The sequence below is a fragment of the Nerophis lumbriciformis genome, linkage group LG26 (genome assembly GCF_033978685.3).
Source record: "Nerophis lumbriciformis linkage group LG26, RoL_Nlum_v2.1, whole genome shotgun sequence".
In the NCBI taxonomy this organism is placed as follows: Eukaryota; Metazoa; Chordata; class Actinopteri; order Syngnathiformes; family Syngnathidae; genus Nerophis; species Nerophis lumbriciformis.
The window spans coordinates 35,899,729-35,971,817 of NC_084573.2; the positions used below are offsets into that span (position 1 = coordinate 35,899,729).

General features: G+C 39.4%; 1 long non-coding RNA gene across 1 annotated transcript; it reads left to right on the plus strand.

The window, feature by feature from the left end:
- The first annotated feature begins 24,139 nt into the window (after positions 1-24,139).
- On the plus strand, positions 24,140-42,087 carry LOC133623546 (uncharacterized). The gene is made up of 3 exons (XR_009817898.2): positions 24,140-24,262; positions 34,931-35,077; positions 41,970-42,087. It is a non-coding gene; the product is annotated as an uncharacterized lncRNA (long non-coding RNA).
- Positions 42,088-72,089: the final 30,002 nt, after the last annotated feature.

Below are 72,089 nucleotides of genomic sequence, written 5' to 3' on the forward strand. Positions count from 1 at the left end.
CCTTCCTGAGGCGGCGGATGGTGGTCCAGAATCGCTTCGAAGCCGTCCGGAAGTCGTTTTCCATGGCTTCCCCGAACTCCTCCCATGTCCGAGTTTTTGCCTCCGCAACCGCTGAAGCCGCACACCGCTTGGCCTGTCGGTACCTGTCCGCTGCCTCAGGAGTCCTATGAGCCAAAAGAACCCGATAGGACTCCTTCTTCAGCTTGACGGCATCCCTCACCGCCGGTGTCCACCAACGGGTTCTAGGATTACCGCCACGACAGGCACCAACTACCTTGCGGCCACAGCTCCAATCAGCCACCTCGACAATAGAGGCGCGGAACATGGTCCATTCGGACTCAATGTCCAGCACCTCCCTCGTGACATGTTCAAAGTTCTTCCGGAGGTGGGAATTGAAACTCTCTCTGACAGGAGACTCTGCCAGACGTTCCCAGCAAACCCTCACAATGCGTTTGGGCCTGCCAGGTCTGTCCGGCATCCTCCCCCACCATCGCAGCCAACTCTGTACCCCATTTGTGTTCGATATTTCGATGACGACATTGGAAAAGTATTGTCAGTACTTCTGTCTTTGAGGGAATGCAATGCGGCTTCCACAGGCGAAAACATTTACAAAATACTGGCGGAAGAAATAGACTCAAACGAAATTCCTTGGCAGAATTTGGTTTGCTTTGCTGCCGATAATGCTGCAGTGATGATGGGATCTAAAAAGGGTGTTGCAGCTTTCATTACGGAAATGTCTCCTTCGGTTTACATCGCCGGTACTGTAAGTACAGTTCGTAGCATAAAAAAACTCACAAAACATACAATTTTAAGTAAATCTTTTATTACATAAACAATAAATCAAATCAAAAATAATTTCTGTGTACAGTATATCTTTTTATTTGTGATAACGATAACATGTTCAAAACAAGTAACATATAACTATCATACTATTCTATTACTCTTTATTAATTTGAAAAATGTCGTCATGAAGTTTTTTATTTATATTTCTTTCATAAACCAAAATTTCGACCTGAAGTTTCTTGTTACAATAATGTCTGCAATATCAATAATGACATGTCTTATTTATATTGTGTCATTTGAACCAAATACTCTCAAAAATCTTATTCTTTCAAGTTGTTGAAAGTTTCAACATATAAAGTTAATGTCAAAAGATTTTGAATACATTTACAATCATAACTTTATTTACCAAAACACATTTGCATGGTGAACTGCATATTTTCACTGAATTTCTTTTAAAGATGTCAAGGTATGATATTGTGGTTATCAAAGAAATAATCACATAATATTGAAAAAGCATAAGGCATTGATGGAATGGTATAAATATTTAATTTATCATGAGAGGAAAACAAATTTCTTTTTTTAATATGTTAGATGTTAAAATGTATACTCATTTATTGTAACGTCACAGACATTTGTTTTCAATGGTATGCTTACCATGTTTACAGTATGATAATTGTGATAGAAATGCGGCCCCTGGACCCTGGCTACTAGGTTTTTCTGATTTCAAAAGTTGGCAGGTATGAAATACTGAACAGATGTTTACCTTATCCCAATAAACATCTGTTCAGTATTTTAACAAACAAATGTTGCATTGGGAGGCATTAAAAGCCACAAAATGCAACGGGTCCATCAGACCCACAAACGCTGGCTGAGTAACAACAATATGAATGTTGCACGGAAAATTTTTGTTTCTGCATCCCACAGGGATTCTTCTTTTGTGTTTCTGCACCTTCGGTTCCCACACAAGGTTGCAACATTGTTTGTCAACACTGTCTGCTCTCATTTTCTCGCACATTTGATGTTCTGTATACCTACACTCTGTCCTCCTGTCTAGGCCTGCTGTGAGTGTGTGTGTGTTTGGTACACAGAACATCAATTTCCACACTTCTATGACATCTTATATGTAATAGAAATGTGTAGGGGGCGAGACCCAGACCGCCCTGGCTGCAGTGCCCTCTGCTGGTTGTTCAGGTCACGTTTTTTTGTGCGTCTGGTTTGTGGGAGGAATGTCTCATCGACACAAAAGCAAAAAACGCGATCCACATATGCAAATTCAGTACAAATACAAATACAAAATCAAGCATGTTTATATTCAAATCTCAATATATTTACAAATACACGTTTGTTCACACAAATTCTTGATTTATTTGTATGTCACATTTTTATATTTATACATTTTATTTGTATATATTTTCAAATCTCAAAAATATATTTACAAATACGAGTTTATTCATACAAACTATTTATTCGTATATATCTCATTTTTATTTGTATATTTATTAATATATGCATTTGTATTAATATCATATTGATATTTATAAGTTGATGTGAGACAATTCTACAAACCCCGTTTCCATATGAGTTGGGAAATTGTGTTAGATGTAAATATAAACGGAATACAATGATTTGCAAATCATTTTCAACTCATATTCAATTGAATATGCTACAAAGACAACATATTTGATGTTCAAACTCATAAACTTTTTTTTTTTTTTGCAAATAATCATTAACTTTAGAATTTGATGCCAACAACACGTGACAAAGAAGTTGGGAAAGGTGGCAATAAATACTGATAAAGTTGAGGAATGCTCATCAAACACTTATTTGGAACATCCCACAGGTGAACAGGCTAATTGGGAACAGGTGGGTGCCATGATTGGGTATAAAAGTAGATTCCATGAAATGCTCAGTCATTCACAAACAAGGATGGGGCGAGAGTCACCACTTTGTCAACAAATGCCTGAGCAAATTGTTGAACAGTTTAAGAAAAACCTTTCTCAACCAGCTATTGCAAGGAATTTAGGGATTTCACCATCTACGGTCCGTAATATCATCAAAGGGTTCAGAGAATCTGGAGAAATCACTGCACGTAAGCAGCTAAGCCCGTGACCTTCGACCCCTCAGGCTGTACTGCATCGACAAGCGACATCAGTGTGTAAAGGATATCACCACATGGGCTCAGGAACACTTCAGAAACCCACTGTCAGTAACTACAGTTGGTCGCTACATCTGTAAGTGCAAGTTTAAACTCTCCTATGCAAGGCGAAAACAGTTTATCAACAACACCCGGAAACGCCGTCGGCTTCGCTGGGCCTGAGCTCATCTAAGATGGACTGATACAAAGTGGAAAAGTGTTCTGTGGTCTGACGAGTCCACATTTCAAATTGTTTTTGGAAACTGTGGACGTCGTGTCCTCCGGACCAAAGAGGAAAAGAACCATCCGGATTGTTATAGGCGCAAAGTGTAAAAGCCAGCATGTGTGATGGTATGGGGGTGTATTAGTGCCCGAGACATGGGTAACTTACACATCTGTGAAGGCGCCATTAATGCTGAAAGGTACATACAGGTTTTGGACCAACATATGTTGCCATCCAGGCAACGTTACCATGGACGCCCCTGCTTATTTCAGCAAGACTGTCATGACTTGATCTTGGGTGTTTGCTTTTCCGGGATGCAGCGGAAAGTTGGCACGGGCGAGACGGGAATGAAGGTACATGATTTATTTAAACTATCAAAAAAAGGAATAAACGAAAAGCGCGCACAAGGGCGGAAGTACAAAACTTGACTATAAACACAAAACTTGCACAAGGGCAGAAACTATGAACAATTAAACAAAACTTGCAAACTATGGCTTGAATAAAGAAAACTTACTTGGCATGGACAAAAAAGGAGCAGCGTGAACGATGGACATGAAAAGGAGTTAGAAATGTGTCGAGCATAAATGTGGAGAGGTCGTCAGAAAGACAAACTGAAAAACAATGAACTTAAATACTACAAACATGATTAACGAAAACAGGTGCGTGACTCAAGACGTGAAACAGGTGCGTGACGTGACAGGTGAAAACTAATGGGTTGCTATGGTGACAATCAAGAGTGCACAATGAGTCCAAACGTGGAACAGGTGAAACTAATGGGGTAATCATGGAAACAAGACAAGGGAGTGAAAAGACAGAAACTAAAGAGTCCAATAACTAAACAAAACATGACTTAAAACAAAACATGATTACACAGACATGACAAAGACAATGCCAAGCCACGTGATACATCAACGTGGCTTCATAGTAAAAGAGTGCAGGTACTAGACTGGCCTGCCTGTAGTCCAGACCTGTCTCCCATTGAAAATGTGTGGCGCATTATGAAGCCTAAAATAGCACAATGGAGACCCCCGGACTGTTGAACAACTTAAGCTGTACATCAAGCAAGAATGGGGAAGAATTCCACCTGAGAAGCTTCAAAAAAATGTGTCTCCTCAGTTCCCAAACGTTTACTGAGTGTTGTTAAAAGGAAAGGCCGTGTAACACAGTGAAATCCCTAAATTCCTTGCAATAGCTGGTTGAGAAAGGTTGTTCTTAAACTGTTCGACAATTTGCTCACGCATTTGTTGACAAAGTGGTGACCCTCGCCCCCATCCTTGTTTGTGAATGACTGAGCATTTCATGGGATCTACTTTTATACCCAATCATGGCACCCACCTGTTCCCAATTAGCCTGTTCACTTGTGGGATGTTCCAAATAAGTGTTTGATGAGCATTCCTCAACTTTATCAGTATTTATTGCCACCTTTCCCAACTTCTTTGTCACGTGTTGCTGGCATCAAATTCTAAAGTTAATGATTATTTGCTTATCAGTTTGAACATCAAATATGTTGTCTTTGTAGCATATTCAATTGAATATGGGTTGAAAATGATTTGCAAATCATTGTATTCCGTTTATATTTACATCTAACACAATTTCCCAACTCATATGGAAACGGGGTTTGTATAGGGCACATTAAATGAGTCATATTATTATTTATTTTCTAAAAGTAAAAGACTTCCTTGTGGTCTACATAACATGTAATGGTGGTTCTTTGCTCAAAATGTTGCATAGATGATGTTTTACACATCATCTTCAAAAGCAGTCTCTTCAGGATGCGCCGTTTTGTGGGCGCTCTTATTTACGTGGCTCACCTTCGACGGCGTCTTCTCCCCGTCATCTTTGTTGTAGCGGTGTAGCGTGCAAGGACGGGAGTGGAAGAAGTGTCAAAAGATGGAGCTAACTGTTTTAATGACATTCACACTTTACTTCAATCAATAACGGAGCAGCATCTCCTCATCCGGAAACAACAACAAGACCGGAAATGTGTCCCGTGAAAAAGCGTCTGACCGGAACTCTCTAATAACTAAAGTTCCTCGGGTGAATAATGTAAACTCACTACACCGGTATGTTTTAGCGCTTTCACGGCGAGTTTACTGACAGATATAAGTAAGAACTTTACACTACTTTATATTAGAAATGGCAACAGTGGAGGATGAATGTCCCATAACAAGAAGATAGAGAAAAAGAAGAAGCTTATCGACTACAACGACGGACACGCGCAATTTTTCAGGACTTATGCAGATCCCAAATACAGATCAGCAGGAACCAGAAGGTAAGAAAAGTTGCTTTTGCATAATATTGCGAAACAAAACGGCAGATAATATGTCTTACCTTATACACACACCATAATAATACTGGTATGTTGAAGCACAGTACAATCCATCAAGCGGTGTGGCTTCATAGCTTACCAAAGTCCTACTAAAACATTTTGATGGATTTTTGAACGCCGTGTGTAATGTTCTATATTTTCAATGGAACATATAACATTTTGGTGTTGTTTACTTGAGTCATATTGCAGTCTACACGTACACTATATTGCCAAAAGTATTTGGCCACCCATCCAATTAATGAGAATCAGGTGTCCTAATCACTTGGCCCGGTGTATCAAATCAAGCACTGTTTCTACAAACATTTGTGAAAGAATGGGCCGCTCTCAGTGATTTCCAGCATGGAACTGTCATAGGATGCCACCTGTGCAACAAAATCCAGTCGTGAAATTTCCTCGCTGCTAAATATTCCAAAGTCGGCTTTATTATAAGAAAAGTGAAGAGTTTGGGAACAACAGCAACTCAGCCACCAAGTGGTAGGCCACATAAACTGACTGTGCAAAGACTTTCTGCACAGTCAGTTGCTACAGAGCTCCAAACTTCATGTCACCTTCCAATTAGCCCATGTACAGTACGCAGAGAGCCTCATGGAATGGGTTTCCATGGCCGAGCAGCTGAATCTAAGCCATACATCACCAAGTCCGATGCAAAGCGTGGGATGCAGTGGTGTAAAGCACGTCATCACTGGACTCTAGAGCAGTGGAGACGCCTTCTCTGGACTGATGAGTCACACTTTTCCATCTGGCAATCTGATGGACCAGTCTGGGTTTGGAGGTTGCCAGGAGAACGCTACATTTCGGACTGCATTGTGCCGAGTGTTTGATGAGCATTCCTCAACTTTATCAGTATTTATTGCCACCTTTCCCAACTTCTTTGTCACGTGTTGCTGGCATCAAATAATAAAGTTAATGATTATTTGCAAAAAAAAAAAAAAAAAAGTTTGAGTTTGAACATCAAATATGTTGTCTTTGTAGCATATTCAACTGAATATGGGTTGAAAAGGATTTGCAAATCATTGTATTCCGTTTATATTTACATCTAACACAATTTCCCAACTCACATGGAAACGGGGTTTGTAGAATTGTCTCACATCAACTTATAAATATCAATATGATATTAATAGAAATGCATATATTAATAAATATACAAATACAAATGTGATAAACGAATTGTTTGTATGAATAAACGCGTATTTGTAAATATATTTTTGAGATTTGAAAATATATACAAATAAAATGTATAAATATAAAAATGTGACATACAAATAAATCAAGAATTTGTATGAATAAACGTGCATTTGTAAATATATTTTTGAGATTTGAATATAAACATGCTTGATTTTGTATTTGTATTTGTATTGAATTTGCATATGTGGATCACTTTTTTTGCTTTTGTGTCGATGAGACATTCCTCCCACAAACCAGACGCACAAATAAACGTGACCTGAACAACCAGCAGAGGGCACTGCAGCCAGGGCGGTCTGGGTCACGCCCCCTACACATTTCTATTACATATAAGATGTCATAGAAGTGTGGAAATTGATGTTCTGTGTACCAAACACACACACACACACACAGAGTTTGAACATCAAATATGTTGTCTTTGTAGCATATTCAATTGAGTATGGCTTGAAAAAGATTTGCAAATCATTGTATTCCGTTTATATTTACATTTAACACAATTTCCCAACTCATATGGAAACGGGGTTTGTATAGTAATATTTGCAGTGTTGTTGTTTGCAGTGGAGTACTCTCCCGGCTCTCAGCACAGTCAAGTAGATGTTTGAGGAGAGAAGCTGCGTCTCCAGGGATGTGTTGAGACTAAACATCTCGTAAATGCCTGCTCACTCTGGGAGCTCCCTCTCTCCCTCTCTCTCCCCGCCCCCTTCAAGTCCAATTACCCAAGGTGCCTTGTTCCGTCAAGCGCCCTCCGTGTACCTCAACTGGAAGTGCCCGTTATTTTCCCTGCTCTGAGCGTTGTTCTACCTCACCTTCCCCGCCACATCCGATTTCCACCCCTCCTCGCCTTTTAGAGCGTGGCGGCGTGTGAGTCACGATACGGCGAGGCTCAGATGGTAAAGGAGTCCCAACCGGTGTCCAAAAGACGTGTCACTGGTAATACCTCCCCCCCCCCCCGAGACCTGAGGTGTCTCCTTTTGTTGCACTGTGGGCCGCTGTGATCCGTGTGGAAGGGCGGCGCGCCGGGAACCCAGGCACGCCGTCAGCGGCGAGCTAACGCGGCATTAGCTCCGCGCTCGTCTCCGCGGAGCCGCGCTGTCTCAACGCTTTGCTCACGCTCGGCTGCACGCACCTTCTGTGGCTGCCGCTTGTTAGCCGCGGAGCCTCCCCTGTCATAAGACCGCCCTCCCCCACGATTGTGTCCCCTTCTGGGCCTTTGTGCGCTTCCACCCTGGGCCCCTCTCATGGAGGCCTCAGCAGCCGTCGCAGGAACAAACAAACACCTCAGGGGGGGACGAGGCCATGTGAGGGGGTCGGTGGATGGCAGCAGCTTGAGAAAAATAAAGAAAACACACTTTGTGTCACTAACTTCAGCTGCTCTAAAGTGAGTGACGGGAAAAAAAGCTCTGGCTCCGTACCCTGAATCGGGAGGAATTATTTGTACTATATTAATCTATAATCGTTGCATCTGTAATTGCAAGTTAAAACTCTATTATGCAAAACCAAAGCCATTTATCAACAACACCCAGAAACTAAGAGAACTCGTTAGTGAATTTTCGCTGTGGGTCCTCGTTTGAGTGACGGTGAAAAAAAGCTCTGGCTCCGTACCCTGAATCGGGAGGAATTATTTGTACTATATTAATCTATAATTGTTGCATCTGTAATTGCAAGTTAAAACTCTACTATGCAAAACGAAAGCCATTTATCAACAACACCCAGAAACTAAGAGAACTTGTTCGTGAATTTTTGCTGTTTGTCCTTTAGTGAGTGACGGGGGAAAAAAGCTCTGGCTCCATACCCTGAATCGGGAGGAATTATTTGTACTATATTAATCTATAATCGTTGCATCTGTAATTGAAAGTTAAAACTCTACTATGCAAAACAAAAGCCATTTATCAACAACACCCAGAAACTAAGAGAACTCGTTAGTGAATTTTCGCTGTGGGTCCTCGTTTGAGTGACGGTGAAAAAAAGCTCTGGCTCCGTACCTTGAATCGGGAGGAATTATTTGTACTATATTAATCTATAATTGTTGCATCTGTAATTGCAAGTTAAAACTCTACTATGCAAAACCAAAGCCATTTATCAACAACACCCAAAACTAAGAGAACTTGTTAGTGAATTTTCGCTGTAGGTCCTTTTGTGAGTGACGGTGAAAAAAGCTCTGGCTCCATACCCTGAATCGGGAGGAATTATTTGTACTATATTAATCTATAATCGTTGCATGTGTAATTGCAAGTTAAAACTCTACAATGCAAAACAAAAGCAATTTATCAACAACACCCAGAAACTCAGAGAACTCGTTAGTGAATTTTCGCTGTGGGTCCTCGTGTGAGTGACGGTGAAAAAAAGCTCTGGCTCCGTACCCTGAATCGGGAGGAATTATTTCTACTATATGAATCTATAATCGTTGTATCTGTAATTGCAAGTTAAAACTCTACTATGCAAAACGAAAGCCATTTATCAACAACACCCAGAAACTAAGAGAACTTGTTAGTGAATTTTCGCTGTGGGTCCTTTTGTGAGTGACGGTGAAAAAAAGCTCTGACTCCATACCCAGAATCGGGAGGAATTATTTGTACTATATTAATCAAAAATCGTTGCATCTGTAATTGCAAGTTAAAACTCTACTATGCAAAACGAAAGCCATTTATCAACAACACCAAGAAACTAAGAGAACTTGTTCGTGAATTTTTGCTGTGGGTCCTTGTGTGAGTGACGGGAAAAAAAGTTCTGGCTCCGTACCCTGAATCGGGAGGAATTATTTGTACTATATTAATCTATAATCGTTGCATGTGTAATTGCAAGTTAAAACTCTATTATGCAAAACGAAAGCCATTTATCAACAACACCCAGAAACTCAGAGAACTCGTTAGTGAATTTTCGCTGTGGGTCCTCGTGTGAGTGACGGTGGAAAAAAGCTCTGGCTCCATACCCTGAATCGGGAGGAATTATTTGTACTATATTAATCTATAATCGTTGCATCTGTAATTGCAAGTTAAAACTCTACTATGCAAAACGAAAGCCATTTATCAACAACACCCAGAAACTCAGAGAACTCGTTAGTGAATTTTCGCTTTGGGTCCTCGTGTGAGTGACGGTGAAAAAAAGCTCTGGCTCCGTACCCTGAATCGGGAGGAATTATTTGTACTATATTAATCTATAAACGTTGCATCTGTAATTGCAAGTTAAAACTCTACTATGCAAAACGAAAGCCATTTATCAACAACACCCAGAAACTAAGAGAACTCGTTTAGTGAATTTTCACTTTGGGTCCTTGTGTGAGTGACAGTGAAAAAAAGCTCTGGCTCTGTACCCTGAATCGGGAGGAATTATTTGTACTATATTAATCTATAATCGTTGCATCTGTAATTGCAAGTTAAAACTCTACTATGCAAAACAAAAGCCATTTATCAACAACACCCAGAAACTAAGAGAACTCGTTTAGTGAATTTTCGCTGTGGGTCCTCGTGTGAGTGACGGGAAAAAAAGCTCTGGCTCCATACCCTGAATCGGGAGGAATTATTTGTACTATATTAATCTATAATCGTTGTATCTGTAATTGCAAGTTAAAAATCTACTATGCAAAGTGAAAGCCATTTATCAACAACACCCAGAAACTAAGAGAACTTGTTCGTGAATTTTTGCTGTTTGTCCATTAGTGAGTGACGGGGGAAAAAAGCTCTGGCTCCATACCCTGAATCGGGAGGAATTATTTGTACTATATTAATCTATAATCGTTGCATCTGTAATTGCAAGTTAAAACTCTGCTATGCAAAACGAAAGCCATTTATCAACAACACCCAGAAACTCAGAGAACTCGTTAGTGAATTTTCGCTTTGGGTCCTCGTGTGAGTGACGGTGAAAAAAAGCTCTGGCTCCGTACCCTGAATCGGGAGGAATTATTTGTACTATATTAATCTATAAACGTTGCATCTGTAATTGCAAGTTAAAACTCTACTATGCAAAACGAAAGCCATTTATCAACAACACCCAGAAACTAAGAGAACTCGTTTAGTGAATTTTCACTTTGGGTCCTTGTGTGAGTGACAGTGAAAAAAAGCTCTGGCTCCGTACCCTGAATCGGGAGGAATTATTTGTACTATATTAATCTATAATCGTTGCATCTGTAATTGCAAGTTAAAACTCTACTATGCAAAACAAAAGCCATTTATCAACAACACCCAGAAACTAAGAGAACTCGTTTAGTGAATTTTCGCTGTGGGTCCTCGTGTGAGTGACGGGAAAAAAAGCTCTGGCTCCATACCCTGAATCGGGAGGAATTATTTGTACTATATTAATCTATAATCGTTGTATCTGTAATTGCAAGTTAAAAATCTACTATGCAAAGTGAAAGCCATTTATCAACAACACCCAGAAACTAAGAGAACTTGTTCGTGAATTTTTGCTGTTTGTCCATTAGTGAGTGACGGGGGAAAAAAGCTCTGGCTCCATACCCTGAATCGGGAGGAATTATTTGTACTATATTAATCTATAATCGTTGCATCTGTAATTGCAAGTTAAAACTCTGCTATGCAAAACCAAAGCCATTTATCAACAACACCCAGAAACTAAGAGAACTCATTAGTGAATTTTTGCTGTTTGTCCTTTTGTGAGTGACGGGGGAAAAAAAGCTCTGGCTCCGTACCCTGAATCGGGAGGAATTATTTGTACTATATTAATCGATAATCGTTGCATCTGTAATTGCACGTTAAAACTCTACTATGCAAAACGAAAGCCATTTATCAACAACACCCAGAAACTAAGAGAACTCGTTTAGTGAATTTTCACTTTGGGTCCTCGTGTGAGTAACGATGAAATAAAGCTCTGGCTCCATACCCTGAATCGGGAGGAATTATTTGTACTATATTAATCTATAATCGTTGCATCTGTAATTGCAAGTTAAAACTCTACTATGCAAAACGAAAGCCATTTATCAACAACACCCAGAAACTAGGAGAACTTGTTAGTGAATTTTCGCTGTGGGTCCTTGTGTGAGTGACGGTGAAAAAAAGCTCTGACTCCATACCCTGAATCGGGAGGAATTATTTGTACTATATTAATCTATAATCGTTGCATGTGTAATTGCAAGTTAAAACTCTACTATGCAAAGCGAAAGCCATTTATCAACAACACCCAGAAACTAAAAGAACTTGTTCGTGAATTTTCGCTGTTTGTCTTTTTGTGAGTGACGGGGAAAAAAAGCTCTGGATCCATACCCTGAATCGGGAGGAATTATTTGTACTATATTAATCTATAATCGTTGCATCTGTAATTGCACGTTAAAACTCTACTATGCAAAACGAAAGCCATTTATCAACAACACCCAAAACTAAGAGAACTTGTTAGTGAATTTTCGCTGTGGGTCCTTTTGTGAGTGACGGTGAAAAAAAGCTTTGGCTCCGTACCCTGAATCGGGAGGAATTATTTGTACTATATTAATCTATAATCGTTGCATCTGTATTTACAATTTAAAACTCTACTACGCAAAACGAAAGCCATTTATCAACAACACCCAGAAACTCAGAGAACTCGTTAGTGAATTTCTGAAATAAAGCTCTGGCTCCATACCCTGAATCGGGAGGTATTATTTGTACTATATTAATCTATAATCGTTGCATCTGTAATTGCAAGTTAAAACTCTACTATGCAAAGCGAAAGCCATTTATCAACAACACCCAGAAACTCAGAGAACTCGTTTAGTGATTTTCGCTGTGGGTCCTCGTGTGAGTGACGGTGAAAAAAAGCTCTGGCTCCGTACCCTGAATAGGGAGGAATTATTTGTACTATATTAATCTATAATCGTTGCATCTGTAATTGCAAGTTAAAACTCTACTACGCAAAACCAAAGCCATTAATCAACAACACCCAGAAACTAAGAGAACTCGTTAGTGAATTTACGCTGTGGGTCCTCGTGTGAGTGACGGTGAAAAAAAGCTCTGGCTCCATACCCTAAATAGGGAGGAATTATTTGTACTATATTAATCTATAATCGTTGCATCTGTAATTGCACGTTAAAACTCTACTATGCAAAACGAAAGCCATTTATCAACAACACCCAGAAACTAAGAGAACTTGTTAGTGAATTTTCACTGTGGGTCCTTTTGTGAGTGACGGTGAAAAAAAGCTCTGGCTCCGTACCCTGAATCGGGAGGAATTATTTGTACTATATTAATCGATAATCGTTGCATCTGTAATTGCAAGTTAAAACTGTACTAAGCAAAACGAAAGCCATTTATCAACAACACCCAGAAACTAAGAGAACTTGTTAGTGAATTTTCGCTGTGGGTCCTTGTGTGAGTGACGGTGAAAAAAAGCTCTGGCTCCATACCCTGAATCGGGAGGAATTATTTGTACTATATTAATCTATAATCGTTGCATCTGTATTTGCAATTTAAAACTCTACTACGCAAAACGAAAGCCATTTATCAACAACACCCAGAAACTCAGAGAACTCGTTAGTGAATTTCTGAAATAAAGCTCTGACTCCGTACCCTGAATCGGGAGGAATTATTTGTACTATATTAATCTATAATCGTTGCATCTGTAATTGCAAGTTAAAACTCTACTATGCAAAACCAAAGCCATTTATCAACAACACCCAGAAACTAAGAGAACTCGTTAGTGAATTTTCGCTGTGGGTCCTCGTGTGAGTGACGGTGAAAAAAAGCTCTGGCTCCGTACCCTGAATCGGGAGGAATTATTTGTACTATATTAATCTATAATTGTTGCATCTGTAATTGCAAGTTAAAACTCTACTATGCAAAACAAAAGCCATTTATCAACAACACCCAGAAACTCAGAGAACTCGTTAGTGAATTTTCGCCGTGGGTCCTCGTGTGAGTGACGGTGAAAAAAAACTCTGGCTCCGTACCCTGAATCGGGAGGAATTATTTGTACTATATTAATCGATAATCGTTGCATCTGTAATTGCACGTTAAAACTCTACTATGCAAAACGAAAGCCATTTATCAACAACACCCAGAAACTAAGAGAACTCGTTTAGTGAATTTTCGCTGTGGGTCCTTGTGTGAGTGACGGTGAAAAAAAGCTCTGGCTCCATACCCTGAATCGGGAGGAATTATTTGTACTATATTAATCTATAATCGTTGCATCTGTAATTGCAAGTTAAAACTCTAATATGCTAAACCAAAGCCATTTATCAACAACACCCAGAAACTAAGAGAACTCGTTTAGTGAATTTTCGCTGTGGGTCCTCGTGTGAGTGACGGTGAAAAAAAACTCTGGCTCCGTACCCTGAATAGGGAGGAATTATTTGTACTATATTAATCTATAATCGTTGCATCTGTAATTGCAAGTTAAAACTCTACTATGCAAAACCAAAGCCATTTATCAACAACACCCAGAAACTAAGAGAACTCGTTAGTGAATTTTCGCTGTGGGTCCTCGTGTGAGTGACGGTGAAAAAAAGCTCTGGCTCCATACCCAGAATCGGGAGGAATTATTTGTACTATATTAATCTATAATCGTTGCATCTGTAATTGCAAGTTAAAACTCTATTATGCTAAACCAAAGCCATTTATCAACAACACCCAGAAACTAAGAGAACTCGTTTAGTGAATTTTCGCTGTGGGTCCTCGTGTGAGTGACGGTGAAAAAAAGCTCTGGCTCCATACCCTGAATCGGGAGGAATTATTTGTACTATATTAATCTATAATCGTTGCATCTGTAATTGCAAGTTAAAACTCTACTATGCAAAACGAAAGCCATTTATCAACAACACCCAGAAACTAAGAGAACTTGTTTAGTGAATTTTCGCTGTGGGTCCTTTAGTGAGTGACGGGGAAAAAAAGCTCTGTCTCCATACCCTGCATAGGGAGGAATTCTTGTACTCCAATATATTGGAAATTATGGTGGTAATTGGAGAGCCAAGTGTTGTCAGAGGTGTTACTTGGTGGAAAGACGTGAGAACCACGGCTCTAAGGAATATGTGGCTTTATAAATGTTTTGTTTTGAAATTAAACAATGCGTAATAATTATGAAAGAGTGATAATTACTCGGACAGTCAAATTTTATAATTGTTGCATCTTTAATTGCAAGTTAAAACTCTACTATACAAAGCGAAAGCCATTTATCAACAACACCCAGAAACTAAGAGAACTTGTTCGTGAATTTTCGCTGTTTGTCCTTTTGTGAGTGACGGGGAAAAAAAGCTCTGGCTCCATACCCTGAATAGGGAGGAATTCTTTGTCCTTTAATTGATTGGATGTTATGGTGGTAATTGGAGAGCCAAGTGTTGTGAGAGGTGTTACTTGGTGGAAAGAGGTGAGAACCACGGCTCTAAGGAATATGTGGCTTTATAAATGTTTTGTTTTGAAATTAAGCAATGCGTAATAATTATGAAAGAGTGATAATTACTCGGACAGTCAAATTTTATAATTGTTGCATCTTTAATTGCAAGTTAAAACTCTACTATACAAAGCGAAAGCCATTTATCAACAACACCCAGAAACTAAGAGAACTTGTTCGTGAATTTTCGCTGTTTGTCCTTTTGTGAGTGACGGGGAAAAAAAGCTCTGGCTCCATACCCTGAATAGGGAGGAATTCTTGTACTCCAATATATTGGAAATGATGGTGGTAATTGGAGAGCCAAGTGTTGTCAGACGTGTTACTTGGTGGAAAGAGGTGAGAACCACGGCTCTAAGGAATGTGTGGATTTATAAATGTTTTGTTTTGAAATTAAGCAATGCGTAATAATTATGAAAGAGTGATAATTACTCGGACAGTCAAATTTTATGATTGTTGCATCTTTAATTGCAAGTTAAAACTCTACTATACAAAGCGAAAGCCATTTATCAACAACACCCAGAAACTAAAAGAACTTGTTCGTGAATTTTCGCTGTTTGTCTTTTTGTGAGTGACGGGGGAAAAAAGCTCTGGCTCCGTACCCTGAATAGGGAGGAATTATTTGTACTCCAATTGATTGGAAATTATGGTGGTACTTGGAGAGCCAAGTGTTACTTGGTGGAAAGACGTGAGAACCACGGCTCTAAGGAATATGTGGCTTTATAAATGTTTTGTTTTGAAATTAAGCAATGCATAATAATTATGAAAGAGTGATAATTACTCGGACAGTCAAAATCTATAATCGTTGCATCTGTATATGCAAGTTAATAGTCTACTATGCAAAGCGAAAGCCATTTATCAACAACACCCAGAAATTCAGAGAACTCGTTAGTGAATTTTTGCTGTGGGTTCTTGTGTGAGTGACGGGAAAAAAAGCTCTGGCTCCATACCCTGAATAGGGAGGAATTCTTTGTACTCCAATTGATTGGAAATTATGGTGGTAATTGGAGAGCCAAGTGTTGTCAGAGGTGTTTCTTGGTGGAAAGAGGTGAGAACCACGGCTCTAAGGAATGTGTGGATTTATAAATGTTTTGTTTTGAAATTAAGCAATGCGTAATAATTATGAAAGAGTGATAATTACTCGGACAGTCAAATTTTATAATTGTTGCATCTTTAATTGCAAGTTAAAACTCCACTATACAAAGCGAAAGCCATTTATCAACAACACCCGGAAACTAAAAGAACTTGTTCGTGAATTTTCGCTGTTTGTCTTTTTGTGAGTGACGGGGAAAAAAAGCTCTGGCTCCATACCCTGAATAGGGAGGAATTATTTGTACTCCAATTGATTGGAAATTATGGTGGTACTTGGAGAGCCAAGTGTTGTCAGAGGTGTTACTTGGTGGAAAGAGGTGAGAACCACGGCTCTAAGGAATATGTGGCTTTATAAATGTTTTGTTTTGAAATTAAGCAATGCGTAATAATTATGAAAGAGTGATAATTACTCGGACAGTCAAATTTTATAATTGTTGCATCTTTAATTGCAAGTTAATAGTCTACTATGCAAAGCGAAAGCCATTTATCAACAACACCCAGAAACTAAAAGAACTTGTTCGTGAATTTTCGCTGTTTGTCTTTTTGTGAGTGACGGGAAAAAAAGCTCTGGCTCCATTCCCTGAATAGGGAGGAATTATTTGTACTCCAATTGATTGGAAATTATGGTGGTACTTGGAGAGCCAAGTGTTACTTGGTGGAAAGACGTGAGAACCACGGCTCTAAGGAATATGTGGCTTTATAAATGTTTTGTTTTGAAATTAAGCAATGCGTAATAATTATGAAAGAGTGATAATTACTCGGACAGTCAAAATCTATAATCGTTGCATCTGTATATGCAAGTTAATAGTCTACTATGCAAAGCGAAAGCCATTTATCAACAACACCCAGAAACTAAGCGAACTCGTTTGTGAATTTTCGCTGTGGGTTCTTGTGTGAGTGACGGGAAAAAAAGCTCTGGCTCCATACCCTGAATAGGGAGGAATTATTTGTACTCCAATTGATTGGAAATTATGGTGGTACTTGGAGAGCCAAGTGTTGTCAGAGGTGTTACTTGGTGGAAAGAGGTGAGAACCACGGCTCTAAGGAATATGTGGCTTTATAAATGTTTTGTTTTGAAATTAAGCAATGCGTAATAATTATGAAAGAGTGATAATTTCTCGGACAGTCAAAATCTATAATCGTTGCATCTGTATATGCAAGTTAAAACTCTACTATGCAAAGCGAAAGCCATTTATCAACAACACCCAGAAACTAAGCGAACTCGTTTGTGAATTTTCGCTGTGGGTTCTTGTGTGAGTGACGGGAAAAAAAGCTCTGGCTCCATACCCTGAATAGGGAGGAATTATTTGTACTCCAATTGATTGGAAATTATGGTGGTACTTGGAGAGCCAAGTGTTGTCAGAGGTGTTACTTGGTGGAAAGAGGTGAGAACCACGGCTCTAAGGAATATGTGGCTTTATAAATGTTTTGTTTTGAAATTAAGCAATGCGTAATAATTATGAAAGAGTGATAATTTCTCGGACAGTCAAAATCTATAATCGTTGCATCTGCATATGCAAGTTAATAGTCTACTATGCAAAGCGAAAGCCATTTATCAACAACACCCAGAAACTAAAAGAACTTGTTCGTGAATTTTCGCTGTTTGTCTTTTTGTGAGTGACGGGGAAAAAAAGCTCTGGCTCCATACCCTGAATAGGGAGGAATTATTTGTACTCCAATTGATTGGAAATTATGGTGGTACTTGGAGAGCCAAGTGTTACTTGGTGGAAAGAGGTGAGAACCACGGCTCTAAGGAATATGTGGCTTTATAAATGTTTTGTTTTGAAATTAAGCAATGCATAATAATTATGAAAGAGTGATAATTACTCGGACAGTCAAAATCTATAATCGTTGCATCTGTATATGCAAGTTAAAACTCTACTATACAAAGCGAAAGCCATTTATCAACAACACCCAGAAACTAAAAGAACTTGTTCGTGAATTTTCGCTGTTTGTCTTTTTGTGAGTGACGGGGAAAAAAAGCTCTGGCTCCGTACCCTGAATAGGGAGGAATTCTTGTACTCCAATATATTGGAAATTACGGTGGTAATTGGAGAGCCAAGTGTTGTCAGAGGTGTTACTTGGTGGAAAGAGGTGAGAACCACGGCTCTAAGGACTATGTGGCTTTATAAATGTTTTGTTTTGAAATTAAGCAATGCGTAATAATTATGAAAGAGTGATAATTACTCGGACAGTCAAATTTTATAATTGTTGCATCTTTAATTGCAAGTTAAAACTCTACTATACAAAGCGAAAGCCATTTATCAACAACACCCAGAAACTCAGAGAACTCGTTAGTGAACTTTTGCTGTGGGAGCAATTCTTCCTACTCCGATTGATTGGAAATTCACCCAAATCGACTGATTGTATTCCAGCTCAGAGGTCCCACTGTCCCTCCAAGAGAAACCAGAGAGGGCGCGAGTGCCATCGGATCCGTTTCTCATCTCCTCGCCTGCCTCGCCGGCGGCCACCCGGAGGGGAATGTGACGCCTGTTTAGGAGACCTTCCCGGGAATGTCGCGCTGGGAGCAAAGAAGCCAGCCGCTAATCTGTCTGTTCCTTGGAGGCGCTGGTCTTCCTGTTCCTACACACACACACAAAGATTGTGCTATAGCGTCGCAGCCAGACGACATCCCACTCTCCCTGAGGCGGGCAGCAAACACAACAGAGGGCAAAAAGTTGAGAGGAAGGGATTAGTTGACGTCTCATGCCTTTTGACAGTTATTAGACGGAAGTGATGGCGATGATGGTGGAAGGGGAGGTTAGGGAATTAGGAGAAGCAGGTGGGGAGCAAAGGAACGACCGAGGCTTTAATGGTCTGTTTTCAAGGCGAGGGGTTGAAAGGGAGGTCCCGATCTTAAGGGAGTGCAAAGAAGGATCCTGGGAGTCCTGGCACCTTATGGTATGGCCTGCAGTCAAACAGATGCTGCGGGCCTCGCCAGCCTTTCAGCGGGGCACCGAGGAGACCGCTTGGAAGCAGACGAGAGACGTGCCTTGTCTTCCAGAGTAGTGGCGAGGTGTCCCAAAGAAAAGACAACACCGCTTGTTTATTGATGACATGCTAATGTCCACCATGGTCATCAGTACCTTGTCCCTTTTCCATCAAATTACATTTTTTCTTGCACAAATACTACATTTTTTTTTGCTTCTTTATCCCGTATACCTTTTATCTTTTAAAATATTAACATTTTCTTCATTGAAAACAACTATGGTTAAATAACAATGCTAACTTAAACTATAATAATAATAACAATAATATATTTTATTTGTAAAAAGAACTTTACCTTGAGTAAACAACCTCAAAGTGCATTAAAATAAAAAGATAATAAAAAAAAAAAACTAAAAAAAAAACTAGAACCGCCAAATAGCTAAAACTAGTATGCATATATGTAAAAAAAAAAAAAAGAAAAAAAAAAAAAGGCTTTTTTTTTTTTTGCCTTTAAAAGCATCCACAGTCTGTGGTGCCCTCAGGTGGTCAGGGAGAGCGTTCCTCCAACCTCCGAGGACAAAGGGTTGAGAAGGTTAGCCTGTCCGGAGCGGAGGTGTCGTGTGGAGGATTTGGGGGTGAGTAGTTCTTTGAGGTAGAGGGGGGGGGCATTTCCATGGAGGCACTGGTGGGTTAGTAGGGAGACTTTGAATTCAATCCTGAGTGGAACAGGAAACTAGCTTAGCTTGGCCTTTGCGTCATGGAAATATGTCGTTATCAATCAATCAATCAATCAATCTTTATTTATATAGCCCTAAATCACAAGTGTCTCAAAGGGCTGCACAAGCCACAACGACATCCTCGGTACAAAGCCCACATACGGGCAAGGAAAAACTCACCCCAGTGGGACGTCGATGTGAATGACTATGAGAAACCTTGGAGAGGACCGCATATGTGGGTAACCCCCCCCCCTCTAGGGGAGACCGAAAGCAATGGATGTCGAGTGGGTCTGACATAATATTGTGAGAGTCCAGTCCATAGTGGATCCAACATAACAGTAAGAGTCCGGTCCACAGTGGGGTCAGCAGGAAACCATCCCGAGCGGAGACGGGTCAGCAGCGCAGAGATGTTCCCAACCGATATACAGGCGAGCGGTCCACCCCGGGTCCCGACCCCGGACAGCCAGCACCCCATCCATGGCCACCGGATCTGTGTGTCTCCCCTTCCACAAGGGTTAGGGGGGAGCAGAGGAGAAAAGAAAAGAAACGGCAGATCAACTGGTCTAAAAAAAGGGGGGCTATTCAAAGGCTAGAGTATACAAATGAGTTTTGAGATGGGACTTAAATGTTTCTACTGAGGTAGCATCTCTAACTGTTACCGTTATAATATAATATAATAATATAATACCGTTACTGTTATAATAATAATATATTTTATTTGTAAAAAGCACTTTACCTTGAGTAAACAACCTCAAAGTGCTACAGTGCATTAAAATAAAAAGATAATAAAAAATAAAAAAAAATAAAAACTAGAACCGCCAAAACTAGTATGTATATATGTAAAAAAAAAAAAAAAAAAAGGCTCTTTTTTTTTTTTTTTTTTTAAGCCTTTAAAAGCATCCACAGTCTGTGGTGCCCTCAGGTGGTCAGGGAGAGCGTTCCTCCAACCTCCGAGGACAAACTCCTTTTGTCCTCGGAGGTTGGAGGAGGTGTCGTGTGGAGGATTTGGGGGTGAGTAGTTCTTTGAGGTAGAGGGGGGGGCATTTCCATGGAGGCACTGGTGGGTTAGTAGGGAGACTTTGAATTCAATCCTGAGTGGAACAGGAAACTAGCTTAGCTTGGCTTTTGCGTCATGGAAATATTTCGTTATAGGAGATATTTTAACCATATATACACATATTACCACATGTAACATAAATATACATATTTATGTTTATTTACTGGAAATTATGTCAACAACACCCAGTTATCAAGCAAAACTGCCAGATAGAAGGTATTTTAACCATATATGCACATATTACCACATATGTTTTGTTGAATAATACTTCTCTGACAGTGTCAATCAAAACCCAATATTGTTTGGAGAGAAACAATTTTAGTGGTTGAATTTCATAAATATACATATTTATGTTTATTTACTGGAAATGATGTCAACAACACCCGGTTATCTAGCAAAACTGCCAGATAGAAGATATTTTAACCATATATGCACATATTACCACATATGTTTTGTTAAATAATACTTCTCTGACGGTGTCAATCAAAACCCAATATTGTTTGGAGAGAAACAATTTTAGTGGTTGAATTTCATAAATATACATATTTATGTTTATTTACTGAAAAGTATGTCAACAACACCCAGTTATCTAGCAAAACTGCCAGATAGAAGATATTTTAACCATATATACACATACTACCACAAATGTTTTGTTAAATAATACTTCTCTGACAGTGTCAATCAAAACAATACATTTATTGACTAAATATTTTTTGGAGAGTAACAATTTTAGCAGTTGAGTTTCATAAATATACATATTTATGTTTATTTACTGAAAATTATGTCAACAACACCCAGTTATCTAGCAAAACTACCAGATACAAGTATTTTAACCATACATACACATATTACCACAAATGTTTTGTTAAATAATACTTTTTTGATGGTGTCAATCAAAACACTAAATATTTTTTGGAGAGAAGCAATGTTAGCAGTTGAATTTCATAAATATACATATTTATGTTTATTTATTGAAAAGTATGTCAACAACACCCAGTTATCTAGCAAAACTGCCAGATAAAATATATTTTAACCATATATACACATATTACCACACATGTTTTGTTAAATAATACTTCTCTGACAGTGTCAATCAAAACAATACATTTATTGACTAAATATTTTTTGGAGAGAAACAATTTTAGCAGTTGAATTTCATAAATATACATATTTATGTTTATTTACTGAAAATTATGTCAACAACACCCAGTTATCTAGCAAAACTGCCAGATAAAAGTATTTTAACCATATATACACATATTACCACAAATGTTTTGTTAAATAATAATTTTTTGACTGTGTCAATCAAAACGCTAAATATTTTTTGGAGAAAAACAATGTTAGGAGTTGAATTTCATAAATATACATATTTATGTTTATTTACTGAAAAATATGTCAACAACACCCTGTTATCAAGCAAAACTGCCAGATAAAAAATATTTTAACCATATATACACATATTACCACAAATGTTTTGTTAAATAATACTTCTCTGACAGTGTCAATCAAAACACAATATTTTTTGGAGAGAAACAATTTTAGCAGTTGAATTTCATAAATATACATATTTATGTTTATTTACTGAAAATTATGTCAACAACACCCAGTTATCTAGCAAAACTGCCAGATAAAATATATTTTAACCATATATACACATATTACCACACATTTTTTGGGAAATAATACTTTTTTGACAGTCTCAATCAAAACAATACATCTATTGACTAAATATTTTTTGTAGAGAAATAATGTTAGCATCTGAATTTCATAAATATACATATTTATGTTTATTTACTGAAAATTATGTTTAGCAAAACTGCCAGATAAAATATATTTTAACCATATATACACATACTACCACAAATGTTTTGTTAAATAATACTTCTCTGACAGTGTCAATCAAAACAATACATTTATTGACTAAATATTTTTTGGAGAGAAACAATTTTAGCAGTTGAATTTCATAAATATACATATTTATGTTTTTTTTACTGAAAATTATGTTTAGCAAAACTGCCAGATAAAAGATATTTTAACCATATATACACATAATACCACAAATGTTTTGTTAAATAATACTTCTCTGACAGTGTCAATCAAAACAATACATTTATTGACTAAATATTTTTTGGAGAGAAACAATTTTAGCAGTTGAATTTCATAAATATACATATTTATGTTTATTTACTGAAAATTATGTCAACAACACCCAGTTATCTAGCAAAACTGCCAGATAAAAGTATTTTAACCATATATACACATATTACCACAAATGTTTTGTTAAATAATAATTTTTTGAATGTGTCAATCAAAACGCTAAATATTTTTTGGAGAGAAACAATGTCAGCAGTTGAATCTCATAAATGTACATATTTATGTTTAATTACTGAAAAATATGTCAACAACACCCAGTTATCTAGCAAAACTGCCAGATAAAATATATTTTAACCATATATACACATATTACCACACATTTTTTGTTAAATAATACTTTTTTGACAGTGTCAATCAAAACAGTACATTTATTGACTAAATATTTTTTGGAGAGAAACAATTTTAGCAGTTGAGTTTCATAAATATACATATTTATGTTTATTTACTGAAAATTATGTCCCGCAAAACTGCCACATAAAATATATTTTAATCATATATACACATATTACCACAAATGTTTGGTTAAATAATACTTTTTTGACAGTGTCAATCAAAACAGGTCATTTATTGACTAAATATTTTTTGGAGAGAAACAATTTTATCAGTTGAATTTCATAAATATACATATTTATGTTTATTTACTGAAAATTATGTCAACAACACCCAGTTATCTAGCAAAACTGCCAGATAAAATATATTTTAACCATATATACACATATTACCACACATTTTTTGTTAAATAATACTTTTTTTGACAGTGTCAATCAAAACAGTACATTTATTGACTAAATATTTTTTGGAGGGAAACAAAGTTAGCAGTTGAATTTCATAAATATACATATTTATGTTTATTTACTGAAAATTATGTCAACAACACCCAGTTATCTAGCAAAACTGCCAGATAAAATATATTTCAACCATATATACACATATTACCACAAATGTTTTGTTAAATAATACTTCTTCGACGGTGTCAATCAAAATACTAAATATTTTTGGAGAGCAGCAATGTTAGCAGCTGAATCTCATAAATATACGTATTTATGTTTATTTACTGATAATTATGTCTGTACAGCACTTTGGCCAACTGGGGTTGTTTTTTAAAAATGTGCATAAATAAATAAACTGAACTGAACTGAAAAATAAAACATGTATTTTCTGTGTTGGTTACATTGTGTCTTTTCTCATTCAAAAAACTTTTATTGTGAAAGCGGTCTATTTTCCCATGATGCTTTGCACGCCTCACTCCAGAAAGTGAACATGTGTGCTAATTAATGGACTCAAATGTTTTTTTGTTGTTTTGCTGTGTGGTTTTTGTTGTTCAAACAACGCTTAAAAGACTCCCTCTTCACAAGTGTATAAGGTAGGTGGTCTAAGGCAAATAACTCCAACTATATTTAAATCATAGAAAAGTATGTGCGGTGTTGGGTATGCGACTGCTAGCTATGACGTATTTAGCTTAGCTTAGCATAGGCCTGTGTTATGTCTAATTTACGTGTGGTTCGGTTAATGTAGAAGAAAATAGCAACATTAATATTGTAAAATGGGTACACACTAAATTGGCCCTAGTGTGTGAATGTTGTCTATCTACCTGTGATGAGGTTAGTTAGCCCAACTAGTACAGTCATAGATATCTATTAAGTAGACGCAGCATTAGCTGCTGTGACGCGAGAAATTGAGCAGCCATCTTGAAGTGGTGATGATTAGCCGGCGAGCAACCTAAACTGACAGTTGACCAGAGGTGGGTAGAGTAGCCAGAAATTGTACTCAAGTAAGAGTACTGTTACTTTAGAGATTTATTACTCAAGTAAAAGTAAGGAGTAGTCACCCAAATATTTACTTGAGTAAAAGTAAAAAGTATGTTGTGAAAAAACTACTCAAGTACTGAGTAACTGATGAGTAACATACACACACATATATCATATCATATATATATATATATATATATATATATATATATATATATATATATACACACACACATGTGTATATATATATATATATATATATATATATATATATATATATATATACACACACACACACATGTATATATATATATATATATATATACAGTATATAATTTATATTTATTTATTTTGCCGTTTTTGTTTACATGTTAAAGGTGTTTTAATGAATATACATGCATGTTTAACACATATAGATTCCTTTCTTTCATGAAGACAAGAATATAGGTTGGTGTATTACCTGATTCTGATGACTTGCATTGATTGGAATCAGACAGTAGTGATGATAGCGTCCACGTTTTCAAATGGAGGAGAAAAAAGTTCCTCCTTTCTGTCTAATACCACATGAAAGTGGTTGATTTTTGGCATCTTATTTGTCCAGCTTCCATATTCGTTTTTATACACTTTACAAGAAATACATTGGCGGCAAACTCCGTAGCTTGCTAGCTTGTTTGCGCTGGCTTTCGGAGACTCTTGTTTTGAAAGCGCAGGCGCGATGGAGCGGCACTTTTATTGTGAAGACAGGAACTGTGCAGTCAGTCTTTAGGCTTTTGACGGGATGTACGGTTGAAATAAAAGGGTCTTTTTTCCTTCACACTTTTGATTGATTGATTGAAACTTTTATTAGTAGATTGCACAGTACAGTATATATTCCGTACAATTGACCACTAAATGGTAACACCCCAATACGTTTTTCAACTTGTTTAAGTCAGGTCATGTGACCCCTGGCTCTGTTTGATTGGTCCAACGTCACCAGTGACTGCATCTGATTGGTGGAACGGAGTGAACGTCACCAGTGACTGTATTTGTTGAAACGCAGGCACTATGAAGGTCTGTCTGACAGACCAAAACAAACAAAGCGTGCATTAACAGATCGATAAAAAATAGTAGCGAGTAGCGAGCTGAATGTAGATAAAAGTAGCGGAGCAAAAGTAGCGTTTCTTCTCTATAAATATACTCAAGTAAAAGTAAAAGTATGTTGCAATAAAACTACTCTTAGAAGTACAATTTATCCCAAAAGTTACTCAAGTAGATGTAACGGAGTAAATGTAGCGCGTTACTACCCACCTCTGCAGTTGACAGGTAGAAAACAAAGATGATGTTCAGCGTTTTCCTGCTCAAATGAGCGCACTGTTGAAAATAGGAATCAGGGGATTACTTTTCACAAGCAAGATTTAACATTAACGTACTATTGGTTGTATTTTGTGAAAAGAATATTACCACAGAGTTGAGAACGAGTAAATATCTTCAATAGTCCTGAAATCGTAGCCGCTAGCAAACAAGAGTATGACCATAATAGAATTGCTTGTCAATAGAATTGCTTGTCAATAAAATTAATTACATTTAAAAATGTCATGCTTGTCATGCCTTCAGTGTGCATATTGTATATAGTTCTCTGCAAACCTATGAAATGTTCTATTTTGTCTTCATTATTTTGTCGGAATGCACCAGAGTGCTTCATTTGTATGTGAAAATCACAAAGAAATCTTCTGGGGGAGGATGACCCCCCCTACAGGGGTTTGCTTTACAAACTTTCAGCCCCACCTAAAACAAAATTCACCAGCCGCCCCTGATTATGATGCATTCTCATTTTAGGCAAAGTATAAGACAATACTTTCTTAACAGTATAATAGTAACCAGGAATAAGTCTTCAAGTAACAATATTCAAATACTAACATTGTTGGGTAAAACAGAATTTGCTTTTATTCTGAATCCAGAGAAACAGATTGGTGGTTTTAGCTGATATAAAGACTTTCAGGTGTTTATGTATGTTTATGTTGAAGTATTTGGCAGACGCTTTTATCCAAAGCGACATACATAAAAAATACATATAAAACAATGACTGTAAACATTATCATTTAAGGGAAGAATGTAATAGAAAATATCAATACAAAGTATCAAGACAGAATAAACTACAGTCTATAGGTCCCTAAGATATATAGATATCTAATGTATTCATGCATTGTTTATGTAGGATATACGCATGTGTATATATAACCTAATCATATTGTTTCTTCAATTTAAAAATAGCTGACCGTTTATCTCCCCCTTCTCTGGGATTATATTCCCAGTTTTGATCTCGGACGTCTGGTCACTTATAGCATATAAGAATGTTCTATTACTGTTAAGCAAACTATGAATAATAAAACATGTGTCCTTTATCATAGCTACACGTATGACAAAAAAGCGCGTGAAAATCAGTGGTATTCAGTGAGGTAAGATGAATTAAATGCGCTGACAGTTCATTGCTCCTGCCAAATGAATTGCACTGAGTGGAGCGGATCACCACTCCAAGATGGCGGCCCCGTGTTTCGTCAGCGCCAGTAGGTAGTAGCGCTCGATGCTGCGTACCCTTATAAGACGTCTATGAGTACAGTGGCCAAAAAAGGTCACAATTGCGAAAGCCGAAACACAACTTCAAGGGACAACGGGAATGATATCGATCACGATTTATTTATTTATTTTTATTTTTTATTGATTAAATGTGTACACAAACATATATTTCCAATGTACACAAAACCAAGGCACTTTCAACTTAGCTCAACAATTTTAACCATTCACCAGGTTGAGCAGTTCTTGTCTTCGACACATGTCAAGGAAAGAAAATAAAAGCAAATACAAATAAATAGATAATAACAACGATAGAATAAGATACAAAATTCAAAAAGACAGACAAAAAAAGGCTACTCTAAATGACTTTACATTTCTCCAATAAAGATATCAATTTCAGGGCTTTTGTACTTTTTGTACCATTTTCAAAGGTTTAATTGATCATTTGAAAACATTAAGCCAATGTGAAAATGTAGGTTTTACTTTCAGAAATCGACATTTATGTGTAAAAAAATGTAGCTTGCAGCATAATAATGTCCCCAACAGGACAATGACCCCAAACACACGTCAAAAGTGGTGAAGGAATGGCTAAATCAGGCTAGAATGAAGGTTTTAGAATGGCCTTCCCAAAGTCCTGACTTAAACGTGTGGACAATGCTGAAGAAACAAGTCCATGTCAGAAAACCAACAAATTTAGCTGAACTGCACCAATTTTGTCAAGAGGAGTGGTCAAAAATTCAAGCAGAAGTTTGTGGATGGCTACCAAAACTTGCCAAGGGACATGTAAGCAAATATTAACATTGCTGTATGTATACCCTATTTTTCGGACTATAAGTCGCAGTTTTTTTCATAGTTTGGCCGGGGGTGCGACTTATACTCAGGAGCGACTTATGTGTGAAATGATTAACACGTTAGCGTAAAATATCAAATAATATTATTGATCTCATTCACGTAAGAGACTAGACGTATAAGAGTTCATGGGATTTAGCGATTAGGAGTGACAGATTGTTTGGTAAACGTATAGCATGTTCTATATGTTATAGTTATTTGAATGACTCTTACCATAATATGTTACGTCAACATACCAGTTGGTTATTTATGCCTCATATAACATACACTTATTCAGCCTGTTGTTCACTATTCTTGATTTATTTTAAATTGCCTTTCAAATGTCTATTCTTGGTGTTGGCTTTTATCAAATACATTTCCCCAAAAAATGCGATTTATACTCCAGTGCGACTTATATATGTTTTTTTCCTTCTTTATTGTGCATTTTCGGCAGGTGCGACTTGTACTCCGGAGCGAATTATAGTCCGAAAAATACGGTACAACAATTCTTCTCAACAAAAGAGGAGAAATATAATCTTAAAGAAAAATGTAATTTAAAACATTTGTATGCACGTTAGGGATGTCCCGATCCGATATTTGGATCGGATCGGCTGCCGATATTTGCCAAAAATTGCTTATCGGCAATGCATGGGAAAATGCCGATCCAGATCCAGTTTAAAAAAAACTCCGGTCCGTGTTTTCCAACGCACCGATTTAAATAATACATTCCACTTTTCTGCTGCTCCCTAATTTCCGTTCCGCATTTTCCAGCACACCTTCAACACATCCACATGTCTGTGAATTCTCACGCAGTTGCTTTTAGCTGCTGGCATTACACGACAGGCTCTTCTCACTCTTTCCTGTGTCTCCCTCTCACAGACAGCAGCGCACCTTCTTACACACGTCACATACTGTCACGACATACGTCACATACTGTCACGTCATACGTCACATACTGTCACGTCATACGTCACATACTGTCACGACACACGTCACATACTGTCACGTCATACGTCACATACAGCCGTGCGAGCAACGCTCCCTCTAAGGTGCTCGCCTGTGCAATTGCGCACTGTTTAAGCGTCCTCTGCGCATAGCAAATCTATGCCACGCACAAAATCTAATAAAAAAATAAGCGCATAACAATTTTCGACACACGGACACGACAGAGAAAACCGTTTTCGTCATCATTGTTCAAATATTGTGACGTCTGTCGAGACGCTTATCTCCATTCGGTGCCACACGCCCACACCATCAAGATGCTGAGGCAAAAATTTCCACATCAACACCGTTTGAAAAAATTAGTGATTTCCTTCTCTGCATGAAAGTTTAAAAGTAGCATATATTAATGCAGTATGAAGAAGAATGTTTTAATGTAGACATGCAAGCCCTGAAAGAACATTTTGAAAATCAAGACTACATTTCCTGCAAATGGGTGCATTTCTACCCTATATTTTAACTTTAGATTTATTCTCATATCAAACTCTTTTGGCTGTCTTTTTGACACTTACATCCGGCGCCCCCCTCCACACCCTGGATTATAAATAATGTAAATAATTCAATGTGATTATCTTGTGTGATGACTGTATTATGATGATAGTATATATCTGTATCATGAATCAATTTAAGTGGACCCCGACTTAAACAAGTTGAAAAACTTATTTGGGTGTTACCATTTAGTGGTCAATTGTACGGAATATGTACTTCACTGTGCAACCTACTAATAAAAGTCTCAATCAATCAATCAAAACACATAGAATCATCATACTGCTGTGATTATATGCATCAAGTGTTCATTCAAGGCTAAGGCAAAATATCCAGATATATATTGTGTATCGCAATATGGCCTTAAATTATCGCAATATTAAAAAAAGGCCATATCGCCCAGCCCTAGTTCAATGATGCCATTTCTGTTTGTCATGTATAATTTTGTCTATTTTGTGTTTATCCTTGAATAAACAGGTCAGTTTCTTGTTACCAACCATTGTGTATTATTCAAACTCCCCTAATTCAGCTGGCTAGTTGTTATCAAGAGTACTAAAACCCTTTTCAACATGATTCTGACAACTAAGTAGGCTAAATAACTTTAAACTTTAATACATGCTCGGATAGGCCAGTATCGGTCAGTATCGGTATCGGATCGGAAATGCAAAAACAATATCGGTATCGGATCGGAAGTGCAAAAACCTGGATCGGGACATCCTTAATGCATGTACAACACTTAAGACCTTCAGTATATCTGTATGTGGAATTAAATGATGGAATGGATTAAGCAAAGCAATGAAACAATGTACTAATATGATCCACTTCAAGAAACTCTTCAAACTTAGTGTTTACAAAGAAGAAGAACCATGATAAACATTCTGAATTTATTTCATCCATCCATTCTTTAATCCTCAAAATAATCTTACTTATCTCATCATATGAAATATGACTTACTTCACTAATTATTATTTATTTATTTGTTTTTATTGGGATTACTTATGGAGTATATTGTGAATAAATTGAGAACAGGAAGTGAACAAAAGTTTTAGCAACTGCTTCTTCCTACTCCTTTTCGAACATGTTGAAAAGAGAAACTGGAAATTGAGTGATGTATCATGTTGTATGCTTGCATGTTCCAAATAAACTCAAACTCATGTCAGAAAAGCAACACATTTAGCTGAACTGCACCAATTTTGTGGTCAAAAATTCAAGCAGAAGCTTGTGGATGGCTACCAAAAGCGCCTTATTGCAGGTAAACTTGCCAAGGGACATGTAAGCAAATATTAACATTGCTGTATGTATACTTTTGACCCTCACATTTTCAGTAGACCCATAATAAATTCATAAAAGAAGCAAACTTCATGAATGTTTTTTGTGACCAACAAGTATGTGCTCCAATCACTCTATCACAAAAAAATAAGAGTTGTAGAAATGATTGGAAAGCCATGACATGATGTTCTTTGCAAGTGTATGTAGGGATGTCCCGATCCAGGTTTTTGCACTTCCGATCCGATACTGATATTGTTTTTGCACTTCCGATCCGATACCGATACTGACCGATACTGGCCTATCCGAGCATGTATTAAAGTTTAAAGTTATTTAGCCTACTTAGTTGTCAGAATCATGTTGAAAAGGGTTTTAGTACTCTTGATAACAACTAGCCAGCTGAATTAGGGGAGTTTGAATAATACACAATGGTTGGTAACAAGAAACTGACCTGTTTATTCAAGGATAAACACAAAATAGACAAAATTATACATGACAAACAGAAATGGCATCATTGAAACTAGGGCTGGGCGATATGGCCTTTTTTTAATATTGCGATAATTTAAGGCCATATTGCGATACACGATATATATCTGGATATTTTGCCTTAGCCTTGAATGAACACTTGATGCATATAATCACAGCAGTATGATGATTCTATGTGTTTTGATTGATTGATTGAGACTTTTATTAGTAGGTTGCACAGTGAAGTACATATTCCGTACAATTGACCACTAAATGGTAACACCCCAATAAGTTTTTCAACTTGTTTAAGTCGGGGTCCACTTAAATTGATTCATGATACAGATATATACTATCAGATATATACTATCATCATAATACAGTCATCACACAAGATAATCACATTGAATTATTTACATTATTTATAATCCAGGGTGTGGAGGGGGGCACCGGATGTAAGTGTCAAAAAGACAGCCAAAAGAGTTTGATATGAGAATAAATCTAAAGTTAAAATATAGGGTAGAAATGCACCCATTTGCAGGAAATGTAGTCTTGATTTTCAAAATGTTCTTTCAAGGCTTGCATGTCTACATTAAAACATTCTTCTTCATACTGCATTAATATATGCTACTTTTAAACTTTCATGCAGAGAAGGAAATCACAACTAAAAAAAATCACTAATTTTTTCATACGGTGTTGATGTGGAAATTTTTGCCTCGGCATTTTGATGGTGTGGACGTGTGGCACCGAACGGAGATAAGCGTCTCGACAGACAATACAATATTTGAACAATGATGACGAAAACTGTTTTCTCTGTCGTGTCCGTGTGTCGAAAATTGTTATGCGCTTATTTTTAGGGCCCGCATGGCCCATTGTATAAGGACTCCCTTTGGGAGTCCTTATGCAATGGGACATAAGGACCTATTGAATTTGTAAGGTTTTATTATTATTATTCTTCCGCAACTTTGCGCTGTAATTTGACCCCCTTAACATACTTCAAAACTCACCAAATTTTACACACACATCAGTAATATACGGCAAAACTTTTTATCAAAAAACCAAACCTCAAAACTCAAAATTGCGCTCTAGCGCCCCTTAGAAAGAAAACTGCTTATAACTCCCAGTACAAATGTTGTAGAGACATGAAACAAAAACCTCTATGTAGGTCTTACTTAGACCTACTTTTCATTAATTAATTTCCTCGGGCAAAAATCAACAGGAAGTTGGCAATTCCCCCTTCAAGACAAAAATGTACTAAAAACAGTCACTTTTAACACGCTTCAAAACTCACCAAACTGAACGCACACATCAGGACTGGCAAACATTGCGATCTAAAAAAAACAACCTAACCCCAAATCTTAAAATTGCGCTCTACTGCAATTTTTTAATAAAACGCAAAAAAAACTGCTCCTCAGAAGAAAAAAATGACAAAACTGCCTGTAACTCCCACTGGGAAGGTCGGAGAGACATGAAACAAAAACCTCTATGTAGGTCTCACTTAGACCTACATTTCATAGATTGACAACCCTCAGCAAAAATCAACAGGAAGTTTGCAATTTCCCCTTCAAAACAAATTTTTTTTTTATAAACCGGTCACTTCTCTTCAAACATTATCTCCTCTGAGCGCGTTTGTCGTTTCAGCTTCAAACTAACACAGGAGAGAGATTGAACCCTTCCAAATAAAAGTTATCGAAATAATTTTTATAACTGCTCCGGTTTTGATTTTATGAGCCTTCAAAGAACCGCTGCGCTGATGATGCTGCGCTGCTGTTTTTTTAAGATGGCTGCTTACAAGCAGGATGCACCAGCGTGCCCACACAATGCAGACTAGGTAGGTACACTAGACAAAAGTATTGGGACACTTAAGCCGAAAAATGGACAAAAGTATTGGGACACTTGGGACTACAACTTCACAAAAGTATTGGGACACTTACGACTACAAGTAGACAACAGTATTGGGAAACTTATTACTACCACTGGACAAATGTATTGGGACACTTACACTGGTCAAAAGTATTGGGACACTTGTGGCTAAAACTTGCCTAAAGTATTGGGACACTTGTGGCTTAAACTTCACAAAAGTATTGGGACACTTAGGACAACCACTGGAAAAAAGTATTAGGACACCTACACTGGACAAAACTATTGGGACACTTAGGACTACCACTGGCCAAAAGTATTGGGATGCTTACACTGGACAAAAGTATTGGGACACTTAGGACTACAACTGGACAAAAATATTGGGACACATAGGACTACCACTGGACAAAAGTATTGGTACACTTACACTGGCCAAAAGTATTGGGACACTTAGGACTACAACTGGACAAAAATATTGGGACACATAGGACTACCACTGGACAAAAGTATTGGGACACTTAGGACTACAACTTGACAAAAGTATTGGGACACTTAGGACTACAACTGGACAAAAGTATTGGGACACTTAGGACTACCACTGGACAAAAGTATTGGGACACTTACACTGGCCAAAAGTATTGGGACACTTAGGACTACAACTTGACAAAAGTATTGGGACACTTAGGACTACAACTGGGCAAAAGTATTGGGACACTTAGGACTGCCACTTGACAAAAGTATTGGGACACTTACACTGGCCAAAAGTATTGGGACACTTAGGACAACAACTTGACAAAAGTATTGGGACACTTAGGACTACAACTGGACAAAAGTATTGGGACACCTACACTGGCCAAAAGTATTGGGACACTTAGGACTACAACTTGACAAAAGTATTGGGACACTTAGGACTACAACTGGGCAAAAGTATTGGGACACTTAGGACTGCCACTTGACAAAAGTATTGGGACACTTACACTGGCCAAAAGTATTGGGACACTTAGGACTACAACTTGACAAAAGTATTGGGACACTTAGGACTACAACTGGGCAAAAGTATTGGGACACTTAGGACTGCCACTTGACAAAAGTATTGGGACACTTACACTGGCCAAAAGTATCGGGACACTTAGGACAACAACTTGACAAAAGTATTGGGACACTTAGGACTACCACTGGACAAAAGTATTGGGACACCTACACTGGCCAAAAGTATTGGGACACTTGGGACTAAAACTTGACAAAAGTATTGGGACACTTAGGACTACCACTGGACAAAAGTATTGGGACACCTACACTGGCCAAAAGTATTGGGACACTTGGGACTAAAACTTGACAAAAGTATTGGGACACTTAGGACTAGCACCTGCCAAATACGCGGGCCCGAACAACGCTGCGTGCAGCTTTAATTTTTATTTGATTTTGTGCGTGGCATAGATTTGCCATGCGCAGAGGACGTTTGAGCAGGCGCGCACCTTAGCGGCTGCGCTAGCATCACAGCTAACATTGCCGATACGCATTTTTTGGCAAATATCGGCGGCCGATCCGATCCAAATATCGGATCGGGACATCCCTAAGTGTATGTAAACTTTTGACCACGACTGCATATCGAGATATAGTTTTCAGCCACATCGCCCAGCCCTATTTCCTAGTGTAGGAATGCAACGAGAGGTGTTAGCTTAATTTGTCTGCAGGAGATGTGCCATGTGACCATATGTCCGCATGTGTAACCACAACAAAGCATGAAAATATGGCACACTTGAAAATAAACGAGACAAAAGAGGTGCTGTTATCACGCCTTACGTCGTCTCTCGTGTTATTTCCCTCTGCAGCTCAGGAAATAAAGCATCCCCTGTCGGCGAACATGCCAGTGTTTTGGAAAACTACTGACTCTAGTGGGAGGAAGTAAGTGGAAGAAGAGCAGCACCAACTCGCTCCTCATCATCTATTTTCTCTCCTCCATCTCTATTTTTTCAAGTGTAAGTGATCATATTCTCCCCACCAACCTCTCAACGGCTTGAGTGATTTGCTAAGGCGGTGTGTGTGTGTGTGTGTACGTGTGTGTGTGTGTCTCATATTAGCCCTTTTTTCCATTAAAGCAATTTTGCCGCCTATTGTGTTCCTGAAGAGGACCTGGGAAGTCACTAATGGTGCCTTGCGTCCACACTTGCGCGCTCCCGCACGCGTTTCTCGGCGCGCGCTGCCGTCACCTGTCGCCTGATTGCTGTAAAACACGCACATTAGCATAGAATGAGACACATTATCACTCCTGATTATGGGACGCTAAGAGGTTTCGCGGGAAAATAAAGGACCTCGCACCTTTCCTCCACAAAGCCTGCTGCGAGTGAGATAAATGCAATGTTGTCCAACATCTGTGACACTGGCGCAACTCTGAAGACTCCACTGATGGTTTGAATGGCCTCTTGTTGTGCATGCTCACAACTACTCGTGTCAATACTACGCTACTTTTTCAAACATGTATTCAGACCCCGCTGCAACCTCCATTACAATACGTACTTTTGGTGTGCTTTGAATACACGCTGAATAGTTGCTTCTGTTCATTAATGTGTGTTTAGCGTAGGAGACTTAAAAATCCAATTTGACCTTCTCACCTTCTTCATCAAAGTGCTGGCACTCGCAACTTTCTTTGGCCCCACGGTGGCTCCTTTTGCAGTCATCTCAATAGTTAAAAAACAAAAACAGCCCGAGTCACAATTTTGCGGAGGATTCTTTCTTTGAGCACTGCGGAAGGATACGCGGGACGAGTTTGCTTTTGTCTTTTAATACCGATTTACGATTGTCAATATGGGTTCCGACAAAATAGGTCAACTTCATTAGCTTTAAGTGATCTAATAGAGAACATTACTAATGGTATCAAGAAAAACAAATTTGTTTTAGGAATTTTTATTGACCTGCAAAAGGCTTTCGATACCATTGACCACCAGATTTTGGTAAACAAACTGGAAAACTATGGCATAAGGGGAGTGGCAGGGAAATGGCTGAAGAGCTACTTGAATGAGAGACAGCAGATTGTTCAGATCGACCAACATCAATCTACACTCATGAACATAACCTGTGGAGTCCCCCACGGGTCGATACTGGGACCCACACTATTTATAATGTATATCAATGAAATATGTAAAGTATCAACACTGCTGAAGTTCATCCTCTTTGCTGACGACACAACCATTACATGTGCAGGTGACGACGTAAAGCAACTTCTGGCCTCTGTAACTGAGGAGATGATCAAGTTAAAAACTTGGTTTAATACCAACAAATTGTCTCTCAATTTAAAGAAGACCAAAATCATGCTCTTTAGCAATCGCAAAAGTGAAATACCCATCAGGATTGTTATTGATGATATACCAATAGAATATGTTCAACAAAATTCATTCTTAGGAGTGGTAATAGATGAAAATATATCATGGAAGCCTCATATAAATTACCTGAGGACAAAAGTTGCTAAATGTGTTGGAATGATGAGGAGATCATGTCATTTATTGAACACCAATGCTCTGCTTTTATTGTATCATTCATTTATTATGTCATATCTAAACTATTGTGTTGAAGTCTGGGGAAATTGTTATAAATCCCATCTACAGCCTTTAGTCACTCTGCAGAAAAAGGCCATTAGGATTGTGTCCAATGTTCACTACTTACATCATTCAAATCCACTATTCATGGAGTTAAAGCAACTTAAACTGCACGATGTGATCAATTTTAAAACTGCTCAAATTATGTTTAGGGCATCCCAAAACTCTCTACCATCCAATATACAAAACCTATTCCAGGATAGAGATGCTCACCATAGTTACAGTCTAAGAGGAAACAACAAATTATATTTTCCTAATTTAGAACAACTTTAAAATCAATGTGCATTTCAGTGCGTGGAGTCAGTCTGTGGGACAACTTAGGGGACGAGTTAAAAACCTGTTCTAACATGATTACATTTAAAAGACTGTTTAAAAAAGAAGTACTGAAGAAGTACGAGGAGGAAAGAGAGTGATGCCCTCAGCACAGAGCGATGGGAGAGAGGTGTATGGTCAGAGAGTGTTTGGGCCTGTGTGTGTATGTGTGTGTGTGTGTGTGTGTGTGTGTGTTTTGTCTCGTCTTGTCTTGTTTTATAGTAACAGTGGTACTATTGTATTGTTAGTGTACAGGAGCTTTTCTTGTTTTTGTTTGTATAGTATTGTTCTTGTATTATATTGTTTATGTTAAATGTGGAAAGAGTGAGAGGGGTTGGGATATTATAAGCATCTGCTTCATCCAACCCCTTTTCAAGCCTTGCATAAATGTCCCTGCCAAAATGTTTAAAAAAAAAAAAGTGTGTGTTGTTGTACTGTGCAGGTTTGAAATAAATAAATAAACAAACAAACACACAAACTTCAGCTTCTCCGGGACTCTACAGCCCGGATAATCACCAGAAAACCCATCACCCATGTTCTGCAAGAACTCCATTGGCTACCGTATCCAATTAAAAATAATTCGCCTCACTTTCAAAGCTATCCATAACCTTTCTCCGTCATATCTCTCTGACCTGCTCCATGTCGCCACGCCCTCACCTTCCCCAAGATCCTCTTCATCCATCCATAGCTCACTGTCCCCTTATTTAAAGGGGAACATTATCACCAGACCTATGTAAGCGTCAATATATACCTTGATGTTGCAGAAAAAAAGACCATATATTTTTTTAACCGATTTTCGAACTCTAAATGGGTGAATTTTGGCGAATTAAACGCCTTTCTAATATTCGCTCTCGGAGCGATGACGTCACAACGTGGCGTCACATCGGGAAGCAATCCGCCATTTTCTCAAACACCGAGTCAAATCAGCTCTGTTATTTTCCGTTTTTTTCGACTGTTTTCCGTACCTTGGAGACATCATGCCTCGTCGGTGTGTTGTCGGAGGGTGTAACAACACGAACAGGGACGGATTCAAGTTGCACCGGTGGCCCAAAGATGCCAAAGTGGCAAGAAATTGGACGTTTGTTCCGCACACTTTACCGACGAAAGCTATGCTACGACAGAGATGGCAAGAATGTGTGGATATCCTGCGACACTCAAAGCAGATGCATTTCCAACCATAAAGTCAAAGAAATCTGCCGCCAGACCCCCATTGAATCTGCCGGAGTGTGTGAGCAATTCAGGGACAAAGGACCTCGGTAGCACGGCAAGCAATGGCGGCAGTTTGTTCCCGCAGACGAGCGAGCTAAACCCCCTATCGACCCTAGCTTCCCTGGCCTGCTGACATCAACTCCAAAACTGGACAAATCAGCTTTCAGGAAAAGAGCGCGGATAAGGGTATGTCTACAGAATATATTAATTGATGAAAATTGGGCTGTCTGCACTCTCAAAGTGCATGTTGTTGCCAAATGTATTTCATATGCTGTAAACCTAGTTCATAGTTGTTAGTTTCCTTTAATGCCAAACAAACACATACCAATCGTTGGTTAGAAGGCGATCGCCGAATTCGTCCTCGCTTTCTCCCGTGTCGCTGGCTGTCGTGTCGTTTTCGTCGGTTTCGCTTGCATACGGTTCAAACCGATATGGCTCAATAGCTTCAGTTTCTTCTTCAATTTGGTTTTCGCTACCTGCCTCCACACTACAACCATCCGTTTCAATACATGCGTAATCTGTTGAATCGCTTAAGCCGCTGAAATCCGAGTCTGAATCCGAGCTAATGTCGCTATACCTTGCCGTTCTAACCGCCATGTTTGTTTGTGTTGGCATCACTGTGTGACGTCACAGGAAAATATTCACTCCCGCGGTGTACCTCAGGGGTCAGTTGTGGGACCAAAACTATTCAACCTATGTATTCAACAAGGGATGTATATCGGACTGTCGATATTATCAGCCAATAAATGCTTTAAAATGTAATATCGGAAATTATTGGTATCGAGTTCAAAATTATCGGTATCTGTTTCAAAAAGTAAAATGTATGACTTTTTAAAACGCCGCTGTGTACACGGACGTAGGGAGAAGTACAGAGCGCCAATAAAACTTAAAGGCACTGCCTTGGCGTGCCGGCCCAGTCACATAATATCTACGGCTTTTCACACACACACAAGTGAATGCAACTCATACTTGGTCAACAGCCATACAGGTCACACTGAGGGTGGCCGTATAAACAACTTTAACACTGTTACAAATATGCGCCACACTGTGAACCCACACCAAACAAGAATGACAAACACGTTTCGGGAGAACATCCGCACTGTAACCTAAACACAACAGAACAAATACCCAGAAACCCTTGCAGCACTAACTCTTCCGGGACGCTACAATATACACACCCCGCCCACCTCAACCTCCTCATGCTCTCTCAGGGAGAGGATGTCCCAAATTCCAAACTGATGTTTTGAGGCATGTTAAAAAAAATAATGCACTTTGTGACTTCAATAATAAATATGGCAGTGCCATGTTGGCATTTTTTTCCATAACTTGAGTTGATTTATTTTGGAAAACCTTGTTACATTGTTTAATGCATCCAGCGGGGCATCACAACAAAATTAGGCATAATAATGTGTTCATTCCACGACTGTATATATCGGTATCCAATATCGGAATATTGGATATCAGCAAAAAAGCCATTATCGGACATCTCTATATTCAACCTATGTATAAATAATATCAGCAGAACCAGAACAAAGCTACTGCTTATTCTGCTCTGGGAAAACTTACAAGAAGTAATTAAAACCTGTACGGTAGAAAATATTAAACTAAAAAGTTTTGATTAAAGCAGATTGAATTTAGGCAAAACCCAAAATAACATTATTTGTAAAAAGTAAGATAACTACTCCCAACACAAATAGATGTTGTAGACATTGACATACTAGAGGAAAACATTTTTTAGGACTTACAATAGACAATTAAATAAGGCTCACTACAGAACGCGCAAACTATTTTTTAAATAAAATACTGTAATTTATAGATCTTGTACACTTTTAGACCGCAATAACCACTTTACAAAGCAAACAAGTGAGATCAAATACAAATTTTAGGAATAAAATACATTTAAAATATTTGTGCACATTCACAACATTGAAAACAATTAATACAACATTTAGATTGATTGATTGATTGATTGTCATGACCAAAGTTCGGCCGTGCGATAACCGAGACCGTGTACCAAAACCAGAGCGTGTGAAATTATGTTTTGTTGTAATTGTCAACTTTTTATGTGTAAAAAGCAGTGAAAGAAAAAAAATGTAAAAATAAAAAAATAAAATAAAATTGTTATATGTATCCAGTGATTATACTATAACGTTATTTTCCATTTAACTTCACCAGTTTTAGATTATTTTTCAAAATCGCTGAATTTTCACATTTGCCGTTCAAATACTGAGAAGAGACGGTGCGGTGAACAGCAGCCAGTTGAGGCACGTCACTCAGTGCCGCAACATGGATTGCGCAATGACTCGGCTAACTGCTGGCCTGCTGTGCAGTGAGACTGTATTGCTATATGAATTATATTATACATTTCCATAGTTTAGTTAGCTGAGGTATATAATGTACAGTGTATTTTGTCAACAACTGTATGTGTGTAAAGTATTTCTTGTGCTGAGCGATCATAAAACGGCTGCAAAAGACGCACTGGCTGAGGCTCGCCTCCTGCACCCCCGCCGTAGAATTGTTATATCAACTAAAGCCCACACTTAAACTTTCCACGTGCAAGATTGAATCTATTTAAAAAAATTATTTCATAAGAAGCCAAAAAGTGCAAAAACAATAATGTTGGCGTTGGAGGAGTTGTGAATGACTGCAGGGACACAACATTAGATACACATGCAGACTGCAGGTGTACCTAATTCACAACTCCTCCAACACGAACATTATTGTTTTTGCACTTTTTGGCTTCTTATTAAATAACTTTTGTAACCTATTTTCATGGGCTTTCCTCTTTGTGATGTTAAGTTCCTGTTATGCGCTGTTATACAGTATATGCCTTGAGCTCTTATTTTGAAGGCGCTTAGAGCGGAAGTGATGTCACGTCGCGGAGGTTTTTGAAAGAAGGTAAATAAAGTGGTCCTCGTGTAAACTGGAGCCTCCGTGTTTGTTATTTTGTAGTTTCACACAGTATAGGCGACATTTATAAACCCTCGGTTACACTTTTTTAAATGGATTCAATCTTGCACGTGGAAAGTTTAAGTGAGGGCTTTAGTTGCGGCGCATGGACTTAATTTTTAAGTAAAGGTAAGACCATAATAACGTTTTTTTTATTAAATGTGCTTTTTTGTGTGCTACAGTTTGTATGTGTAAAGTTAAAGTTAAGTTAAAGTACCAATGATTGTCACACACACACTAGGTGTAATGAAATGTGTCCTCTGCATTTGACCCATCCCCTTGATCACCCCCTGGGAGGTGAGGGGAGCAGTGGGCAGCCGCGCCTGGGAATCATTTTTGGTGATTTAACCCCCAATTCCAAGCCTTGATGCTGAGTGCCAAGCAGGGAAGAATGCTGGTATGAGCTTTTAAACATACTGCTGCCAATCAAATGGTGAATAAGATACTCTTTAGGGTTCATATGTTTGTAAATCTGACTGTGATGAAGTCAGTGCCTCACCAGCCATCACTACACGGCACGTCACTGGTAAAAAGAAGTGGTAAAGTGCTGAGAGAGCATGACACGTAGTTAGCAATAGCCTAGTCGTCCCCTTCTTGAATACAGGAAGTGTCTGTCGTGTACAGCGGATGCACTGGACACTTGTTTGGGGGTAAAAAAGGTCTTCCCTCCGTGCTCTTTGCCATTAAGTCTAATTAGGTCCTGACACTTTTGAGAGGCCTCACTCATTTATAGACCTGGAAGAGGAACCATAGGGAGGAGGAAAGTGGACTTTTAACTATTTTCCTCTGGTCTGTTCCTTTCCAGCAGATTGGAAGCCAGCGGAAGGCCATGTCTGGATCCTGAAATAGGCAGACAGGGTCACAAGGTGATGGGCGGAGGAGGGGACTTCAGGGCGAAAAGGGAATTCCCGAACTTTTACCGGTGAGGTTCATTGTCTCACTTTTTAAAGAAAATATGTGCATGCATTGACCCCAAACAATTGTACGTGCTTCCAAAACACTTTTTTGGCCCTTTACTTGACTTCATGGTTTACCTCCCAGGGCACATTAGGCTTTTTGTGGCCCCAAACAAGATTTTGTTTGTGGCTTTTGCACTACTGTTCGTACAAACCCCGTTTCCATATGAGTTGGGAAATTGTGTTAGATATAAACAGAATACAATGATTTGCAAATCATTTTCAACCCATATTCAATTGAATATGCTGCAAAGACAACATATTTGATGTTCAAACTGATAAACATGTTTTTTTTTTGCAAATAATCATTAACTTTAGAATTTGATGCCAGCAACACGTGACAAAGAAGTTGGGAAAGGTGGCAATAAATACTGATAAAGTTGAGGAATGCTCATCAAACACTTATTTGGAACATCCCACAGGTGAACAGGCAAATTGGGAACAGGTGGGTGCCATGATTGGGTATAAAAGTAGATTCCATGAAATGCTCAGTCATTCACAAACAAGGATGGGGCGAGGGTCACCACTTTGTCAACAAATGCGCGAGCAAATTGTTGAACAGTTTAAGAAAAACCTTTCTCAACCAGCTATTGCAAGGAATTTAGGGATTTCACCATCTACGGTCCGTAATATCATCAAAGGGTTCAGAGAATCTGGAGAAATCACTGCACGTAAGCAGCTAAGCCCGTGACCTTCGATCCCTCAGGCTGTACTGCATCAACAAGCGACATCAGTGTGTAAAGGATATCACCACATGGGCTCAGGAACACATCAGAAACCCACTGTCAGTAACTACAGTTGGTCGCTACATCTGTAAGTGCAAGTTAAAACTCCTATGCAAGGCCAAAACCGTTTATCAACAACACCCAGAAACGCCGTCGGCTTCGCTGGGCCTGAGCTCATCTAAGATGGACTGATACAAAGTGGAAAAGTGTTCTGTGGTCTGACAAGTTCACATTTCAAATTGTTTTTGGAAACTGTGGACGTCGTGTCCTCCGGACCAAAGAGGAAAAGAACCATCCGGATTGTTATAGGCGCAAAGTTGAAAAGCCAGCATCTGTGATGGTTTGGGGGTGTATTAGTGCCCAAAACATGGGTAACTTACACATCTGTGAAGGCGCCATTAATGCTGAAAGGTACATACAGGTTTTGGAGCAACATATGTTTCCATCCAAGCAACGTTACCATGGACGCCCCTGCTTATTTCAGCAAGACAATGCCATCCACGTGTTACATCAACGTGGCTTCATAGTAAAAGAGTGCGGGTACTAGACTGGCCTGCCTGTAGTCCAGACCTGTCTCCCATTGAAAATGTGCGGCGCATTATGAAGCCTAGAATACCACAACAGAGACCCCCGGACTGTTGAACAACTTAAGCTGTACATCAAGCAAGAATGGGAAAGAATTCCACCTGAGAAGCTTAAAAAATGTGTCTCCTCAGTTCCCAAACGTTTACTGAGTGTTGTTAAAAGGAAAGGCCATGTAACACAGTGGTGAACATGCCCTTTCCCAACTACTTTGGCACGTGTTGCAGCCATGAAATTCTAAGTTTATTATTATTTGCAAAAAAAAAAAAAAGTTTATGAGTTTGAACATCAAATATGTTGTCTTTGTAGCATATTCAACTGAATATGGGTTGAAAAGGATTTGCAAATCATTGTATTCCGTTTATATTTACATCTAACACAATTTCCCAACTCATATGGAAACTGATGAGAAGTTTAGCTGAAAAAAGTATATAAGTATTTGTGAGGCAATTCAGTCCATCAAAGTAGAATAAGCAGACATTTGCAGAGCACGACGACCATGTTGATAATCAGCTATTGAAGTGACCTGTTACCATAATCACGTGGCACCTCTAGTGGTTGAGGGCCAAGTGTTTATGACGGGAGCCGGCCCTGCAGCACGCGCACCACTGGTGGGTGGCTCATTGTAAAATAGATTATGGCCCTTTTTAAATGCCAGTTAGTTACTGAAAAACAGTAATGCCAGTTAGTTACTGAAAAACAGTAACTAGTTACAGTTACTAGTTACTTTATTTCAAAAGTAACTCAGTTACTAACTCAGTTACTTACACCAAAAAGTAACTACCGTATTTTTTGGAGTATAAGTCGCACCGGAGTATAAGTCGCACCTGCCGAAAATGCATAATAAAAAAGGAAAAAAAACATATATAAGTTCCACTGGAGCCCGGCCAAACTATGAAAAAAAACCTGCGACTTATAGTCCGAAAAATACGGTAGTTACTTATTTTTTATTATTATTATTTTTTTAAGGTTCCTATTAATGTCCTTTTAGCCTTCATTTCAGTACTGTTATTGCACTGGAGAATAATAACTAATCAACTTGACATGCATTTGTATCACTGAACTCTGCTAAGCAATGTGGTCTACATACAACACACAAAGACAAAGATATGTTTCGAAGGGACAATTTATTTCAGGCCAGAACAAAATGACAAAACTATTTTAAATAGCTGCAACATAACATGCATAAGTAACAAACAGCATAATAACAATATAGCTGTAAACCTGGCTTCACCCACGGAAGGCACACATGACATACACAAAGCCTAACCAGGCACTTTTTTTCTCTCGAGGAATTCAGAAATAAAATCTTGTCTTCATGAGATCAACACTGTACTGAAGCCCAGAACACTCTACGCATTTCCCCAGTTTTATTTTAGAGAAAAGGAAAGATTGCCCTGGCCCACTAGGATCCCTCTTTATGTTGGTGAACTTTATAGTCTATACATTTAGAGTGATGTGATAATCAAACACTCTAGAAGTCTAGAATGAAGGAGTATATAAGAGAATTGACAGAGTGTGTGTACCTTCAGTGCTGAATGATGAGCGGAGGCAGAGCTTTGAGTGTTTTCTTTAGCTCGCTTTCCATGTTTATGTACTCACTGTCCACTGTGTCCAGCTGCCTGAAATCAGGTGACTCCACTGTAGAAATAGCCTGCATGTCTTCTAGCACATACGCTACAATGGCTCTATCAATGTTGTCCTGGCTAGCAGTCCCTCGGCTAAAATCCAGCCGCTGTTGGAGGTGGAGGTGAAGTGTGTCTCTCTTTACTAGCTTCGTCGAAGCATGTTGCTTTTGTAGCTGTTTCAGCAGATTTGAATTGCTGTTTTGGGCAGTAGATAGGATCTTGGATCCAAGACACAACTTACATTTAACTAAAATGTTATTTTCTTTGTGCTCGACAAAAGAAAAGTAGTGAGAATATCCCCATGTTAAGAAACTCGACTTCTGGCTCCGCCATGATGTAAACACAGACACGCCCCTCCGCCCCCACCCACACAAAGCGCGCCACTTCTTTTCCTTGTGACACAGAAGGACGACACAGCAGCGCTCCAATAAAACACACTCAGATCTTCTCTGTTTCTAGCCGATACTGCGTTATTTTACGTTATTTTTTATGTAGTAACGCATCATGTAGTAACGGTAACTGAGTTACTGAATATAAAAAATAACGCGTTAGACTACTACAACATTTATTACAAGTAATAAGAAAACGTAAATGCCTGACTTACCTATCAAAAAGGAAATTAGCAAGTTTGGCGTCAGATGAAAAAATCTTCTCCGCCTTCAATCGTCTCCATCTTTCAAAGGCATCCCCGATACAAATCCTTGTTTTGTTCCTGGCTTTGTCATGAATACGTTGAGAATCGTAACGACGCCTGTTAGATTTACTAAGGTCTGACATGTTTAGTAACTTTACCAGTGGCAGTAGCTAGACGAAGAGGGCGGTGCGTAACTGGCAACCTGGATGTGACACACTCACAGACTTTCTATTTGTCTTTCAAAAGACATCCCCGATACAAATCCTCGTTTTGTTCCTGGCTTTGTCATGAATACGTTGAGAATCGTAACGACGCCTGTTAGATTTACTAAGGTCTGACATGTTTAGTAACTTTACCAGTGGCAGTAGCTAGACGAAGAGGGCGGTGCGTAACTGGCAACCTGGATGTGACACACTCACAGACTTTCTATTTGGTCAAACGGTGGAGGGCGGGGCATCGAAACGAAAAACAATAACAATATTTCGGGGCTGTAAATCTAATTTTGAAATGAACATATCCTGGCTGAACTACCGTTATCAGTTATAGGTATTTGAAAATAACATGATTTATTATGCTTTTTGACATATCATGCCCATTTAATGATGACTTGACATGAAATTATTACATATGGCTCCTTGAATTACAGTAGTTTAAAAATACTTACACTCACTTAATGTTCTGAACTCCTGTGTTCATGTCACTGGGTTTTTTTAGCCATCATTTGAGATGAACTCCACAGTGCCTCTTCTGGTTGTATGAAGTAGTGTCTCAAGCAATTATCAACTGAATACTTAAAGGGGAACATTATCACAATTTCAGAATTGTTAAAACCATTAAAAATCAGTTCCTAGTGGCTTATTATATTTTTCGAAGTTTTTTTCAAAATTTTACCCATCACGCAATATCCCTAAAAAAAAGCTTCAAAGTGCCTGATTTTAACCATCGTTATATACACCCGTCCATTTTCCTGTGACGTCACGTAGTGAAGCCAACACAAACACACATGGCGGAAAGAACAGCAAGCTATAGCGACATTAGCTCGGATTCAGACTCGGATTTCAGCGGCTTAAGCGATTCAATAGATTACGAATGTATTGAAACGGATGGTTGTAGTGTGGAGGTAGGTAGCGAAAACCAAATTGAAGAAGAAACTGAAGCTATTGAGCCATATCGGTTTGAACCGTATGCAAGCGAAACCGACGAAAACGACACGACAGCCAGCGACACGGGAGAAAGCGAGGACGATTCTAACCAACGATTGGTATGTGTTTGTTTGGCATTAAAGGAAATTAACAACTATGAACTAGGTTTACAGCATATGAAATACATTTGGCAACAACATGCACTTTGAGAGTGCAGACAGCCCAATTTTCATCAATTAATATATTCTGTAGACATACCCTCATGTCAGCAGGCCAGGGAAGCTAGGGTCGATATTCTTCTCTTAAACATCTTCGGGACGGTGTGAGCCAAGACATCCAGGGGGTTTAGCTCGCTCGTCTGCGGGAACAAACTGCCGCCATTGCTTGCCGTGCTACCGAGGTCCTTTGTCCCTGAATTGCTCACACACTCCGGCAGATTCAATGGGGGTCTGGCGGCAGATTTCTTTGACTTTATGGTTGGAAATGCATCTGCTTTGAGTGTCGCAGGATATCCACACATTCTTGCCATCTCTGTCGTAGCATAGCTTTCGTCGGTAAAGTGTGCGGAACAAACGTCCAATTTCTTGCCACTTTGGCATCTTTGGGCCACTGGTGCAACTTGAATCCGTCCCTGTTCGTGTTGTTACACCCTCCGACAACACACCGACGAGGCATGATGTCTCCAAGGTACGGAAAACAGTCGAAAAAAACGGAAAATAACAGAGCTGTTTTGACCCGGTGTTTGAGAAAATGGCGGATTGCTTCCCGATGTGACGCCACGGTGTGACGTCATCGCTCCGAGAGCGAATATTAAAAAGGCGTTTAATTCGCCAAAATTCACCCATTTAGAGTTCGGAAATCGGTTAAAAAAATATATGGTCTTTTTTCTGCAACATCAAGGTATATATTGACGCTTACATAGGTCTGGTGATAATGTTCCCCTTTAAAGAACAACAAGTAATTGTGGTGTGAAACTTTATTTACAACTTTAGATTTAGACCCAGCAGTCATGTACACATACAGTACACACACACACACACACAGGCGCACACATAAACACACACTCACAATAACTGTGATAATGACATAATTGTTGCAGAGCATGCCGCCATGCAAATATAGCTTGTGTTGCCATCCGTGGGTCTCTGCCATCTATTTCCATTATTCTAATGCACTGCTGCTGCTGACCTGCTCTTACACAATTAACTGCCAGCGTGTGTGTGACACAGAGAGAGTGGCAATACATGGTGTTTAAGTAAAGCATTTGTCTGCCCTCTTCTTTGCACCGTGACCTTTTGGCCTTGTGTAAAACATGGCATAGTGGTCAATTTTTCTCTAATTTTTTTCCCTCGGTCCATACCGGGAGGCAGAACTTGAGCAGAAAATAGAAATATTCCACACTAGGGATGTCACGGTATGAACATTTCTTATCACGGTTATTGTGACCAAATTTATCACGGTCATCATCATTATTGTGGTATTTTTAAATGTGCTCAACATTAAAAAAAATACTTACCGGTACACTGAAATCTTTATTGACAAAAATAGAACAACACATTCAGAATGATTTCCTTTTAAGAAGAAACATTGTAAATACGAACACTATACTTGTACCTCAAGGTACAATAGGGCAGAAACAAAATAATAACATAATTAAGTAAAAATAAATGTGAAAATTGTGCAAGATAGCACCTTATGGACATAGGAGATAAACAAAAAAAAAAACAAATGTAAGAATTTTACAAGATGGCACCTGATGGTCATAAGATGTAACTGCAGTTTTTGTCCAGAAAAGTAAAAATAGGGTTAAAGGGGAACATTATCACAATTTCAGAAGGGTTAAAACCATTAAAAATCAGTTCCCAGTGGCTTATTTTATTTTTCGAAGTTTTTTTCAAAATTTTACCCATCACGCAATATCCCTAAAAAAAGCTTCAAAGTGCCTGATTTTAACCATCGTTATATACACCCGTCCATTTTCCTGTGACGTCACATAGTGATGCCAACACAAACAAACATGGCGGATAGAACAGCAAGCTATAGCGACATTAGCTCGGATTCACACTCTGATTTCAGCGCCTTAAGCGATTCAACAGATTACGCATGTATTGAAACGGATGGTTGTAGTGTGGAGGCAGGTAGCGAAAACCAAATTGAAGAAGAAACTGAAGCTATTGAGCCATATCGCTTTGAACCGTATGCAAGCGAAACCGACGAAAACGACACGGGAGAAAGCGAGGACAAATTCGGCGATCGCCTTCTAACCAACGATTGGTATGTGTTTGTTTGGCATTAAAGGAAACTAACAACTATGAACTAGGTTTACAGCATATGAAATACATTTGGCAACAACATGCACTTTGAGAGTGCAGACAGCCCATTTCAGGCGCGCTAAGAACATATATTTTTCCACGATTTCAGCACTCAGGTTAACCATACCTAAATAGACACAAAATACTGCATTACACAAGACTACCCGAATGTACTCGAATGATTGGAAAAAAAAAAAAGTTTTTAAGCTAAATTATTGGTAAATACAGTTTATGTATAATAATTTACGTAAAACCGCGAGTAATGAATAACATTTTCATCAATTAATATATTCTGTAGACATACCCTCATCCGCTCTCTTTTCCTGAAAGCTGATCTGTCCAGTTTTGGAGTTGATGTCAGCATCTGCTTTGAGTGTCGCAGGATATCCACACATTCTTGCCATCTCTGTCGTAGCATAGCTTTCGTCGGTAAAGTGTGCGGAACAAACGACTGACCATTTCGTCGGCTTTCCCCACAGCCTCGTATTTTGAACAAATTTCGTCCAATTTCTTGCCACTTTGGCATCTTTGGGCCACTGGTGCAACTTGAATCCGTCCCTGTTCGTGTTGTTACACCCTCCGACAACACACCGACGAAAGTGAGAAAATGGCGGATTGCTTCCCGATGTCATCGCTCTGAGAGCGAATAATAGAAAGGCGTTTAATTCGCCAAAATTCACCCATTTAGAGTTCGGAAATCGGTTAAAAAAATGTATGGTCTTTTTTCTGCAACATCAAGGTATATATTGACGCTTACATAGGTCTGGTGATAATGTTCCCCTTTGATTTATGAGATCTGGTCCTATACATAGGGCTGCACGATTATGGCCAAAATAATAATAAGATAATTTTTTATTAACAGTAAAATCATGATTATTAATCAGGATTATTCAATACATTATTTTAGGTAAAACAGTGTTGGGGTGTCAACGTGACGCCATCATGTAATTTTTAATATCTAAAAAGAAAGTCTATAAACGTTATTAATTTATTTAAAGGCAAATATTAGTATTTTTGTTGATTAATTGTATCAACGTGTCAGCTTTTTCACATTATGCCTTTATCTCTATTTTTATATTTTGATCGAGAGAGGTATTTTTTTAAGTTATGTACATTTACATGTACTGAATGTACGTACATGTACATTCTGTATCAGGACAGAACCATTAAGAGTTTGAGCAGAAATATGTCGTATAGGAATTAACTATACACTATGAAATAGGACTGGGCGATACATCGATATACTCGATATATCGCGGGTTTGTCTCTGTGCGATATAGAAAATGACTATATGGTGATATTGGAGTATACGTTCTCACGCAGTTGCTTTTAGCTGCGGGCATTACACTACATGCGTTTCCCACTCTTTCTTGTCTCCTTCTCACAGAGACTTAAAACAAGCGCATCTTCTTACATACGTCACGTGTGCAACGTCACACGCTCCCGCGGAGCAGACAGGTAGCGACATGGTAACGTTAGCCATGATGCTAACGGTGCGCGTGGTAATAAGAGAGAAAGAAGGTGCGAATCTGGTAACAAATGGAGGAAGAATTAATTCCCAAGAAAAACAGCAGGGGGTCCATCGTCTGGCGGTGGTTTGACTTCAAGCGGGAATATGTTGAACATTTATGCGGCAAAAGCGTTGCTACAAAAAGTAGCAGCACTGCTAATGTAGCATCATTTGAAAAGTCACCCGCTAGAGAATGAAGAGTGCTTGAAACTCCGCATGTCAACATCTCCGGCCGGTGCCACACCCACAAAATGCCGAAGCAACTATTTCCAGATCAACACCGTACGAAAAAAAAAGAGTCAACAACAGGAGATAACGTCTGCAGGAACCTACCACATAGTGAAGGACATACACTATTTGATTTCCTATTATGCAGCTCATTTTAATTTGACACTTATTGAAATATCTTGTGTGACATCATGCACAAAAGTGCACTTTATTTGTTTGAAACTATTGTAGTGGCGTTCTGTACAAAAAGTACACTTTAATTTCGTGTTGTTTTGATATGTCATCTTAGTGACATCATGCACAAAAGTGCACTAATAGCTTGTTTTAAAATGTCTCTGACAATCTTGCACTTTCTGTTTTGAAATGACATGAATGTTTGTGCCACTGCTTATTAACTGTTTCATAAATACACTTTTGCTAAATTGACTTAGTTGTGATTTCCCTCTCTGCATGGAAGTTTAAAAGTAGCATATATTAATGCAGTATGAAGAAGAATGTTTTAACGTAGACACATAGAATCATCATACTGCTGTGATTATATGCGTCAAGTGTTCATTCAAGGCTAAGGCAAAATATCCAGGTATATATCGTGTATCGTGGTCTAAAAATATTGAGATATTAATAAAAGGCCATATCGCCCAGCCCTACCATGAAACATTAACAAAGTGCTATATCACATGTATTGAAGATTGAATGAAGATCAAGTCAAATAAACAAGCTTTGTTCTTCAACAACACCACGTGTTTCAGCACAACAGTTTGGCCGACAAAAATAAACACAAGTGATACCTCTCACAGCTAATACACAATCTTCACACCCTGCGTTTGCTTCAAAGAAATGCCAAACTGTTTAGCTAGTGTCGATGTTATCGCAACACCGACAAAGTTAGCAGTTAAATAAAGGACGAGTGACAATCACAGTAAACAAACAGCAATACCGTATTTTCCGCACCATAAGCCGCCCCGTGTTATAAGCCGCGCCTTCAATGAACGGCATATTTCAAAACTTTGTCCACCTATAAGCCGCCCCGTGTTATAAGCCGCATCTAACTGCGCTACAGGGAATGTCAAAAAAACAGTCAGATAGGTCAGTTAAACTTTAATAATATATTAAAAACCAGCGTTCTAACAACTCTGTTCACTCCCAAAATGTACGGTAATGTGCAAATGTGCAATCACAAACATAGTAAAATTCAAAATAGTGCAGAGCAATAGCAATAACTTAATGTTGCTCGAACGTTAATGTCACAACACACAAAATAAACATAACACTCACTTTCTGAAGTTATTCTTCATTCATAAATCCCTCGAATTCTTCTCCTACGGTGTCCGAATTAAAAAGTTGGGCGAATACGGGATCCAAAATGGCCGGCTCCGTCTCGTCGAAGTCATCAGAGTCAGTGTCGCTGTTGTTTTTCCAGCAGTTCCGTGAATCCTGCCTTCCGGAAAGCTCGGACCACAGTTGTGACCGAAATATCCGCCCAGGCATTTACGATCCACTGGCAGATGTTGGCGTATGTCGTCCGGCGCTGTCTCCCTGTCTTAGTGAATGTGTGTTCGCCTTCGGTCATCCATTGTTCCCACGCCGTTCGCAGTCATGCTTTAAATGCCTTGTTGACACCAATATCGAGCGGTTGGAGTTCTTTGGTTAATCCACCCGGAATGACGGCGAGTGTTGTATTTGTGTGCTTCACTTGTTTTTTGACACCATCTGTGATGTGGGCGCGCATGGAGTCGTATATCAACATGGACGGAGCTGCGTGAAAAAAGCCACCCGGCCTCTTCGCGTAAACTTCCCTTAACCACTCGCTCATCTTTTCTTCATCCATCCATCCCTTCGAGTTAGCTTTTATGATGACGCCGGCTGGAAAGTTCTCTTTTGGCAAGGTCTTCCTTTTGAATATCACCATGGGTGGAAGTTTCTGACCATTAGCATGGCAAGCTAGAACCACAGTGTGTCGCTTAGTAGGAGCCATTTTGTGGTCTTTACAGATGTAAACACACAAAGGAAATGAAACGTAATACCCGCGCGCTTCTTCTTCTATGGGGGCGGGTGCTTACCTTGGCGGTTGCTTACCGTAGAAGAAGAAGCACTTCCTCTTCTACGGGGAAAAAAGATGGCGGCTGTTTACCGTAGTTGTGAGACCTAAACTTTATGAAAATGAATCTTAATATTAATCCATATATAAAGCGCACCGGGTTATAAGCCGCACTGTCAGCTTTTGAGTAAATTTGTGGTTTTTAGGTGCGGCTTATAGTGCGGAAAATACGGTACTTTCTAAACAAGTTGTTTAACATGTTTCTTCACGTCATTAACGCTCAGTCACAGCAGCAGGACGGTGTGTTGAGAAAATAAAAGCAACATGAAATATTTTTCTCCTTCACGGTATACTTTTAGTGTGGGACAATTGCATGTGTCTCTAATATTGTCCACACCTGTCGTCCTGTAGTGGCAGCAGTGCGCTCTTAAACGCACGCTGAGACTACAAGGAAATGAAACAAGGGAAAACCAAGTTAAATGAAGGGCTCGGCTTCGTTTACTCTACGCAGCAAAGTCTGTGTAGTTGCTTTCCGCCATGTTCCAAGCCAACCGACGCTACTGCGCATGCGCTGCTTTGGCTCCGTTTCCAGGAAGTAAGCCATGTTGCCTAAAATGCATTAATAAATTACGTTTTTTTTGCTGATTAAAAATTTAAACGGTATTACTAACCGTCTGAAATTGTTTATCATTATAACGTTTACCGTTACATCCCTATCCCACACACAGGGTACCGTTTTACGTTCTGTTTTCTCCATGCACTATTAATTGGTGCATGTGTGCGGGTTGGTTGGTGGCGGGGATCTTGAGAGAATGGGCTGTTGATTCTGGTCTGTTCCTCCTTGGCTCCCTTTCACTTGGTCTTGGCCCGGGTCTGATCCCTGTGATTGGATCTGGGGCTCTTTTGTGGTGGCTGATGGGAAAGAATAAAGCCAAGTGGCGCACAGCGAGCACGCTCCGTGGCGGGCAGATGGACAGAAAGTGAAAGAGATGTGATTTCTCATTGTGTGTCCTGACATCTTTTGGGGGCGTGTGTGTTTTTGTGTGTGTGTGTGTGTGTGTGCGCGCACACATCCTCCATCCAAGAATTCTCCAATCAGTGGCCACCACTTCCAGACCGCAAGATATTGTCTTTATCACAACTGGATAGTAAGCAGCTTAGAGAAGAATCATTCCGAGACAAGCTTGTTCTTTGTTGAAGTGTGAAACAAACAAAATGGTATGCACATGATGACATTTTGTATCTGTAGTAGGCATTTAACGATAAACGGTATCAATGATAATCGCGGTAAAACTCCAGACTGTTAGTATTACTGTTTTAGATTAAATTGATTGAAAAACCATAATTGATAACTGTACTTCGACAAACTCTCAGACTGTCTGGCGCAAGCTCCCCAGCCTAAATGTTAACATGAAAACAAGAGGCATTAAGTTCGTAATTCCCCGTAAAAAAACAACATAACTTAATCTAAACCTACCGTATTTTCCGCACTATAAGCCGCCCCGGGTTATTAGCCGCACCTTCAGTGAATGGCATATTTCAAAACTTTGTCCACCTATAAGCCGCCCCGGGTTATAAGCCGCGCCTACGCTGCGCTAAAGGGAATGTCAAAAAAACAGTCAGATAGGTCAGTCAAACTTTAATAATATATTACAAACCAGCGTTCTAACAGCTCTGTTCACCCCCAAAATGTAATGTGCAAATGTGCAATCACAAAAATAGTAACACTCAAATTAGTGCAGAGCAATGGTAACATCAATAACTCAACGTTGCTCGAACGTTAATGTCACACAACACACAAAATAAACATTTAAAGCTCACTTTCTGAAATTATTCCTCATCCATAAATCCTTGAATTCTTCTTCAGTGTCTGAATTAAAAAGTTGGGCGAATACGGCATCCAAAATGGCCGGCTCCGTCTCGTCGAAGTCATCAGAGTCAATGTCGCTGTTGTTGTCCAGCAGTTCCGTGAATCCTGCCTTCCGGAAAGCTCGGACCACAGTTGAGACCGATATATCCGCTCAGGCATTTACAATCCACTGGCAGATGTTGGCGTATGTCGTCCGGCGCTGTCTCCCTGTCTTAGTGGCGCAGGTCATCTTGTTGCTTCCTCTACCTACGCATCATTGATTCATTTATGTTCAATTCTCTCGCTGCTGCTCTATTTCCGTGTTCTACTGCGTGACTTATTGCCTTGAGTTTGAATTCTGCGTTGTACGCGTGTCTCTTAATAGGAGCCATTTTGTGGTCTTTACAGATGTAAACACACAAATGAAATGAAACGCAATATCCGGGGGCTTCTTCTTCTACGGGGGCGGGTGGTTGCTTACAGTAGAAGAAGAAGCGCTTCCTCTTCTATGGGGGCGGGTGCTTACCTTGGCGGTTGCTTACCATAGAAGAAGAAGCGCTTCCTCTTCTACGGGGAAAAAAGATGGCGGCTGTTTACCGTAGTTGCGAGACCTAAACTTTATGAAAATGAATATTAATATTAATCCATATATAAGGCGCACCGGGTTATAAGCCGCACTGTCAGCTTTTGAGAAAATTTGTGGTTTTTAGGCGCGGCTTATAGTGCGGAAAATACGGTATATACCGTATTTTTCGGAGTATCAGTCGCACCGGAGTATAAGTCGCACCTGCCGAAAATGCATAATAAAGAAGGAAAAAAAACCAAATATAAATTGCACTGGAGCCCGGCCAAACTATGAAAAAAACTGCAACTTACAGTCCGAAAAATACGGTAAACACATTACTGTCTGAGCAACCAAGATATTCAATTGTGCACTTTGAACCTACAAGCTGTGCTCTCTTAAAACAGAATGATCCTTCTATACTCAGAGGAATATGAGACAAAGGTGTTTTTAAAGGGGAACATTATCACCATACCTATGTAAGCGTCAATATATACCTTGATGTTGCAGAAAAAAGACCATATATTTTTTTTAACCGATTTCCGAACTCTAAATGGGTGAATTTTGGCGAATTAAACGCCTTTCTATTATTAGCTCTCGTCACGTTGTGACGTCACATCGGGAAGCAATCCGCCATTTTCTCAAACACCGTTTTTTTGACTGTTTTCCGTACCTTGGAGACATCATGCCTCGTCGGTGTGTTGTCGGAGGGTGTAACAACACGAACAGGGACGGATTCAAGTTGCACCAGTGGCCCAAAGATGCGAAAGTGGCAAGAAATTGGACGAAATTTGTTCAAAATACGAGGCTGTGAGGAAAGCCGACGAAATGGTCAGTCGTTTGTTCCGCACACTTTACCGACGAAAGCTATGCTACGACAGAGATGGCAAGAATGTGTGGATATCCTGCGACACTCAAAGCAGATGCATTTCCAACGATAAAGTCAAAGAAATCTGCCGCCAGACCCCCATTGAATCTGCCCGAGTGTGTGAGCAATTCAGGGACAAAGGACCTCGGTAGCACGGCAAGCCATGGCGGCAGTTTGTTCCCGTAGACGAGCGCGCTATCGACCCTAGCTTCCCTGGCCTGCTGACATCAACTCCAAAACTGGACAGATCAGCTTTCAGGAAAAGAGCGCGGATGAGGGTATGTCTACAGAATATATTAATTGATGAAAATTGGGCTGTCTGCACTCTCAAAGTGCATGTTGTTGCCAAATGTATTTCATATGCTGTAAACCTAGTTCATAGTTGTTAGTTTCCTTTAATGCCAAACAAACACATACCAATCGTTGGTTAGAAGGCGATCGCCGAATTCGTCCTCGCTTTCTCCCGTGTCGCTGGCTGTCGTGTCGTTTTCGTCGCTTTCGCTTGCATACGGTTCAAAGCGATATGGCTCAATAGCTTCAGTTTCTTCTTCAATTTGGTTTTCGCTACCTGCCTCCACACTACAACCATCCGTTTCAATACATGCGTAATCTGTTGAATCGCTTAAGCCGCTGAAATCCGAGTCTGAAACCGAGCTAATGTCGCTATAGCTTGCTGTTCTTTCCGCCATGTTTGTTTGTGTTGGCTTCACTATGTGACGTCACAGGAAAATGGACGGGTGGTTAAAATCAGGCACTTTGAAGCTTATTTTAGGGATATTGCGTGATGGGTAAAATTTTGAAAAAAACTTCGAAAAATATAATAAGCCACTGGGAACTGATTTTTAATGGTTTTAACCATTCTGAAATTGTGATAATGTTCCCCTTTAAGGTGCGTTCAAAGACCGCTAAACAGATTAGGATGCCCTTAGCCCGCCAGAAATAATGAATAATATTAATACATTTGATTTCTTATGCACTTGTCCAGGGTGTACACCGCTTTCCGTCCGAATGCAGCTGAGATAGACTCCAGCACCCCCCGCCACCCCGAAAGGGACAAGCGGTACAAAATGGATGGATGCAAAGTTAATTTAAATAAATCTTAAAGTGCCACAGTACAAATGATATTTAAAATAATAAAAGCTTAGTCAATAAAACAGATAAGACTAAAAACACTATCAGTGAAGAATAAGAAACACAAAAACATGCAAAATATTGGGCTTTATAAGAGTATTTATTTTAGTTATCCATGTATCCATTTTCTACTGCTTGTCTTTCACGTTGGCGTGGGGGGTGCTGGAGCCTATCCCAGCTGTACTTAGGCGGACAAGTCGCCACGTCATCGCAGGGCCAACACAGATAGACAACATTCACACTCACATTCACACATTAGGGCAGTGGTTCTTAACCTGGGTTCGATGGAACCCTAGGGGTTCGGTGAGTCGGGCTCAGGGGTTCGGCGGAGGTCAAGACACACCCGACTCATCGTGTTAATAAAAACTTCTCCCTATCGGCGTATTATGGATATGGCAACATCAGAAGTCAGACTGATTTGAAGGTGTGTAATTTGTTGTGAGTTTATGCACTGTGTTGGTTTTGTTGTTTGAACAAGGTGATGTTCATGCACGCTTCATTTTGTGCACCGGTAAAAAAAACACTTTAGTATGGGGGACATATTCACATTAAAGGGGAACATTATCACAATTTCAGAATGGTTAAAACCATTAAAAATCAGTTCCCAGTGGCTTATTATATTTTTCGAAGTTTTTTTCAAAATTTTACCCATCACGCAATATCCCTAAAAAAAGCTTCAAAGTGCCTGATTTTAACCATCGTTATATACACCCGTCCATTTTTTCTGTGACGTCACATAGTGAAGCCAACACAAACAAACATGGCGGAAAGAACAGCAAGCTATAGCGACATTAACTCGGATTCAGACTCGGATTTCAACGGCTTAAGCGATTCAACAGATTACGCATGTATTGAAACGGATGTGTGGAGGCAGGTAGCAAAAACGAAATTGAAGAAGAAACTGAAGCTATTGAGCCATATCGGTTTGAACCGTATGCAAGCGAAAACGACGAAAACGACACGACAGCCAGCGACACGGGAGAAAGCGAGGACGAATTCGGCGATCGCCTTCTAACCAACGATTGGTATGTGTTTGTTTGGCATTAAAGGAAACTAACAACTATGAACTAGGTTTACAGCATATGAAATACATTTGGCAACAACATGCACTTTGAGAGTGCAGACAGCCCAATTTTCATCAATTAATATATTCTGTAGACATACCCTCATGTCAGCAGGCCAGGGAAGCTAGGGTCGATATTCTTCTCTTGATCAGCTTCGGGACGGTGTGAGCCAAGACATCCAGGGGGTTTAGCTCGCTCATCTGCGGGAACAAACTGCCGCCATTGCTTGCCGTGCTACCGAGGTCCTTTGTCCCTGAATTGCTCACACACTCCGGCAGATTCAATGGGGGTCTGGCGGCAGATTTCTTTGACTTTATGGTTGGAAATGCATCTGCTTTGAGTGTCGCAGGATATCCACACATTCTTGCCATCTCTGTCGTAGCATAGCTTTCGTCGGTAAAGTGTGCGGAACAAACGTCCAATTTCTTGCCACTTTGGCATCTTTGGGCCACTGGTGCAACTTGAATCCGTCCCTGTTCGTGTTGTTACACCCTCCGACAACACACCGACGAGGCATGATGTCTCCAAGGTACGGAAAACAGTCGAAAAAACGGAAAATAACAGAGCTGATTTGACTCGGTGTTTGAGAAAATGGCGGATTGCTTCCCGATGCGACGTCACGTTGTGACGTCATCGCTCCAAGAGCGAATATTAGAAAGGCGTTTAATTCGCCAAAATTCACCCATTTAGAGTTCGGAAATCGGTTAAAGAAATATATGGTCTTTTTTCTGCAACATCAAGGTATATATTGATGCTTACATAGGTCTGGTGATAATGTTCCCCTTTAACATGCAAATTAGTAACATATTGGCTCTTAACTAGTCAGTATTAAGTACTTATTAATGCCTTATTCAGCATAGCCTTATTATAACCCTAACCCTCTAACCCTGGCCCTAACCCTAACCCTAACCAACTAACTCTAAATTAAGTCTTTGTTACTTAGAATATGTTCCCCTAGTGTCCAAAACACTCTAAATTAAGTCTTTGTTACTTAGAATATGTTCCACCATTTTAAAGTGTTACCAAAAACATTTAACTTTGTCTTGAATTTGAAAAAAAAAACATTTTATTTTTCGGAATAAGAAGAAGGGTTCGGTGAATGGGCATATGAAACTGGTACCTCCAACAAGGTTAAGAACCACTGCACTAGGGTCATTTTAGTGTTGCCAATCAAAGAAAAAAAAACTTGGTCAAAATATTTGAGTGTGTCCGACACAACCTAAAAATGGAAGAAAATGCATATTTTACAGAAAAATAAATTTGCTAAAATGTCGTAAGGGGGGACCCTTACGAAAAATTCAAAAAAACGGACTAGCTTCAGCAGCACATTTCTGGTGCTGTAGTTGTATAAAATGTCTCAAAACGTCATCAGGAGTCCCGATACAACCTAAAAATGGAAGAAAATGCATATTTTATAGAAAAATTTTTTTGCTAAAATGTCGTAAAGGTGGGTCCCTTACGAAAAATTCAAAAAAACGGACTAGCTTCAGCAGCACATTTCTGGTGCTGCAGTTGTATAAAATGTCTCAAAACTTCATCAAGCCTCCCGACACAACCTAAAAATGGAAGAAAATGCATATTTTTCAGAACATTTTTTTTGCTAAAATGTCGTAAGGGGGGACCCTTACGAAAAATTCAAAAAAACGGACTAGCTTCAGCAGCACATTTCTGGTGCTGTAGTTGTATAAAATGTCTCAAAACGTCCTCAGAAGTCCCGACACAACCTAAAAATGGAAGAAAATGCATATTTTACAGAAAAAAATGTTTGCTAAAATGTCGTAAGGGGGACCCTTACGAAAAAGTCAAAAAAACGGACTAGCTTCAGCAGCACATTTCTGGTGCTGTAGTTGTATAAAATGTCTCAAAACGTCCTCAGAAGTCCCGACACAACCTGAAAATGGAAGAAAAAAAGGTTTTATGGAAAAAACATTTTGCTAAAATTCAAAAAAACGGACTAGCTTCAGCAGCACATTTCTGGTGCTGTAGTTGTATAAAATGTCTCAAAACGTCATCAGGAGTCCCGACACAACCTGAAAATGGAAGAAAAAAAAGGTTTTATGGAAAAAAATGTTTGCTAAAATGTCGTAAGGGGGGACCCTTACGAAAAATTCAAAAAAACGGACTAGCTTCAGCAGCACATTTCTGGTGCTGTAGTTGTATAAAATGTCTCAAAACGTCATAAGGAGTCCCGACACAACCTGAAAATGGAAGAAAAAAAAGGTTTTATGGAAAAAAATGTTTGCTAAAATGTCGTAAGGTGGGACCCGACACATCCTAAAAATGGAAGAAAATGCATATTTTACAGAATTCTTTTTTTTTGCTAAAATGTCGTAAGGGGGGAGACCCTTACGAAAAAGTCAAAAAAACGGACTAGCTTCAGCAGCACATTTCTGGTGCTGTAGTTGTATAAAATGTCTCAAAACGTCATCAGGAGTCCCGACACAACCTAAAAATGGAAGAAAATGCATATTTTACAGAAAAAAATGTTTGCTAAAATGTCGTAAGGGGGGACCCTTACGAAAAATTCAAAAAAACGGACTAGCTTCAGCAGCACATTTCTGGTGCTGTAGTTGTATAAAATGTCTCAAAACGTCATAAGGAGTCCCGACACAACCTGAAAATGGAAGAAAAAAAAGGTTTTATGGAAAAAAATGTTTGCTAAAATGTCGTAAGGTGGGACCCTTACGAAAAATTCAAAAAAACGGACTAGCTTCAGCAGCACATTTCTGGTGCTGTAGTTGTATAAAATGTCTCAAAACGTCATCAGGAGTCCCGACACAACCTATAAATGGAAGAAAATGCATATTTTACAGAAATTTTTTTTTGCTAAAATGTCGTAAGGGGGGACCTTTACTAAAAATTCAAAAAAACGGACTAGCTTCAGCAGCACATTTCTGGTGCTGTAGTTGTATAAAATGTCTCAAAACGTCATCAGGAGTCCCGACACAACCTAAAAATGGAAGAAAAAAAGCTTTTATGGAAAAAACATTTTGCTATAATGTTGTAAGGGTGTATAAGTACTTTTTAAGCACATTTAACATTAGAGCGATATGTGATATGAAATGTTCTTATCGTTACATTTCTAATTTGTAGTCAAATTTAGTGGGGCGGTATAGCTCAGGTTGGTAGAGCGGCCGTGCCAGCAACTTGAGGGTTCCAGGTTCGATCCCCGCTTCCGCCATCCTAGTCACTGCCGTTGTGTGCTTGGGCAAGACACTTTACCCACCTGCTCCCAGTGCCACACACACTGGTTTAAATGTAACTCAGATATTGGGTTTCACTATGTAAAAGGGCTTTGAGTCACTAGAGAAAAGCGCTATATAAATGTAATTCACTTCACTCATGATTCATGAAGCTATGACAATAACGTTCCTTGGAATATTGGAGCATGCCAACGACTTAAAGAGGTCAAGTTAAATCTCGATCCATAGTTTCTCATGGTTCCAATAAGTAACAATACCAAGTAGTGGTTTAAGCCATGGAGGTGTGTCCCTTGTCTTGATTGGAAAACAAAGCAGAACAGATCACTCTTTTCAAATTAAGTGTTGTGGTCTGCGTGGAGTCGCCGGGTGTGTCCAGCTGTTGACAATAAGCTCGTACGCTTATGAGATTTAGCAAGTCAACAGATGCCCCAAATGTCTGTTAAACATATTCCAAACCTGATTAAAAATTTCTAAATGGCCGAAACGGCTGAGATGGTGGAAGTTCACGCAGATTGCGTTTGACCTCTTACTTTTTTTTTTGGAGCTGCCCAGCGCACCTAATCGCGTGGCTTAACCTCACAGGGAAGAGGATGGGCGGATTTACACCACAAGTGTGTGTAATAGTTGTTAGACCTACTGCTTTGCTGTGCGTACATTTGCCAGTGTGTTTGGGTGAATGTGCCGCTTACAACAGATTACATACAGGAATTAACTGCATCAAAAAGAACTGCTTAAAGGGGCCTAAAAAACGGTAAAAGATAATCATTAGACTCGGGCAAACAGCACTCCACTTTGGGGGCGAGCTGCAAACAGAGCTCTCAGCGGTAGTGCTTAGCTGCTACGCTGATCTGAGTGACAGTTTTTCATTTTAAAAGAAGAATTGTGTTTAGTTCCAACCAGCAAGCCCAACCTCAGTCAAGGATGTCCCCTAAAGTCTGCAAACAACAACAGGGAGAAAGCAGTAGGAGATGACCGTGATAACATAGCAGCCCCAGTAAGGGTTGAGTGATCTACTTAGAAGGACCATTGGCAGGCCTGGCCAGCAGAAGCCAGATAGATGCCTGAGCAGGCTGGCGTCCCACCAGACTCCCCTTTTTAAATCTGGTACTACGGCTAATCTCTAATCTGGAGATTTGCTCGATCTATCCACTGTTCCTCTCTCTGTTTGGACGTCTCCAACATCTATAAATGGAGCAATCTGTGACCATTTCACAAAACTGCATTCATCCCTAAAATGTGTTATTAAAGATCTAATTCCCTCGACGAGTCCGACCTCATCCCATCCCCATCAAAGCACCGAGCCCCCCCACAGCAGACTTTTGCAGATGGTCACATAATGCACAATCAGCCTGATTATAGGGTGGAATGTTGGACTCTCTCCCTATTCAGGGATCCTTGGGGGACATTGCAAGATATTGTAGCCAATCTGTGTTTGTTGTCTGCACTGCAGCCAGCACTGAGGAAGAGGAATCTGCATATTACCTGACACAATGTAGGGGTATTTGGTTTAGTCTGTGTAGATTTTCAGTCATGTAGGTCATGGTTTGGATTGAAGACTTCTTCAGCTCTGCAACTCTCTGGAAGAAGTCCAGTCGCCTGTGTGGATTGCTGACGTAAACCTAATGTTATTTGTCGATGAAAGACACCGTCTTGCTGACACAGAATGTGTGTGTTCCAGATTAATAACAAGGTCTCCATCCAGTCTTTATCATCTTCTGTTCTCTCTCCTCCGCAAGCACCAAAAACAATACCGCTTCCCCATACTTAGGCCCTAGCAGCAATTATGCCCAATCACAGGCTTCAATAGGAAGCTACCAGGGCTTGTTTGTGCCTCTGCGGTCATTAAAAGGGAGCGAAGAAAGGAATTAATGACTTAATTGAGGAGGAGCGAGAAGGGAGAAATCACACAGACTCCCGGAGCGAAGGGGAAAAACATGAATGGGGGGAGCCTGGAACGTTCCTAAAGCAGAGGGATTGTGGGATTGCTGAAGTGTGTCAAGATTTTGGTTACCCTCCAAAGCAGATGGCGGGCTTGTCGTTCGCGTACCATCTATTCTCCTTATTGTTGACTCTGAGCTGCTTCTTTTGTTGCTTGCCATTGCTTTGGTGCAGAAGTTTAAGAACAACACCAAAAACCATTAGTCCGGATCAGTCAGACATTTTCTCTCGCTCTCTCGCCCTAAGTTAAAGTTGTGACCAAATCAGAAAGGATGCTGGTTTCTAAAGTGTCGCAGTGCCAACGGTTGGCACATTGCTATTCATTCCACTCCAATGTGGCAGGGTCCCCCCACTGCCAAGTCTCTTCTCCTGCTTCACAGACTCCTGATTACTGTGGATAAACACACAAGAGAAGACAACACACACACACTCACACACACACACACACACCATCCTCCCTGCCTTCAACTCCTCTTTTCTATCCACACCAACTGAGACCTGAGAGAGAGATGCTACCTCCAGGAAATTCTGGCTGGGCTCGCATGAGCAATTTCTTACCCGGTCCAAGATTTCAAACCGATAAAGTAATCAAGAGGATGGTGGAAACAGCTCGCCGATTTGACAGCAGTGTTTTTGATTACTTCATAAAAAATTTAGCCGTGCGACTTGGACGATATGCATGAAGTTTCTATTCTCCTTTCACGTGTCCGAACAGATAAGGATGGCTTTGATCAAGGGATTTTTGATTCCTAATTAGGGATGTCCCGATCCAGGTTTTTGCACTTCCGATCCGATACCGATATTGTTTTCGCATTTCCGATCCGATACCGATACTGGCCTATCCGAGCATGTATTAAAGTTTAAAGTTATTTAGCCTACTTAGTTGTCAGAATCATGTTGAAAAGGGTTTTAGTACTCTTGATTAACAACTAGCCAGCTGAATTAGGGGAGTTTGAATAATACACAATGGTTGGTAACAAGAAACTGACCTGTTTATTCAAGGATAAACACAAAATAGACAAAATTATACATGACAAACAGAAATGGCATCATTGAACTAGGGCTGGGCGATATGTTTTTTTTTTAATATTGCGATATTTTAAGGCCATATTGCGATACACGATATATATCTCGATATTTTGCCTTAGCCTTGAATGAACACTTGATGCATATAATCACAGCAGTATGATGATTCTATGTGTTTTGATTGATTGATTGAGACTTTTTTTAGTAGGTTGCACAGTGAAGTACATATTCCGTACAATTGACCACTAAATGGTAACACCCCAATAAGTTTTTCAACTTGTTTAAGTCGGGGTCCACTTAAATTGATTCATGATACAGATATATACTATCAGATATATACTATCATCATAATACAGTCATCACACAAGATAATCACATTGAATTATTTACATTATTTATAATCCAGGGTGTGGAGGGGGGCGCCGGATGTAAGTGTCAAAAAGACAGCCAAAAGAGTTTGATATGAGAATAAATCTAAAGTTAAAATATAGGGTAGAAATGCACCCATTTGCAGGAAATGTAGTCTTGATTTTCAAAATGTTCTTTCAGGGCTTGCATGTCTACATTAAAACATTCTTCTTCATACTGCATTAATATATGCTACTTTTAAACTTTCATGCAGAGAAGGAAATCACAACTAAAAAAAATCACAAATTTTTTCATACGGTGTTGATGTGGAAATTTTTGCCATTTTGATGGTGTGGAGTCTGGACGTGTGGCACCGAATGGAGATAAGCGTCTCGACAGACGTCACAATATTTGAACAATGATGACGAAAACTGTTGTCTCTGTCGTGTCCGTGTGTCGAAAATTGTTATGCGCTTATTTTTTTATTTGATTTTGTGCGTGGCATAGATTTGCCGTGCGCAGAAGACGCTTGAGCAGGCGCGCACCTTAGCGGCTGCGCTAGCATCACAGCTAACGTTAGCCATGCCGCTACCTCGCTCTCTGCTGGGAGAGGACGTATACGTATGTGACGTATGACGTGACCGTATGTGACGTATGACGTGACAGTATGTGACGTGTGTAAGAAGGTGCGCTCGCTGTCTGTGAGAGGGAGACACAGGAAAGAGTGAGAAGAGCCTGTCGTGTAATGCCAGCAGCTAAAAGCAACTGCATGAGAATTGTGGATGTGTTGAAGGTGTGCTGGAAAATGCGGAACGGAAATTACGGAGCAGCAGAAAAGTGGAATGTACTATTTAAATCGGTGCATTGGAAAACACGGACCGGCGTTTTTTTTTAAACTGGATCTGGATCGGCATTTTCCCATGCCTTGCCGATACGCAATTTTTGGCAAATATCGGCAGCCGATCCGATCCAAATATCGGATCGGGACATCCCTAATACACAGATCCAGTTACAAAACATACACAAATCAAAAAAAATTGAGCTGTTTGTAATTTTGTAAGCTCAACCTTGGGTGCAGAAGCCCAAATAACTGAACAATAATCCAGATGACACAACCCCAATGTTCGTACTACCTGTCTGCGAATTGCAGACAGGTAGTGCATTTCCTAACAGCAGAGATACTTCTACCCATCTTAGCGACAATTTGATTAATGTATTCAGACCACGAAAGTGTGTTACTAAGTGTATCATAGTTTGTGCTATGATTCGTGCTGATATCGCATTGGATAATTACCCTGCTAACCGTAATACTTCTGATCAAAAACTACGTCTTTGAAACAATTTTTATATTTTCGTTTAGACTTCAAAATCATTGATCGGTGCACTTTCTTTAAATCAGGGGTGCTCACACTTTTTCTGCAGGCGAGCTACTTTTCAATTGGTCAAGTCGTGGGGATTTACCTCATTCATATATATCATTTATATTTACTTATTTATGAAATATATGTTTTTGTTAACAAGTTAAAGGTGTTTAATGATAATGCAAGCATGTTTAACACATATAGTTAATATTGATAACAAGTTAAAGGCGTTTAATGATAATACAAGCATGTTTAACACATATAGTTAATATTGTTAATAAGTTAAAGGTGTTTAAAGATAATACAAGTATGTTTAATACATATAGTTAATATTGTTAACAAGTTAAAGGTGTTTAATGATAATACAAGCATGTTTAACACATATAGTTAATATTGTTAATAAGTTAAAGGTGTTTAAAGATAATACAAGCATGTTTAACACATGTAGTTAATATTGTTACCAAGTTAAAGATGTTTAATGATAATGCAAGCATGTTTAACACTTATAGTTAATATTGGTAATAAGTTAAAGGTGTTTAAAGATAATACAAGCATGTTTAACACATATAGTTAATATTGTTAACAAGTTAAAGGTGGTTAAAGATAATACAAGCATATTTAACACATATAGTTAATATTGTTAACAACTTAAAGGTGGTTAAAGATAATACAAGCATGTTTAACACATATAGTTAATATTGTTAACAAGTTAAAGGTGGTTAAAGATAATACAAGCATGTTTAACACATATAGTTAATATTGTTAACAACTTAAAGGTGGTTAAAGATAATACACGCATGTTTAACACATATAGTTAATATTGTTAACAACTTAAAGGTGGTTAAAGATAATACAAGCATGTTTAACACATATAGTTAATATTGTTAATAAGTTAAAGGTGTTTAAAGATAATACAAGCATGTTTAGCACATATAGTTAATATTGTTAATAAGTTAAAAGTGTTTAAAGATAATACAAGCATGTTTAACACATATAGATTCCTTTCTTTCATGAAGACAAGAATATAAGTTGGTGTATTACCTGATTGTAATGACTTGTATTGATAGGAATCAGACAGTAGTGATGATAACGTCCGCATTTTCGAATGGAGGACAGAAAAAAAGTCCTCCTTTCTCCTTTCTGTCCAATACCACATGAAAGTGGTTGGTTTTTGGCATCTTATTTATCCAGCTTCCGTACTTTTTTGTAAACACTTTACAAGAAATACATTGTCGGCAAACTCCGTAGCTTGCTAGCTTGTGCACGCCAGCTTTCTGAGACTCTTATTTTGTTAGCGCAGGCAGGATGAAGCAGAGCTTTTATTGTGCAACTGTGCAGTCGGTCTTTGGAGTTTTGACGACAGGTACGGCGCCACAGTCTGCTGAAATAAAGTGTTTCTCGCCTTCCAGTCGGTAATTTTAATGAGCTGGCAGCAGCCAGCGTCATCTCAGAAGACCCTCGGGTGCCGTGAATGTCAATCAAGTGACGAAAGTGACGTCATAGTGACATACCTGCCAACTACTCCGGTTTTCCCGTAATTAGTACGGTTTTCATCAACCTATTCCGGGTTACGGTTGCAGTGATAAAAAATACGGTTTTTCATTAATTAAAAATTTTTTTTTTTTTTTTAAGTTTTATTCACGAAATCGCGTAACAACAATGACAATCGACACTGCTTCCCGTAACTTCCTATCGAGCCATTCCGAATGCCATGCGCGAGGCTATTTATAGCACCGCTGCCAAGCACAAGGCACCAGTTGCCATTGTTTCCAAACGAGCGAACGATCATGGAATCAGCCGGAGAAAAATCGCAAACGAGTCTTAAACCGAAAAGAAAACTGCTGTCATTCCGTGAAGAATATTCAAAAGCCTATCCGGGAATAATTATCCGTTCCAAAAAGGGTGAAAACTACGCGAATTGCACCTTGTGCAGACAAGATTTTTCGATCGGACACGGAGGAATTAGCGATGTAAAAGACCACGTTGGGACAAAAAAACACAAGCCTAATGCCGTTGCTAGCGATACAAGTGCAAAACTTTCAACGTTTTTCGTCGCCCAAACAGATTCTTTGGATGTGATAAATGCCGAAGAATTTGGATTCTAGCCACAAAAAGGTAATGACACCAATGTTATCTATTGGAATTGTTTAGTACTGTTATACTGTTAAAAGTGTTTATACTATTTATGCTTTCAAGTCCAAGTTGAAGAAATCTTGTTAAATGTTGACAGCATAACTACCAAAATACAGAAGTATGTCCTTAATATTTTTGCAGTGCTATTTCTGTTGAAAAGTTAAAATGATTACATTAGAGATGTGATGTGCCACTTTTCAAGTGTCTGATGGCTTAAATTAATTTTCATTAATTTTTCATATTTTGAATTCTTTTGAAAGGCTTACAAAAAAACTACATTTGAATTGTAATTCCATGCTATTGACAGGACTATTAATTTTAATGAAGTTAGCTTACCATGTTTACAGTATGATAATTGTGATAGAAATGTGAATTTGAGGCACAGAATATTTTTTACAATTGAACAAGGCAGTAGATTATACAAGCTTGGACAGAAAGTTAATAATGACACCAATTTTTTTTTTAATGGAATTGTTTAGTACTGTTTTACCATTTGTTTACTGTAAAAAGTGTTTATACTTTCAATTAACAAATTTGAAGTCTTGTGAAAGGTTGACAGGATAACTGGCATTAACTGTCAAAATAATTTCAAACTATTGAAGTTAGCTTACAGAATAAACATGTCAATCAACCCATATGATTTTTGCTGTAATATTTTTGTTTTGAAAAGTCACTGTGACTGATAGAAAAGTGATGGTTTTAGCAACATTTTAACCTGTCTGAATGCTAATAATCATTTTGCGGCCCCTGGACCCTGGCTACTAGATTTTTCTGATTTCAAAAGTTGGCAGGTATGTAGTGAAGATTTATGATCGCTCATTTTTAGGACTATTTTTTTTAATGCCTGGCTGGTGATCGACTGACACACCCTCCACGATCGACCGGTAGCTCGCGATCGACGTAATGAGCACCCCTGCTTTAAATAGCCATCCATGTATTGATACAATTCCTCTTGCAAACAGTTTCAAATGATAAACAACTAAAGCTTATTGGGGAAATTGCGAGCGCCAATGCCGGGCCTCAATAATTAATGTATGCTAATGCTTGCGATGTATTCAAATGTGATCCTTTTAGTCAACAGCGCTGTTTACCCCCTGTTACTCCCTCTGATCGCCCACTCCGAACGGGAGCGCATAAAGAGAAGAAAGCGAGGAGATGCGACATGAGCAGACACCAGCCAGCCCCACAAAGAACTGCTGGGCAGATTAGCATGACAGAGAATGACAGCGCTTCACATGTTAATACACAGCATGAACTATGGCTATCAACCTCTGGGGCCCGCTCACAATATGCGTCTACTTTACCTCTCTACCTCGACTACTTCTCATCGTCTTTCTCTGCTCCGTCTCTTTCCCACCCTTCTGCTCTTTCTCAGTAGACGTCTGAAGGGCCCTTCAGTCCCACAGGGGGATGCGGGACACCTCCACAGACACAAAAACCCCACACTCTCTGTCTGGAGGATGGCAGGATGGTTGTGCGTTTGAATGTGGAGAGAGCCCAGGGCCTCCCATTGATAGATTAAGGACCAGGTTGGCCGTACTTGAGAACTGGGCTTCTCTATCGCAGGAGGTGAGACTTGAGAGCCAGGTCACGCATTAGCATGTGTTTTGTACCCAAGCTCTGGGTTTTGTATCGCTAACAACCGGGCAATAAACCTGCGCTCCTGTTTGTCGAGCAGTATTTACACAGCGTTTTTTAAGCTGAGGGCTAAGCATGTAGGCCTGAGTCTATATTTGATCAGTCACGATAAATGAAAATGTAGTCGGTAAGTTTGCCAGTCTCGATAATTGCCATGCGTTAGAAGAGCGGTCACACTTTCAGAAATAAGCTATCTGTACCAAATCTGCCCGAAACCTTCAGAATGAACAATGCTGGCGTCTGTGCACTGTAAGTGAACGAGGACATACAGTTGACAGACAGTTGCGATTTTTTTTGATTGATTGAAACTTGTATTAGGAGATTGCACAGTACAGTACATATTTTGCACAATTGACCACTAAATGGTAACACCCCAATAAGTTTTTCAACTTGTTTAAAGGGGAACATTATCACAATTTCAGAAGGGTTAAAACCATTAAAAATCAGTTCCCAGTGGCTTATTTTATTTTTCGAAGTCCATCCATTCATCCATCTTCTTCCGCTTATCCGAGGTCGGGTCGCGGGGGCAGCAGCCTAAGCAGGGAAGCCCAGACTTCCCTCTCCCCAGCCACTTCGTCCAGCTCTTCCTGTGGGACCCCGAGGCGTTCCCAGGCCAGCCGGGAGACATAGTCTTCCCAACGTGTCCTGGGTCTTCCCCGCGGCCTCCTACCGGTCGGACGTGCCCTAAACACCTCCCTAGGGAGGCGTTCGGGTGGCATCCTGACCAGATGCCCGAACCACCTCATCTGGCTCCTCTCGATGTGGAGGAGCAGCGGCTTTACTTTGAGCCCCTCCCGGATGGCAGAGCTTCTCACCCTATCTCTAAGGGAGAGCCCCGCCACCCGGCGGAGGAAACTCATTTCAGCCGCTTGTACCCGTGATCTTGTCCTTTCGGTCATAACCCAAAGCTCATGACCATAGGTGAGGATGGGAACGTAGATCGACCGGTAAATTGAGAGCTTTGCCTTCCGGCTCAGCTCCTTCTTCACCACAACGGATCGATGCAGCGTCCGCATTACTGAAGACGCCGCGCCGATCCGCCTGTCGATCTCACGATCCACTCTTCCCTCACTCGTGAACAAGACTCCGAGGTACTTGAACTCCTCCACTTGGGGCAAGATCTCCTCCCCAACCCGGAGATGGCACTCCACCCTTTTCCGGGCGAGAACTATGGACTCGGACTTGGAGGTGCTGATTCTCATCCCAGTCGCTTCACACTCGGCTGTGAACCGATCCAGCGAGAGCTGAAGATTTTGGCCAGATGAAGCCATCAGGACCACATCTGCAAAAAGCAGAGACCTAATCCTGCAGCCACCAAACCAGATCCCCTCAACGCCTTGACTGCGCCTAGAAATTCTGTCCATAAAAGTTATGAACAGAATCGGTGACAAAGGGCAGCCTTGGCGGAGTCCAACCCTCACTGGTTATTTTTCGAAGTTTTTTTCAAAATTTTACCCATCACGCAATATCCCTAAAAAAAAAAAAGAACAACACATTCAGAATGATTTCCTTTTAAGAAGAAACATTTTAAATACGAACACTATACTTGTACCTCAAGTATTGTAACCAAAGTAATAGGGCAGAAACAAAATAATAACATAATTAAGTAAAAAATAAATGTGACAATTGTGCAAGATAGCACCTTATGGACATAGGAGATAAACAAAAAAAACAAACAAATGTAAGAATTTTACAAGATGGCACCTGATGGTCATAAGATGTAACTGCAGTTTTTGTCCAGAAAAGTCAAAATAGGGTTAAAGGGGAACATTATCACAATTTCAGAAGGGTTAAAACCATTAAAAATCAGTTCCCAGTGGCTTATTTTATTTTTCGAAGTTTTTTTCAAAATTTTACCCATCACGCAATATGCCTAAAAAAAGCTTCAAAGTGCCTGATTTTAACCATCGTTATATACACCGGTCCATTTTCCTGTGACGTCACATAGTGAAGCCAACCCAAACAAACATGGCGCATAGAACAGCAAGCTATAGCGATATTAGCTCGGATTCAGACTCGGATTACAGCGGTTTAAGCGATTCAACAGATTAC